This window comes from Lepus europaeus, chromosome 16 (genome assembly GCF_033115175.1).
Source record: "Lepus europaeus isolate LE1 chromosome 16, mLepTim1.pri, whole genome shotgun sequence".
Classification (NCBI taxonomy): domain Eukaryota; kingdom Metazoa; phylum Chordata; class Mammalia; order Lagomorpha; family Leporidae; genus Lepus; species Lepus europaeus.
The window spans coordinates 85,146,061-85,218,149 of record NC_084842.1 but is presented as its reverse complement, the minus strand read 5'-3'; the positions used below and the strand labels follow the sequence as shown (position 1 = coordinate 85,218,149).

The 72,089-nt window shown below is 45.1% G+C and overlaps 1 protein-coding gene across 2 annotated transcripts; it reads right to left on the bottom strand.

The window, feature by feature from the left end:
• Positions 1-35,683: 35,683 nt before the first annotated feature.
• HS3ST1 (heparan sulfate-glucosamine 3-sulfotransferase 1) lies at positions 35,684-70,909 on the bottom strand. Of its 2 annotated transcripts, XM_062213463.1 has the most exons (3): positions 70,854-70,904; positions 39,007-39,057; positions 35,684-36,852 (listed from the first exon to the last, which is right to left on the bottom strand). In XM_062213463.1, exon 3 carries the CDS (start codon positions 36,741-36,743, stop codon positions 35,808-35,810), a length of 936 nt encoding a protein of 311 aa, XP_062069447.1. In that variant the 5' UTR covers positions 36,744-36,852; positions 39,007-39,057; positions 70,854-70,904; the 3' UTR covers positions 35,684-35,807. The 2 variants fall into 2 exon arrangements, with proteins under 2 accessions (XP_062069447.1, XP_062069448.1); XM_062213464.1 differs by lacking the exon at positions 39,007-39,057 and having other exon boundaries at positions 70,854-70,909.
• Positions 70,910-72,089: the final 1,180 nt, after the last annotated feature.

The window sequence follows — 72,089 nt, the reverse complement described above, 5'->3', positions numbered from 1 at the left end:
CAGTGAAATTCCAACTATGTCTGTTTTGAAGCATCTACTCATCACCCACTCTAAAGAAGGTTGAAGATGAAAGACCACATACAAACACAGACACACACACACACACATATACACCTCTACACACAGAGGTACACATACACCAATGCACACATACAAATACACACACAGAAATATACATACACTAGTACACACAATACACACAAACATCAAAGCTACTATGAAATTTCAAAAACTGCGATTCTCAAATATTACTCTCTGGCCATCATGTAGCACCCTTTAAGTTTTATTTTATTCATAGTTCTAACCATTTTAAAAATATATTTTTCAATCAATTAGAAAAGAGATTGAATGGAAGGTAAGCTAACTTGTGCTAAATACTGTGTTTGTGACTTACAGTTATAATTAGAAGTTTGTTTACAACAAAACTCTGTTAATTGTTAATTGACCAATGTTTAATAGAACATGTATGATCTACTAACATAAGTTACCTCCAAAAAGAAACTCAAATTTCAAAAGAATAGTAGTCCAGAGAAGTCAAAGGTAAGGCCTTAGTTACCTAACTTACCCAAGAATAGTAGTCCAGAGAAGTCAAAGGTAAGGCCTTAGTTACCTAACTTACCCTTGGGAACCAATGGACTTCAAAGCAGCATGATGGTATATATGTTAACACCCAAGATATCACAAAAATGAAAATCATTTCCAAGATCCTGATTTAGAACACAGGAAAATATACTTCATCACTATTTTAAAAATTCTACTAAGTGTATATATATATATATATATATATATATAATTCTAAATATAAAAGCTTTAATGAGCCAAGTTTTATCAATGCAGAAGAAATTAGACATTTTATAAAATGTAATTTTCTGAGCCCTGGGAAGGGAGACATCGTCTCAATTTTTCCTGCCATATTCTTCTCTGTACTATTCCTTAGGCTTAGCCACCCAAAGAACAAGAGAAAAAATAACAGTGATTTAAATGATGCCTCCTGTAAGGTCTCATGGCACAAGGTCTTCAAGATACTAGAAAAGACACCTGCTCCAGGCCTTTTGACGGTTTGGGATTAGATCGTATATCCCTGAACTCATTTTTAACACATTTGTCCTCCTTGATGAGTTATCAAATCAACAATAAATGAAAATGAGACAGCAAAGACTATGACCATTGTTCTTTCTAATTGTTACTTACTACTGTTTTAGGATGCAGAGTGGTCTTGGTTTGTGCCCCATTTAACAAACTCATCATTTGACATATGGCCTAGGCATGACCAGTAGATCTTACAATGAGTTTCTTTAAGATGCCTTGCTGCAGTCTGTGCTACTCACAAATTAAATCCATTCCAACAGTGTTTGTGAGAAGCCTATTCCAGGACAAATACGGTGCTGGGAGTGGCTGACAATTGGAAGTGGAAGACCAGGTTGACAGTGAGGCAAACCTGGTGTTTTGGGAGTACAGGAGGAAACTGGATTAGTGTTGCTAAGAGCTACTGGGACGAGATCCATGAGTTTTTTAAAGTATTTATGTGTTTGTGTCAAAGACAAACCACCATGAACTGTGTGGCTCACACAACAGAAATGCACTTTTTTCACAGCACTGAACACAAGTCAGTAAAACAGGTTCCTCCTGTTATTATGATGGAAATATCTGTTCTAAACCTCTCCTTGGCTGTGGATGGCAGCCTTCGACCCCTGCTTCTCCATGTAGTCTTCTGTGTGTGTCCCCCTGTCTAAATGACCCCTTGATAATCACATCAGTCATAATGGGTAAGGTTCCCAACTCAATAATCCCATTTTTACTTCATTAGCTCTGTAGCAACCCTACTTCCAAATAAAGTCACATTTTGAGATTTAGCATGAAGACTGTAAAACCTAAATTTGGGGAGGGGAAGTATAATTCAAGCTGTAAAAATCAGCTATTTCAGCTCTAAACACTACTCTTTTCCCAAGCTGTCCAAGGTGACCATGCAAAGTCATCAGAAAGATGAGATAGGGACTGGCGCCGTGGCTCTCTTGGTTAATCCTCCACCTGCGGCGCCAGCATCCCATATGGGTGCCAGGTTCTAGTCCCAGTTGCTCCTCTTCCAGTCCAGCTCTCTGTGGTAGCCTGGGAGGGCAGTGGAGGATGGCCCAGGTCCTTGGGCCCCTGTACCTGCATGGGAGACCAGGAAGAAGCACCTGGCTCCTGGCTTTGGATCAGCACAGCACTGGCCATAGCGGCCATTTGGGGAGTGAACCAATGGAAGGAAGACCTCTTTCTCTGTCTCTCTCTGTCTATAATTCTATCTGTAAAATAAAAAAGAAAAGAAAGAAAGATGAGATTTCCATCTCCTCCCTCTGAAGGAATGAGGAGCGTGAACATGGAACACCTCAATTTGGATTCCTTTGACCCACTCTCCCCTTCACTTTCCATAAATGTGGACTTTGCTTCTCCCCAAGAAAAGGAATGTGATTGGCTCTTGCTAAAATTAAGGAAAGCAGCCTCTGAATTTCCCTAAACTTTAGCTTGGAGAGATTAGGTGCGACAAGGCCACAGTCATGCCCATTCCTTACTGAGTGCTCTGTGCAGCATCTTACTCATGAGATGAGGGCAAACTGCCTGAATGCCATCAGAGGGAGCGGAGTTGGGCGGCAAGACTGTGGACTTGGCAAACACCTGAAGAAGGATTTGTTTGGAAAGCTTGGCTCACAACCATCAGTCATGGCTGTCACTAAGGTTAATCCTGCTGCTGCTGGGTGTTGAAAACAGAAAACACAAACTTCTGGATGAGACATCCCTTGGATCAAGTCCCTGATCTGTACTGACTTATGAAACATGAACCTAGTTCAAATCATGAAAATCTCCAAGCTCCAGGATCCTCACCCGTAAAATGGATTCATGATCCCTACCCACAAGGATCCTTACAAAAATGAAATATGTTCATTGATTTTAAAAACAAAACAAGTAAAAACTCTATTGCACTATTTATAGAAGGATTTTTACTGCAGACTTGGCATATTATTAGGGCAGTTAAATATAAAAGGGAAAAAGTTAGCTATTGTTTTCCTTTTCTAAATGTTCAATGTTCCTATGTTGATGGTTGACAATGAGGAAAGATCAGCCTAATAAACCATTCAGTTACAAATTCATTTTCAATGTAGGAAAAGATGGTTAATTTAATGGATGAGTGTGTTCATTGGTTAATGAATTTGATAACTCGGTTAAATTCTGTTACCTGTTCAATGAGGTTTTATTTTACGCGTATTCACTTAGCACAGGGTTCCATTTAGTAAACAGCACTTGAGGAATATTTACTTAGCAGAGTTTCATGTTCCCACATTTCTATGTATTTAGTGCCCTTCTATGAATTCTGATGTTTTATGGAAAGTGACAAAAACAGAGTTGTGATTCCTGCCATGAGCCTTTGTTTAAAGAAAAACACCCTGAACACTCAATAAAGATGAGGGCTCTCCTTAGAGCAGTGACCAGCGAAATGCAGAAGTAGCAACAGAAATAATAACAAAAACAGTGTCAGCAAATAAATTGTGATGGGGACTGTTGCAGCAATTTAAAGAATTAACATTAGCTGATGGACTCAAGGATGGATTCTTTTAAATGAGCAGATCCATTATACTGTTGTTTTAGAACTTTTAAATACATGCCCTCAATGTTGCATCTATTTTGATAAATTACTAGGGATTTTATTAAACATTTAAAATGAATTAGCTTAGATAGTGCTTATAACATCCCTAATGATGTTGGAGTCCCCCTTTTGCAAGCAAGAAGCCTAGGTTGCAGATGAAATAGTTTTCTGAAGTCACTGAGAAGTTAGGAGGCTAAGCAGGACCTCCTGCAGTCTGATCCGGGTGTCAGTCGTAACGCTTTGTATGAGAATGGGATCAGCTTTGGCATGGAGCAGACAGACTTCCACTCAAAATAAGTGTTATAATGAAGTGCAAGAGGTAGCTAATTTACAAAGGGAGAAGAAGGGGAGTTTATTTAGCTCACAGTGTTTGAAGAGGTTCAAAGTTCAAAAAGGCTAGCGCTGGCAATAGCTTAAGCAAAAGCCCTGTGACAAATGATAGAGCATATGCTGAAAGGCATCACATCATGAGCCAAGACGAGGGAGTAGTGGGGTGGGCCCCCCTTTTAAAGAATTACCTGCCCAGGGCACACCCCTAAAGGTCTAAGGGCTTCCCACTAGGCCTACTCTTGCTACAGGCTCCACCGCCTCCCAATAGGTCACCCAGGTGACCAATCCTTTTATACAGGAATCTTTGGCAGGTAACATTCACCATCTAAACTAACATCCGCAACAGGCACCACCCAGAGGAACTGGAAAAATCATAATGATGGGTTGTATTTACAGAGGGCTTGTGTGTCAAGCATTTCACATGTTATAACCCAGTCCTCAAACAGCCATTACACAGATGAGAAAACTGAGTATCACAGAAGTTGCCTTAGTCTGTACAGGCTGTGTAACAGCATAGGCTGGGAGGCTGAAACAACCAGCGTTTGTCACAGTGCTGGAGGCCTGGAGGTCCAAGATCAAGGCACTGATGTGTTCGATTTCAGCTGTGCACTTGCTTTCCGATTCAGAGATAGGCATCTCTTCATGGTGTCTTCACACGGCACCAAGGGGGAAGGAGCTCTCCAAGGCCTCCTAACACCATCACTGAGTCTCAACGGATGAACTGGGGGGTAGGGACGGCCACAGTTTATAGAAGCTGAATAACGTGCTCAAGTTAAGCTACTATCAAGTGACAGAGCAGGAATCCCAATGGCAGGATCTTCTAGAGTCCAGCTGGAGCTGGGTACTGAGGTTGCTGACATATTTGCTGCTCTGGGAAGAAATAGCTCAGACCAGGAACTTGTCTGGGACTGAGAAGCATGTTCTAGAGTTTATTCTTGTCAGGGATGTCAGAAAGGCTTAAACAGAAGGTGGTGTTCATGGATTCTTCTCAGAACCCTAAAATTGATATTTTATTTACGGTTTAGCTCATTTTTCAATGGAAAAATCCATGAAAGAAGGGAGAATAAGATGGCATTGTATAGTATGCAGAAAAGCTATTAGCAGAAGCCACCAACTGCAATAGTACCACTGTGCACTGTCTCCCAGTCAGGGTACCATCCCACTGTGACATGGTCATCTAGTCCAGGACACACAACCCCCAGAAACTTGGTGTTATCAAGGAATCATGTGCATTGCATCCATGCACTGTTAATATCACAGCTTGTCTTTCCCAGAGCCACATTAACAACGACCTGGCCTGGCTCCTGGCTTTGGCCTGATTCAACCCTGGCCTTTGCTGCCATTTGGAGAATGAATCATCAGATGGAAAATCTCTCTCTCTCTCTCTCTCTCTCTCCTTGTGTGTATGTGTGTGTGTGAGTGTGTCTTTCCCTCTTTGTAACTCTGCCATTCAAATAAATAAATGAATCTTTTTAACAAATGAGCTGGAGAGCAAAAATAAAATAAGAATTGTTAGAAATGATGGAATTTTCCACAAAAGCCACTTTTAAGAAAACAATGCAGTAAGAACCATTACTTCACTGTTAAGAGAACAGAATAATTCTTACAGAACTTACAGCAACAGGAACTGGTACCTGCTGCGTATATTTCACAATGCAGGACATAACTGCGTAGCAATTCCATGGGACTTTCCAGGTGCTTTAATATATTTCAAAGAAACCACTTAGAGACTAGTTAGGCAGAAAAATAAATACAGCCCAATGAGTACTATGTGTGGCCAAAAATCTGACTTCTAAACAAAATCTAAATTTGATAGTGATAATTAATATCTTTTCAGGTAAAACAAAAATGAAACAAAAAACACAGCTATCACAGCATCTAATAATGATATTAATCATAATTAGGGCTGGGAGTTCTCATTGCCTATCTCAACACTTTCTGGAAATGAAGTGGTGGGAATTCTCTACTAACAGATTTTGGAAACTCTGAAAAGCATTCAAGACTTAAAACTTGGAACAAAGAATGACTGGTATGCACACTGACTTCATTAAGTATCTGACTCATATACACACAGTATCAACAGCCATTTATTTGAATACCTCTGCACATTAGCAAGGTGAATTTTTAATTCATGCATTCATTTAATTATCACAAAAATGGTAAAGTTATTTTCTTTTTTTCAGAGGCAGCAATAAAACTCAGAGAGGTTAAGGAAACCACCTAAAGTAAAATGGATATTAACAGGACAGCCAAAGTCTTACTTCAACTGTCAAGGTCATTCTATACCAAGCATGGCATCCTGTCTCTAAATTCAATTTACAGATGGTTGAACATATACACACAGTACACACAAAGCTGAATTCAAATAAAGAATTATTAGAAATATTTGGGAGCAAAGTATCTTTCCTTGACGATAAACTGCACTGAGAAAGAGTGACTTCCTTAACTTCTTTTCTTTCTCCTTGGAATAAGCCACTTTTGACACAGGTTATGACAGTAACTCAGGATCGTTAGGACCTGATCATCAAGTTCATGAGAAATTCTTGGAGTGAAATAATGAAGCCATGAGACCGAAATGTCTTCTCCTGAGCTTCAGAAACATAGGGGAGAAATGCCAAAGCCGGGCCAAGCTTCTGAGTGGAATTTCTCAAGTCTATTCATCAGAAATCTCTCAGCAGACAGTGGAGGGGTTGACAAGGCCATCACAGTAAGTAAAGATATTTTGTTCACTTCTGGGCAGCAGATTTATGAGCAACCAATTCAAATAAATCAAAAGATGCATGCAAGTGGGGTGAGCTATGATAGTCATATGTGTCGTTATGAACCAGCTGATGTTCTTGGTCCATAAATGTTAACTTAGTCCTCTAAGTGACTCATCAGTCAGTATGGGCAGTCTCCCTTTTTCACATAATTCAGCAAAGGCTCATGACGGGCAGTGTGCTTGAGGTGTCACAGCTGGTAAATGCTGGAACCCCTTTGCGTTGACATCTGTGAAATACGCCTTTCCAGGAGGGTGAGTGAGGAGGCAGCTGAGTCCTGTGACATCACAGGAATGATGAAAGGATGAGAGATGTTTCACTGGAGTGAAGACATCTTAGGATATGACGACTGTCTTATTTCAAGTCAAATTAAAAGATAAATGCGGAAATACTTGGGTAAAGGTGAATAGGAGGTATTTCAAAAGAATGTCCCTAAGAAATTTAAGCCACTCAGTAACTCAACAAGTAATGTAGCTTTGTGAGAAAACAGGTGGAAGTGCTTGGGTCCAGCAAACAGGATTTGTGCCTCAACTTTGCTGTTCCCTGGGTCTGTGAACTTTAAACACCTGGAACTCCCGCTGGTGCATGCATTAGTTTGAGTTAACTGAGAACTAATAACACAATGGAACTGGATATGTTAAGATATATAGTAGGGGAGAATATTAGTCAATTTGGGCTGCCATAAGAAGACATCATGGACAAAGTGGCTTAAATAACAGCAGTTTATTTTCTCACAGTTCTGGAGTCTGGCAAGTACAAGATCAAGGTCCCAGCCAATTCAGTTGCCAGTGAGTTTGCTTGATGGCTCTCAGATGGCTACCTTATCGCTGTGTCCTCATGTGGTAGGGACTGATCTTTTTCCATCTCTCTCTCTCCTTGTGTCTCTCTCTTTCCTTTATTTTTTTAAAAGATTTATTTATTTATTTGAAAGTCAGAGTTACACACAGAGAGAAGGAGAGACAGAGAGAGAGAGAGCTCTTCTATCCGCTGGTTCACTCCCCAATTGGCTGCAATGGCCAGAGCTGTGCTGATCTGAAGCCAGGAGCCAGGAGCTTCTTCTGGGTCTCCCACGTGGGTGCGGGGCCCAAGCACCTGGGCCATCCTCTACTGCTTTCCCAGGCCACAGCAGAGAGCTGGATTGGAAGTGGAGCAGCTGAGACCCGAACCAGTGCCCACATGGGATGCCGGCACTACAGATGGTGACTTCACTGGCTACACCACAGCGCCGGCCCCTCTTCCCTTTCTTATCATGTCACTGTCCTATAGGATTGGGACCTTACACTTGTGACCTAATTTCACCTTGATTGCCTCATTTCCCTAGTTTATTTCTGATGCTATAAACAACTGCCTAGGACTGAAAAGTTTATAAAGAACCTTATTTGGCTCATGGTTCTAGAGACTGAGAAGCCCATGGACTCGGCACCAGCATTTGCTCAGCATCATGTGAGGGCCTTCTTCCTCCATTGCAATGGGCAGAGGCCATCACATGGCAAGACTGAGCAGGTGTGCCACCTGGCATTCCTCTTCCTCTTCTTGTCTTAAAGTTATTAGGCCATCATAGGGACATCAGCCTCCTGGCCTTATCTAATCCAAATTAACTGGAAAGGCCTCACCTCCAAATTAGCACGTGAATCTAGGGATTACATTACAGCTACATGACCTCTGGGGGCACATTTATTTATTTATTTATTTTTTCATTTTCAATTCTCTTTATATACAGAAGATTAGTTTAGTATATATTAGGTAAAGATTTCAACAGTTTGCCCCCATATAGCAACACAAAGTGAAAAAAAATACTGTTGGAGTACTAGTTATAGCATTAAATCACAATGTACAGCACATTAAACACAGAGATCCTACATAATATTTTTTTTAAAAATTAATTAATTTTCTATGCCATTTCCAATTTAACACCAGTTTTTTTTTTCATTTCCAATTATCTTTATATACAGAAGATCGATTCAGTATATAATTAGTAAAGATCTCATCAGTTTGTACCCAAACAGAAACACAAAGTGTAAAAATACTTTTCAGTACTAGTTATAGCATCACTGCACATTAGACAACACATTAAGGACAGATCCCACATGAGATGTAAGTACACAGTGACTCCTGTTGCTGACTTAACAATTAGACACTCCTGTTCATGGCATCAGTAATCTTCCTAGGCTCTTGTCATGAGTTGACAGAGCTATGGAAGCCTTTAGAGTTCACTGACTTTGATCTTATTCCGATAGGGTCATAGTCAAAGTGGAAGTTCTCTCCTCTCTTCAGAAAAGGCACCTCCTTCTTTGATGGCCCCATTCTTTCCACTGGGATCTCACTCACAGAGATCTTTCATTTAGGTCTTCTTCTTTTTTTTCTTTTCCATGGTATATTGGCTTTCCATACCTAAAATACTCTCATGGGCTCTTCAGCCAAATCCGAATGCCTTAAGGGCTGATTCTGAGGCCAGAGTGCTATTTAAATAAAAGTTAAAAAAAATAAAATAAAAAAAAAAGAAATTATGGGACTTGTACTCCATAGAAGAATACTATACAGCAGTAAGAAATAATGAAATCCGGTCATTTGCAACATGATGGAGGAATCTGGAACACATCATGCTGAGTGAATTAAGCCAGTCCAAAAGAGACAAATATCATTTGTTTTCCCTGATCGGTGACAACTAACTGAGCACCAAAGGGGAAACCTGTTGAAATGAAATGGACACTATAAGAAACAATGACCTGATCAGCTCTTGTCCTGACTCTAGATGTACAATGTAATACTTTATCCTTTTTAGTATTTGTTGTTGTTGTTGTTGTTGTTGTTCTAGTACTAGTGGTTGAACTCTGTAATTAACACACAATTATTCTTAGGTGTTTAAATTTTAACTGAAAAGTGATCCCTGTTAAATATAAGAGTGGGAATAAGAGAGGGAGGAGATGTACAATTTGGAACATGCTCAATCGGACTTGCTCCAAATGGTGGAGTTATAAATTGCCAGGGGATTCCAATACAATCCCATCAAGGTGACATGTACCAATGCCATCTCACTAGTCCAAGTGATCAACTTCAGTTCACAATTGATGGCTCTGATAGGTCTAAGAGTCAAAGGGATCACACAAACAAGACTAGTGTCTGCTAATACTAACTGATAGAATCAAAAAGGGAGAGAAGGATCCAACATGGGAAGCGGGATACACAGCAGACTCATGGAATGGCAGATGTCCTAAATAGCTACATGACCTCTGGGGGCACATTTAAATCATCACATTCCTAAACACTCTATAACCAGATATGGGTGTAACGGAATAGTGAGTTAGGCCACCCCTTTGGATGCCTGCATCCCTTGTCACAATTCTCGTCCCTGCTACTCTGCACTTCCAATTCAGCTTCCTACCAATGCACCTGGGAAGTGGTGGATGATGGCCCAAGTACTTGAGTTCCTGCCATACACATGGGAGACCCAGGTGGAGCTCCTGGTTCCTGACTGGCTTGTGGTAATTCCAGCTGTTGCAAGTAATTGAGAATTAAACACGTGGTTAGCAGATCTCTCTCTTTCTCCCTTTCAAATAAATAAACATATATTCATAAAAAAACAAAGACTCTACCTCTAGATATAGTCATATAGAGGCTGAAGACTTCAACATATGAATTTGAGAAGGGGGTGGAATGTAATTCACTCTACAGTGGGGAAGGAGCAGGAGAAGGCAGAGGAAGCTATGAAAGAAGAGACAAGTTAAACAGAAAGAGCCTTTGATTGCAGCATAATTCTAAGAAATGTTTGGGAAGGCTGATGGGTGTTCTTGAGCCAAAGTCATCCCTTCGCAGAGTTCAGTGTCTCAGTGCACTGAGTCAAATGTCGTCCTGCTGCAGTGAGACCTGGGGCTGGAGGAAGCCCTGGGGAAGGATGATTTCAGCAAGCAAAGTGATGGACCCAGAGGGTCAGCAGCCAGGACCAGAAGCAAATTATGTTTCCTACAGTGGAGATCCGAGCTGCACATTCCCCTGGCTTCTCCCATGCATAGAAAAGAAGAAGGAGATGGCCACAATAGTGCATAGCTCTAAGTGCTTTTGGCAGGATGAAATGAGTTAAATCAAAGTTCATGGCTCAGAGCCTGGCACATGGTGAGTGCCAGGCACTTAATATATGTTAGCTCTTATTAAAATGTACTTCTCATTCATCCTGGTCTTTGGGTGACAAATGAAAAGAGCTCTCATTACATATTCATTCCAGGTTGCACTTGCTGATTGCCAACACCCATACTTCAATTAAATATACCATTGGTTTTATTGCTTTGTAAAAATCTTCCAAAGATAATCAGTGTGTGTGCTAGAAAAGGTTATTGCTCCATAAAAAGGATAAAAAGCTCAATTTTCCTGACTTGAAGTTTGTGACCATAATACACAACTGTAGTTGTGTTTGTTATTTATTTGTCTCTAGCTCACTTGGGGTACCTTAGAATTCACAAGTCTCAGAATTAAATGGAAAATTGTAAGCCATCTGGACCAAACACCATGCACTGCTTAGCTTTCCCAAAGAAGTGATCCTTCAGCGTCTGTCACCAACTGCAATGAAGAACATGACCCTGTTGTGTGCAGTTGACTCTGCCTTTTCAGACTGCGCTCAGGCTGTCTTCTGAGTGCTTCACCAGAACACTTCTCCAGGGCTCTCCGCCTTCTTCCAAGGGACTGGCCTGGTGCCAGTCTCCAGCCAAGGGGTCTACTCAACATCCGGCAGAATGTGGAGAAGTAGAGACATCCGGCCACTGATTTCCTTGGCTACCAGGTGGATCCTGATTAAAGGCACTGCCCCTTTGTGGTTGCTGGTTACTCTCCCTCTTACCTCACCCGGTTTCAGCTTATCTTTGGGTTTACCTTTACAGCCTATCCATGCCCTTCTAGTTAGGTCCATTGATAATTTCTCAAAATATGCCAATATATTCCTTATTGATAACCTTAGTGTCGCAGAGCATTTCAAAACAACAGCATAATTTCTCTACAGAAAAATGAAGAAGTCCCTTGGAGTCACACAGAAACAGTCTCAACCATCCTTCCAAATCATAGCTCTATAAGTCTATAAGGCAGAACTCTATAGAAACCTAAAGATCTTTCACTTTCAAGTCTAAGGGCTTTGTGACAAAGATTTTTAGAAGCGTTTTATGAGAAATCAATTTGAAAAGTACACTTGAAAGCATGTTTTCCTTAATTATCCTGTTGAACTCAGCAGTCATTTGTATACCTCTCATTTGAAAACCATCTAAGATTTTTTAATGATCTACTTACAAGTCCAGTCCTCACCATGTCTTAGGAAAACTCACTTGCTCTGTGATTTCTGTGTGATGATATATGACCTCCATGAGTGTGTGGAATTAAGTCTTAATAAAGTGTGGATAATTTTAATTTGTCCTCTATTGACTATGCTTAGTCTCCCTAAAGATGCACTATACATTTTTAATGTTATTATATTTTATTTTTAAATTATCAACAAAGAAGCTGGAGATGGAAGGAAAAGCAGAGGGTAGGAAGAAACTAGAAGAGGGAGAAAGGAACTCAATAGTCGTCACCAGAAACTCACCCAGTTAACTACTTTCTGGATAATTTATTGTCCTCTTAGTGCATAGAACTTTTAATCATATAATCACATGCAATTGAAAAATTGCTTGATGGGCAGAGAGACAGAGATAGAGACAGACAGCCAGACAGAGCTCTCATTCACTCTCCAAATGCCCAGGGGCCGGAGCCAGAATGCAATATACAAGCCTGGCAGAATGGTCACCTGAACCAGCATGGCTGCCCTCTAGGGTTTGCTTTAGCAGGACCCTGGAGTTAGAGGGTGGAGCCAGGTATTGAACTCTGACACTCTGGTATAGGGCAGAAGCATTCTAACAAGTGTCTTAAACAATAGCCTCATATGCTCATTTTTATCCGGCATTTTTCAACTAACATTGTAAATATTTTCCCATATTATCATGTAGTGTTCTGAAAAATCTGACATACAGACTATCTAATGTGCCATTGCATCTGTGTGGCACAAGTTACTAACCTTGCCTTACCATTTGATACGCATGTTCTTCCTATTTGATTTGTTTATAAGACTTGACTACTATAGATAGTATAATCAATATCTTTGGAAATAAGACTTTGCCTTGTTATTCATTATAGTGATTTTCCTCCCTTAGCTTTCTTTTTAGCATTAACCTCAAGTATCAAAACACTTGAATAATTACCTGTCTCTAGTACCATGAATGTATAAGAATTTTTGAATTATCGCATCTAGGTCAGCAAGATGTCATCATCAATGCATACTCTGTGAGTGTTTCAACTCCAAAATTTCTGATATTTGTAGTCCTGGCTGATGCTCAAAGATTAATGACACTCTGACACAGAGACCTAGGATATTAGCAGTTTCAGAGAATTTTTCTGGGCCAGAGTTTGTTCTACACATTAATTCAGATGGGCCTGATGTTTGTAAAATATTCAAGCAAGATGGCCCATTTTATATATATTTATACACACATAGTTATATAACATCTAATAGCACATACAAGTATGCAAGGACATTGTTATTTCAGTTGCTTTCAATATCACTTTAACAATATCACTATTACTATGACACTTAATGAAATCTTTGTTCATAAATCTTTGATTCAGGCATTGTTATTTTCTTACGAGAGATTTATTGAAGCAGAAATGCTCAACAAAAGACTGCGTTTATTGGTTAGGACCTTGAAAACATATTGCTCAACTGCTTTCTGGAACAATTTTAATATTTGAACACAAGATTCTTATATGAACTTGTTCTCATTGACAGATCTTTATGTTAAACACTTAACATTAATAAATTATATATATATATAAAACATAGATATAATTTTCTAGGTGAAAATCATTCACTGTTATTACAAATATGTAAAATATTCCTGGATTGTCTGAGCTGTTATCTCTATTTTGCTTAGTAATAACTTTACCTTTAGAGGATATACATTTTTCTAGCACAGCGGGCCTTGAGGAAGAGTCTCTCTGCTCTACTCATACATGTCTCTTTTTTGGTAAGAGCTATTTATTTATTTATTTTAAAGTCACAGTTACAGAGAGAGGGAGGGAGAGACATAGAAAACTTCCACCTGCCATTTCACTCCCCAGTTTGCTGTAATGGCCAGAGCTGGGCCAGGCTGGAGCCAGGGGCCACAGGCTTCATCTGGGTCTCTGACATGGGTGTCAGGGGCTCAATTGGGCCATCTTCTGCTGCCTTTCCAGGCCGTCAGCAGAGAGCTGGATCAGAAGTGGATCAGAAGTGCACACAAACTGGTGCCTAAATGGGGTGCTGCATCTCACGCAGTGGTTTTACCCATTACACCACAACACTGGCCCCTACTCATACATTTCTTAAAATTGAGTACACCACCCCTCTTTTCCACTTTTCAAACTGAAGAGAACAAACAGCCTAGCAGGCATGGAGGGGAGTTTTCGTTGTTATCACAACCCAGTTCACGCATGTCCTGCCTCCACTGTCTCTGCTGCTGTTTGTGGTCTTGGCTCTGCTGAATCCATTACCCAAAAGATTACTGACCCAAATCCTCTGGTTATGGAGTACAACCCACTCTGCCAGATATTATTCAGATGCAACGGATGTTTGCAGAATGTCCAAGCAGAATCTAACAAGTGTCTTTAAGTTCCCCAAAAGTACCCAGAAAAATAAGCCTATATTTTGAAAGGCATATGTGTCTGCAGATAGTGTGAGATATAGTAAAGAGAAATATTTTTCACTTGAAAGTTTTTGTTAAAAGACTCTTAATTAGAACCCAACACTTAATTTCCTTTCCTCTAACATATAGGATTGTGGAGAAAACACTTGGTCCATGTGAAGTAGCCTTCATAATGTTCAGCATTTGATCAGCATTTAGGTAAGGATAACATATACAATTGGTTCAACTACTGCCACTGAGTAGTTGTGTGGCTCCAAAGAAGTAACTCAACCTCTCTGAACTTCTGCTGTTTTAACCCACTAAATTAAGTGCTGAATAAAATGAACTAAAAATCCAGGAATGTGATGACGACCAGAGGGGATGGAGAGCTCTTGGACCTGCATCATTTGCCCATCAACATCCTATGGTGGCGAGCAGAGGCTGAAGACTGAGGGGGTCACTGAACCCCCGTCTGCATTCAAATGCTCAGTGCCTCCACCCACAAGAGTCAGCCATGGAGCAGTGGGCGTGGGTACCAAGCACATTGCACTTCTTTGTCAGGTTTGCCCTGTGTGCAGATCAAAAAGTCAGGAGAGTGTTTGGAGCGCAGCCAAGCCGACAGGATAGTCCTAAGTTGGTATTTAACAGAGGGTGGAAGCATAGTACACTTGCACTTACCTGGTGCTTCCCATGTGCTGTCCTCTAAACTCCCTCTCCCACCTGGCTGCTGCATACTTACTCGTCTCTTTGCTGCTCTTCACATCTCTGATCCCTTCTCAACTTTCAGGTCCACTTTGATGCATGTCTATCATTGAGAACCTCCTCCATGATGATCACTTTTTCCTGGGTTACTCTCATCAAAGAGTGATCACCCCTGACGCATCAAATGAATGCTCCCTAGAGGCAAGTCCTGCAGGAACAGGATGGAAGTGTTCTGCTTAGGGGATGGCTGAGGGTCAGGATGGTTGAATGGGAACTATTTTATCACCAACACTGTCTAGAATTACCCAGGCATGATAATCATCGAAGGCAGACCTACTTTTCACTGCTTTCATTGCTGTTTTTAAACTCTGTACAGACAATGTGCCCCTTGTTCCATGCCCTCAGGTCAGACTCTTCCCAGTTTCCTGTCCTTGGTACACCCCTGGATGCAGAAGCAAGTCCTCTGTTCTATGTGGGGAAAGAAAACATTAAAGGAAATAAGGGAACTTCAATATCTATTATCTGCTATTACCTATTCTTTCAACACACAATTTTGGAGTGTCTATTACAAGCCACGCTGGTTGAGTGCAGTGGAGATAGGCATTAGAGGCTTATTGTTCAACATTGTTTCTGGAGGGGGACTCAGATCTTAGAGGGACCACAACTCTGAATGGCAAGTTCTGTCCCATAGAAAAAATTCAGGTGCTCATGGATGCCATTGAGGTTCTGGGTTCTTCTACCAGTGAGGCTCAGGAGAGCTTGCACCAGAAAGGTCATGTGTCTACTGGCCTCTAAAAGACACAGAAGACACTACTGGGCAGCAAGGAGAGGAGGGTGTTCTGAGTAAGACATAGAGGCATAAAAAATATGGCCTGTTTGGGAATCCAGGCTAGTGTATTTGGCACTTTTGTATCTTGAAATGTAGCCAAACATATGGAGCAGCAGAGGAAGAAGACAGAAAGGTCAAAGCTGGTCCAGACATACAGTGGGACTTGAATTTCACTCTGGAAAAAAAAAATCCAAGAAACAAAGAAGCAAAATTACCTCCCATCAATGGCAGCCATCAACATGTGTAAGTGGGGGTTGATGCCATCAGCCTAGTGATTTTGGAAAATTTCCCCACTGACTGTGAGGATCACAGCCATCATGACTGATTTTCACTCTGCAGAAATGTCAGCCATGCACCTGGTTTCTATGTCAATGTAAGTATTTCTTTATTTACTGCCATTTTTCTGGGCCTGAAAAACTCATTCATGTTTATTAATGACTGTCTACATAGCACATCTCAAATGCGACATTTAAAAACTTGAAGTTGTTTGAATTAGGAGATTGTCAAGGAAACAAAAATCCTTCCACATTTGCAACCCTTGCAAGACTACTGGTTCTCACCACTGCAGAACAAGAGCTCAGAAATTTTCAAACTCTGAAGCATTTTTCCTAGGAAGAGGAGCCAACCGTGAAGTATTTCAAATGGTAGCTGCTGTGGTGGTTGTTTTTTAAGCTATTAATATGTCATGGCCTTCAGTGAAAAAGGTCCATTGTCTCTACTGTAGTGCTAATAAAAGACGTAACAAGAGGTGATTACATGCGCATTAACGTGATGCATGAGCAGGCACAGACGCCAATGCAGAGCAAATGGAAAACACAGCCGCTGTTGTGTGATGGGAGAAAGGCAGCTTTGGGAAGACAGCGTCAAGCTCAAACCTCAGCCTCAGTTTCTCTCTTCTGAGGAACCATTGTTAGGATTCAAGGAGACAGAATATGCCAGAGACATGAACTTTGTTTCCAATTAAGAGCATTTGTATTGGGCCCAGAATGCTAATATCATTAACCGCTCCTAGCTTGATTCCAGGGTCTCGGTTCTGCTCATCGCCTCTTCCCATTCTTTCTTCCCAAAAGTACTAAATCCTGCACTCACGAATTCTCCACTCATTGGCTTTGCCTAATGAGTTGTGTTAGTTGGGCAAAGTTTTGGTTGTGTTATAATAGCAGCACTCATAAATCCCAAAGGATTTATATAGAAGAGTGTGTTTTTAGCTCACACAATATTCACAGAGTGACCAGATGGCTTAAGCACAGTTGCCCCAATGCCACTGCTTCTACTGTCTGTGTGGCAAGGGAGGAAAGAGACTGGGATATGTAACTGGTCCTGCCCCCAACTAGAGCCACTTTTTTCACTGGACCCCAGAGAAGTCCAGCTCCACCCAGAATTCCATAGTATCTCACAACGTCAGCTCCTTCTGTCTTCCATTTTGCATTTACGCTTCACAAAACTCACTTCCAAAAATCATGTCCATGCAGACCATGACAAGGGACAATTCACATAACACTATAAAGCAATTTCCTATCACCAGGCTTTTGCCAGTCCCCTACTCTGGACAAGATAAGGCTGAGTTGCCATCGTAGCTGCTCCTACCACAGAAATGACTGGCCATGCACCATGTAGACTGGAAAATAGGTTTGTGTTTCAAAGCCCATCCTGACCTCCTCTATCTATCACATCAGGATGCAGGATGTGAATGCTGTCAAGAAACGAGATTTATAAATTGCTTCTATGAACAAAGGAAAAGATGGCTGCCAGAAAGTCCTCTTTCAAAGAGCATATAACATGCTTACTGCTTCTAAAGGATTATTTTCTGGCTTCCACCCAGGATAGCTTCAAAAATTTAAGGTACTAATTGCAGAAAGAGTATCCTGTTATTTACTTAAAATCATGGAGACGGCCGGCGCTGTGGCTTAACAGGCTAATCCTCCGCCTTGCGGCGCCGGCACACCGGGTTCTAGTCCCGGTTGCCCCTCTTCCAGGCCAGCTCTCTGCTATGGCCCTGGAAGGCAGAGGAGGATGGCCCAAGTCCTTGGGCCCTGCACCCGCATGGGAGACCAGGAGAAGCACCTGGCTCCTGGCTTCGGATCAGCTCAATGCGCCGGCTGCAGCAGCCATTGGAGGGTGAACCAGCGGCAAAAAGGAAGACCTTTCTCTCTGTCTCTGTCTCTCTCTCACTATCCACCCTGCCTGTCCAAAAAAAAAAAAAAAAAATTAAAAAAAAATCATGGAGAAAGAGAGAGAGCCTGAAAGAGAGGAAGGAGAGAGGCGAGAGGGAAGATAGGAGGGAGGGAAGACAAAGCTTCCCTTTTTATTTACCTAGGAGAAGTCATAGCATTCCTTTCCAGGAACTTAAAGAACATCTAGTTCTATGACTTTTTTCAGAAATTTCAGGAATTCTGGGACTCAGCAAGTGGAGGTCATTGTTTAAGATTCACAGAGTTAGTAAACAAATGCATTAGCACGTTGCGCAGCACTTTCCACAGCCCTGTGCTGTGTTGTCTAGATAAACGACAGTGTGAGGAGTGCCCGAGAATCCAGCCTACCCTGTGAATAGGCATTTCATCTGTGCTGGGAGAGCAGTGCTCATGTAAGCCCCCGGCCCCTGGCCAGAGAAGCCGGGCTCTAGATGCAGTTCCAGGGAGGGAGCTTTGTTCTGGAAGGAGACTCTGGACCCGCCACTGAGGAGCACAGAGGGGAATCCTTCAGAAAGAATTATTGAGAAATCCCTTGAGTGTAGCCAACAACTTCAAGTGTGCAATTGGTGGCCAAGGATGAAATACAATATGACGAAAAGGCCAATTAAATGTCTCATCCAATTACCTTTTTCCTCTCCACCTCATCTTCCTCCTCCTCTAATTGGTTTTTTATAAACAACTAAAGTGACTTATTTTTGAGGTATCTCAAACCTGGTGATTTAGAAATCCCAGACACCTACTTTAACAGGAATGCGTGGTGATGCCCAGAGCATAGAAGAGCTCTTATGTAACTGAAGCCTTTGCCAATCCCTCACTATTTCTTCTCATCACTAATGAGGAAATTCATGTTGATCTGCACAGGTACAGTGCAAGGAGCATGGAACTGGTGGTGAAATCAACTTGAATTAGAGTACTGATTCTGGGGCCGGCACTGTGGCATAGCAGGTAAAGCCACTGCCTGCAGTGTCGGCATTCTACATGGGTGCCAGTTTGAGTCCCGGCTGCTCCACTTCCGATCCAGCTCTCTGCTATGGCCTGGGAAAGCAGTAGAAGATGGAGTCCTTTGGCCCCTGCCCCCTCAAGGGAGACCCAGAAGAAGCTCCTGGCTCTTGACTGGTTCTGCGCAGCTTCGGCTGATGTGGCCATCTAGGGAGTGAACCATCAGATGGAAGACCTCTCTCTGTCTCTCTGCCTCTCTCTGTGTGTAACTCTGATTTTCAAATAAATAAATAAATCTTTACAAAAAAAAAAAAAAGAATACTGATTCTGTCCTTGGCCCCCTGGGCATCCTTGAGAGAATTATTTAACATCTCTGACTATCTTCACAATGAGAATAAAGCACAAAAAGCACAGAACAGGGAAGGTAAAATATGAGCTGTAGCCAGTCACCCAGCCCAGCTGTCTCTGCGTTAGCCATCTTTACCGGTTTTTTTTCTTTTTGTTTTTAAAGATTTATTTATTTATTTATTTATTTATTTATTTATTTATTTGAAAAGCAGAATTACAGAGCAAGAATGAGGGAGAGCCTCCATCTACTGATTTATTCCCCATTTGGCTGCAGTGGCTAGAGCTGGGCCAGGCTGAAACCAGGAGCCAGAAGCTTCTTCCAGGTCTCCTATGTGGGTATTAGGGGCCCAAGCACTTGGGCCATCTTCTGCTGCTTTTCCCAGGCCATGAGCAGAGAGTGGATTGGAAGTAGAGCAGCTGGGGCTAACACTGGCACTCAGATGGGATGCCAGTATTGCAGGCAGCAGCTTTAGCACAATGCCAGCCCCACCTGGTGAAGATTTCTATGTATCAGATTAAAATATTGTTCATTCATTCATTCTCTGCCTGTTAATTCTACCTTCCAGAATCTGAGGATTCAGGAGTAGACATAAAACACAAAGTCCATACTCAAAAGGAGACAGGCTGTTGTTGGGGAAGTCAATAAGAAATTCACACCAAGATTAAAGCTTCAAAATGGAAAATAATGCTTCCGTTTATATATTGTTACAGTCCCAGTCCCGGGAATAACGCCTGGCACATAGAAGATGCTTTGTTAATAACCATAGAATGATTACATTAATTGTATTGATCGTATGAGAATTGAAGTAAGGGAGAAAATGTTAAGATAATATTAAATCTCTGAATAAATATCTAATATGCAACAATGGGAAGTTATATGAGGAAAAATAAAGCTTAATAAACTATAGGAATGGGCTGTAAATAGGGAAACCCCAGCCAGTGTGGTGGCAGTTGAATAGAGACATATGTGAGGTGGTGATCACCAGGACTGTGTATTAATCATGTAATCTCACAGCATCATTCTTAGACTTTCCCATGTGTTGGATAATTTGGTTCTCAGATAACTCAGTGAGGAGGTGCCAATATCATAGCCATTTCAACTTTGGTGATAAGGGGCACTGAGAGCTAAGCTACTTGTCCTTGGCCACAGAGACAGACAGGAGAGTGGTTTGACAGCAACCCATACATGGCACCGCTTCCATGCCATCAAATAAAGACCCTTTCTCAACCTTGGAACCCTCAGATGCAAATTACAGAACAATGGTTCAATCATTCATTTATTTCTCTTCATGGAACTGATTATTAACGCATATATATTTTTTTAAGAAAAATCATAGCTTGAAATGTTGTTGGCAGACAGGAATGCTGTTTGAAGCATCTGGCAGGTCCCCATGGTGAACTGCAGTGCAAACCTTTAGGGTTTTCAAGCAAGGACATGCCATCATTCCCAGATAAAAACTTTCCATCTGAGAGACAGATCATGGCCTTGGCGCAAAGCTAACCCTGATCATGGGCCACCAGTTTACGATGCAACCAGACCTGACCCTTATGAGCTGATTATCTGATTCTGCAAGCCATAAAGTTAGGGGTACATAGCAATACTCCATCACCAAATGAAGAGGATCCAGGTGACTGGGCAGTGGGCAAAAGTATTTTACATGAGAAGTGGTCCACATGTCTACAGTCTCCACTGCTACTTCACTGCCATCTCTCTGCACCTGTGGCCTCATGGGAAGGGCTCTGACTAGTTGACAGATGGTTCTGCACAATACGGAGGCCCTCAGAGAAAATGGACAGTTGTGGTGCGAGAGCCCCATTCTGGATTACCCCTGCAGGACAATGGTGAAGGGAAAGGACAGAGCGGTGTATGGTGTTCCCAGTTATGCGCTTGTACTAGGAAGGAAAATATTCAGATTTATGTTGCATATGGATTAGTGGGATGTAGCCAAGGCTTTGACCGTCTGGTCAGAGAATTGGGAGGAAATGCAGTCTCCATTTGTATTTCTAACTCCTTCACTGGGCTATGGTATCCTACAGGACAATGACCACATCAGAGGTCACTTGTCATTCAGTAGGATTTGGAGGTGCAGAGAGCCCTGGGGAGGAAAGAACCAAGGGAAAGCTTGGCTTTATTTGGCCATCTCAAACTGTACCAGGGCTGAGAATCAGACAGTAGCCCTGGGCTAGAACTGAACTTGTTCAAACCATAAATTCCATCTTCAGCATCTCTATTTTAGCAACAGCTGCACTCCTTTCCAGAGGTTCTTGAATGTGCTTAAAGAGCTTCCTGGAAGGGAGCCCATTGATCTTTCTTTTATCTTGTATCCTAAACCTTAGGCACTTCAAAGATCTGGGGTCTGTATGTTGAGGTAGATCAGGGCTGCGCCTTAAAGCTTGGTGGGGGTCTCAGTAATGCTCCCAAATGTGTTCACACCTTAATCCCTGAAACCTGTAAGCCTGTTCCTTATGTCATAGGACTTTGGATATGTGATTAAGGTAAGAATCTTGATATTAATTTACCCTAGGTGAGTCCAAAGTGATTACAAGAGCCCTTGTGGGAAGTAAGTAGAGGTCAGAGTCAGAAAGAAGGTGCAGTAATGTGGGAACATTGTCCAGGGAGTAGGGATCAGAAAGGCCATGTGTCCCTAGAGCTGCAGAAGGGACTTTGATTTCAGCTCACTAAGACTGATTCTGGAGTTTCAAATTCAAGAGCACTAAAGAATAAGTTTTTATCACCTAAGGCACTAAGTTTGCAACATTGGCAACAGGAAACTAGTACAGGGCTCTTGACGGATCTTCCAAGTTCATGAAAATTCATCTATAGGTGAACAACTCACTCCTACACAAGACACTCAGGTTTTCTATTATCACATAGATGAGCCAAAGATGGGTTGTTCATTTCTTCACAACAGGTTGACACCTCTTACCTCAAAAGCCTACCAGCTCTAAACTCCTTGTTTTTACATATCCAATTATTTTACACATGGCCCAGACAAGCCACTTAGAGCCTGTTTGCTTTGCCTGGGAAACCTCACAAGACAACTGTTTTAAAAAGACCTTGTACTACAAGTCCTGAAGAAACAATTGTTACCCTTGGGAGCTCTCAAACCCTGAGACTCCTCGCCATGCTGCAGAGCTAAGTAAGTCACAGAGACACAAAGCCCTTTTCAAGCACCTCGCTGATCCTCTTCTTCCTGGAATGTCCATTTGCTGCAGTTGATTTCTCAACAATGCTGCAGTGGATTCATTTCTGAGAGGAGGAGCATGGTTGGGGCAAGAGGCACGGAGTCACCACACAGACCCCAGGAGTTGGGTGAAAGCGGGCTTGAGGCAAGCAGCCCGCAGACTTGTTTATTTCAGTTGGTATAACATCTTATATAGCCAAGACCAGCCAATCCGGTCAAGGGGCAGTCTATGCCCTAACCAATCACAGCCTGTTGCCAGGCAGTTTCCAAAGCCATCCAGTCACAGCCTGTTGCCAGGCAGGCTCCATTGCCAGGTGGGATTCAAAGCCATCCAATCACAGCCTGTTGCCAGGCAGGCTCCATTTGCCACGTGGGTTTCAAATCCATCCAATCACAGCCTGTTACCAGGCAGGCTCCGTTGCCAGGTGGGTTTCAAAGCCATTCCTGAGTAACTGATGCTCACTTGCCAGCAGCCACCTTGGCATGGCCTTCTCATTCCACCACATCCATTGACGTAAAATCCTACGCCTCTGGATGACCTCTTGCTGTGAAGATGTCTCTTGTATGGTACTTGGCCCTGCAGCTCAATTGGACTTATTGTGTATTTCCTTCTAGTGTCATTTTTCGATGATCAACTTCTAAATCCCATCAACTTCCTATACTTATAAGTTACTATTAGGGATAATGGAGGATGAGATTTGTGGCATAGTGGATAAACCTGTCCCCTGTGATGCTGGCATCCCAATGTGCACCAGTTCAAGTTCAGCTACTCCACTTCCAAGCTAGCTACCTGCTTATGGCCTGGGAAGAGCAGTGGAAGATGGCCCAAGTGTTTAGAACCCTACCACCCATGTGGGATACTGTATGTTACTTCTGGCTCCTGGTATGGGCCTGGCCCCATATTGGCCATTAAAACCATTTGGGGCAATGACAGAGTGCCCTGACCATATCCAGCACATGTCTCTGCATATTCACAGAAAGAGCAGACACTCCACTAAGCCACAGAAGCATAGCCCAAAGATAAATGCCATCACAGGGGAAAAAATCAAATATCTCCACAACGCCTAATGATAAATGTAGCAATTCAAGAAAAAAATACTAAGGAAGAGGATTTGTATTAAGATGGCTGAGCAGGGAGGGAGCATATTGCTCTAGTATAGGGGAAGATACTTTTACAAAAGTGGGAAGAGTGTAGTCTCAGGGAAGAGTTTGAGAGAGACACAGAAGAGGAAACTGCAAATTAGAGGGACACAGCAGACCTATGTAGAGGGCATGGAGATGCACAACAGGACCACAGCAGCTGAGAGGCTCTGCACCACCACTGGAGAATGAGATGAGACCAGACTGCAGCAGCCCAAGCCACTGGTGATAAAGCTGCAGGAAGAGGCCAGAGGGAATACAGCTTGGGGCCTTGTGGGGGATAGTGTACCTGCCAAACTAGAGGAGAAAAAAAAAAGGTGGGGTGTGTGTGTCATATTTCTCTCTCCCTGATCTCCCTGCAATGACATCCTGTAACAAGCTGATAGAGAATAGGCACCATTTTGGACATACGAAACAGCTGCGCCAGCTCGTGTCCGTGCCCAGCAGTCAGCTGAGTGGAGACTCCTCAGTCTGGAGGGGAGAACAGACAGAGGAGCTGGGTGCCCATGACCGTGGGAGGCTTGTGTGCCAGGACTGTGAAAACACTGAGGCTTCATGAGAGAACTCACAGTATGGCTGGGACTTTGAGCAGTCACTGTGGGAGGCTCCACACAATCAAAGCTCCCTGGTTACCTGGTAAGGTACATTGATGGGGGATCTGAGCTTACACTGAATCTACACAGATCCTTTGTGTGGTCCTTGTGGCAGAGTGGATGAATAATATACCCACTGGGGCTAGCATCCAGGTACTGATCTCCTTTGAGGAGAGGAGCTCAGCTGAGTCTACGCAAAAGATGAGAACAAACCTCACTTCCAATAAAAAAAAAAATCACACTAAATCTGGGTGTGTCACCTCAGACATGCTCTCCATCCTGGAGAACTGAACAGAGCTCCCTGGCCACACCTACCATGTGCCTTTAGGTATTCACTAAAAGCGGACACTCCACTAATCTGCAGAGGAATAGTACAAAGATAAAAGCCAACGCCACGAACAAAGAAGAAACCAATCAGTAGCTCCACAAATGCTGGATAACAAACACACCAATTCAAATAAGAATAAGAAAGACAACATGACGCTCCCAAAAGAACATTACACTTCAATACTACATTATGAAGATGATTAGATTGCAGAAATGCCAGAAATGGAATTCAAAAAATTGATCATAGGATTACTTAGAAGTAATCAAAAGCAAATGCACAAAATAATGAAATGGGTACATGACATGAAAGAAATTTGTCCCACAAAATTGAGATCTTAAAGAGAAATCAAAATGAAATATTGGAAATAAAGATTTCAATAGAACAAATAAAAAATGCAGTGGAAAGCCTTAACAACAGAATCGATGATGCAAAAGAAAGAATATCTGACTTAAAAGACAAAGCACAGGAAATTATACAGTCAGACCAAACACAAGAAGGAGAAATTAGCAAACTAAAAAACACTGTTGGTAATCTACAGGATACTATCAAACAACCCAACATATGGGTTCTAGGAGTTTCTGAAGGCAAGGAAGACAGAAAGGATGAGAAGGCCTTCTTAGTGAAATAATAACAAAAAAATTTCCCCAATTTGGAGAAATAAAGGGACATCCAAGTACAGGAAGCACATAAAACTTCTAATAGACATGACCAGAAAAGATCTTCACAACAACACATTGTAAGCAAACTCTCCACAGTAAAACATAAAGAAAACATTGAAATGCCAGATTACTTTCAGAGGATCTCCAATTAGACTCTCAGTGGACTTCTCATCAGAAAATCTACAGACTAGGAGAGGATGGTGAGATATATTCCAAGTCTTAAGAGAAAACTGTCAACTCAGAATACTATACCCTGCACTGCTCTCAGTTTGACTGGAGATGAAATAAAGACCTTCCATAACAAACAGAAATTGAAAGAATTTGTCACCATCCATCCAGGCCTACAGAAGATGATTAAGGATGTGCTGCAAACAGGAACATGGCCATCACTATGAAAGAAGGTAAAGGAATAAAATCTCCCAGTAAAAGTACAAAGGAAACTCAAAGCAAAAAATAGGAATATTTATGGAAAAATGGCAGAGCAAAGTTGTTACTTATCAATAGTCGCATCTTGGTCCTGCAAAGCCACACTGTCGAGGAAGAGCAGGGCGGTGGTGCCCTTTCCTACAAAGAAACACCAGGGACAGGCTTCATTGAACATGTCTGGGTTTATTCACAGGCGCATACATTTTAAAGGGCAAGGTAGAAGGGGCATAACTAACTCTAGGGAACACTAACCGTAGGACAGAACTGACACTGGTGCCAATATGCCTCTCCAATCAGCTTGAAGGTCATGTGGCTTTCCATGTGGACCTAATTGGCCTGGACCACACCCGGGAGCAGTTTACCTGATTGGCAGAGGGCAGGGATGAGGAGAGATGTACCTGTAATCTATGTCTGAACAGAAGGGGCAGCCATGTGGAATGGGGATTTAGCCTATAGGGATTGGTGCTTTCTCAGGAAACTGTCAGAATGGAGTTAAATCATAGGACAACCTGTTGGTCTTTGCAAAGAGTTGAAGGATTGTTTGGTGTGGTCACCTGCCGGTGACCAGAAGTGAAGGGGGTGGGCAGTGGGAGGAGTTGAATGAGATTACAAAAAGACAGGGTTTTTTTTGTATACAACACATAAAACAATTTTTAGACAATTTTCAGGATAATAATGGTTTTTTTTTTTTTCTTATTGGGTGGGGGTGGATTGAATGTGTTGCCTCTCCAATGACCAGATGGATTCCCTTGTCAACCAGCCCCTTCCTGTGATCATCTAGAGGCATTCTGAAAGTTACTTCATTGAGGTAATCTCAGATGTATTTGAAAAAGTCTCTTATCATCTTTATCATACTTATTATTTGGGAAAATCCAAGAATATTAGGAGCTCTGATCAAGAAATAGGGATAAAGAAAAAAGATACAGTACATGTTTCTTATTATACCTGATAACATATCTGTCCATGATTTGGACTTAAGTGAATGCTTATGTTTAGAGGAGCAACAAAATTCCACTGACTTTAGATATATTGGCCTTGTGGTATTCATGGTGGTACAAGGGTAGCTGAAATATGTCTATCGCCAGCACCGACTTTCTGTTTTCAGATCTGTAGAAAGAGTCCACAAAGTGTTATGCAGGGCAGCAAACCTGTTGATCGCCTACTTGTGTGCCTGGCTGTTGTCACAGCATTCAGAATTCTTTAAATAAACTACCATCTCCATATACCACACCAACAAACTGACCTTCTGAAATGGTTAATCAAATTTGCCTACTACTACACAGATTTTAATTAATGGTATCCCTATTCAAAACCTAGTTTTCTTATTAAGAAGGAGGTAAGTCAGAAAAATGTAAATCACAGCTGAATTGGATATTTGAAGTGCAAATCAGAACCAGGTACAGCTTCTAATTGTGTGGAAAATGTAAATTGCTACTAAAGATAGAACTTCCAAATTAAACAAAGTGGAAATAGAATTTATCATGCATTCTCTTTTCAATGCTGTGTACAGATTTTAATATGCAGTGCTAAATGTCTCAGCAATGTTGTTTAGTGTTTGACAAATTGTCTAAGAGGTCTTGTAGGTATGTCAGGGCTTGTGCTTTCATATAACCCAAAGGTTTCCAAGCTGAGTCCAACTCACCATGTGTTCTAAGTTTGTCTTTCCCTCAAATGGTTTGGTTGAGCAATAGCAAAATTCAGAAGAAGCAACACAGAATATATGTCTGGGATCTATGTATGGAACTGCAAGGACTAACAATAATGATAACATATTAATATAATGTACTCAAATATCATGAAATCTTATACCTTTATTAATATCCCTTTTTATGTATCACCAAATATCCATTGGACATGTGTTCTACTGGAGGCTACTCTCCAGAGAGGGCTCCCCAGTGAACCACTCCTATTATTTCACCCGTATGTGTTCCTTTCACACTTTCTCTGAGCTGAGCCTGTTGAAACAATAGAATGTGGCAGTAGCTTCACTATTGTACACATGCTTAGCCTACATCTCTTGAACTTCTCTGGGAAAATCCAGCTACCCTACAAAAAGTCTCATCAATAACCCTATGTCTCCATGGCAAATTGGACACATGACCACAGGATACCCAACCAATCACCAGTTGTTGCAGTCCTCCTGACCTAGATTCCAAACATGTGCTTTAAAATGCTGTCTTGGATACCCAGCACAGTGTAGCCTACAGATGACTTCCACCCTAGCCATATTCTGAGCATAACTGGGTGAGCCTCAAGGTAAGACCTTCCCAGCTGTGCCCATCTTGTAAAATTATAAGAGACAACACATTGCTTCTTTAAATCACTAGGTTTGGAGTAGTTTCTTATATAGACAAAAGTAACTGGAACAACAGATCTGCTCAAATTTTATTATTGTGTCCACTGAACCAAAAACACAATGATATGAAGAGTATAAACTTGAGTCAAGAACTCTCAATTAAAAAGATCTGCTATATGCAGAGAACTTTGAGGGGAACTGGTTTCCAGAGAAAGAAACAAGACTTCACTTGGGAAGCAAGCGATTAGACAACAGATACACAGATTTAAGGTTTCCAGGTTGGAAAAACCTGGACGGATACAAACCAAAATGTTGGAAAATGTTATGTCTGATTAATCTTACTTGATAACTCTGGTTATTATACAGTGGAACCCCATTCCTTGGGTATCAGAAGCCATGCATTTTGTTGTTTTCAAGAGAAGACATAAAAAAAAAAAATGTGAGCGTAGGCCAAGTTGGATGGACTAGAAAGCAGACTTAAGCTTGTTATTAGCTACCTATTACCTAACAACTTACTGTCAACTTAGCAGTTTAAAGCAACATATATCTATTATTTCTTGCAGGAGTTGGAGCATGCCCTAGGTCTGCTCTCATTTCCCCGGGCAATGTCAAAGTTTCTCATCTACAGCTTGGGGCTCTTTTCCATGCTCACAAGTTGTTGGGAAAAAATAGATTTTTGCAACTATAGGACTGAAGCCTTTGTTTTCTTGCTGTATCTTGGCAGGGGACATTCTTAGCTACTGTTGATCACCATGGTCCCTTGCTGTTCTATGGTACCCAACACAGGACTCTCTCACATGGCAGGTGACACCTTCAAAACCAGGAGGAGATATTCTCTTCTCTCTCTCTCTCCCTCCCTCTCTCTCTCTCTCTCTCTCTCTGGTTCCTTCTCCAGGCTACAAAACGAGAGTATTTTATCACATAAAGTAATTATATATCATCATGATATAAAGTAGTTATATATCATCATCATATAAAATTCAGCAAAAAAATCCATCTTATTTACAAATTCTGATCACATTCAAGAGGAAAGGACTGTGCAAGGTATATGTACCAAGGGTGGGAATCCTGGAGGCTATTCTAGAATTCTGCCTGTCATAGTCTTTTTGCATCTATATATTATATGTATATACATATATATATATATATATATTTACATGAAAGGCAGAGTCATACACACACACACACACACACAGGAGAGACAGAGAGACAGAGGAGATTGGTTTTCACATCTGCTAGTTCAAGAGCTGAGAATATCCAGGCAAAGTCAGGATCCTGGAATTCTACCTGGTTCTTCCATGTGGGTGACAAGGGTTCAAGAAATTTGAGGCATTATGCACTGCCTCCTATGATACATTGACAGGAATTTGGACCTAAAGTGGAGGAGCAAGGACTGGAACCAGCATTCTGACAGAGGATGCGGGCATCCCAGGTTGTGGCTTACTGCGTTTTTGCTGTATTTGTATAAGTTTCCTTATTCGTGTTTCTGCCTTCATTGTGTGTGAGCTCCCTCCCTGAGCAGACGTGTTGGAGAAGGTGTTCCCTTTGAAAGGCAGTGTAGCCTGTAGGTTAGGTATACTAGCTATCAAGAGACTGCTCAGGGAAGAAATATGGCCCTACCATTTACTTACCATGTGACCTTGGGAAAATTACTTGAATCTCCCTGCTTTGGCTGCCCATTCATAAAATGAGGTTAGTAATAATACTCGTCGTCTAGATTGATGTGGAGATGGAGTGGTAAAATATATTCAAATTTCCTTTCAGCAAGTATTCAGATATCACTCCTTTACCCTCCATTGAAGATGACACCAGCCACAAGGGCTTACTCGAAGTCAGAGGAAGATATTTTTTGTTATTAGAAATGTGTTTATGTCATCGTAGTCTCTTACATTTGTACATTATCAAATATCTGTGTTCTACTAGTGGAATAACTGTGAAGAAGAAAACTTCTCTTACAAGTTTTACAGAAGCGAACCAGAAATTCAGAGAAGTTCAGGAAATTGTCCAATGCCACATATCTATGAAAAAGACTGAATTAAACCTCTAAGTTCAGGTCTTCAGAATCCAGAGCCAGGGTTTTTCATAGGAGGCCAATAGGAAAAAGTGACTTTAGACTTCTTCTTCTTCATTATACAATATATTAGAACTCAGATCCATGAGACAAAATTAGTGAAATATAGGTTTGGGTGCAGAGAATATGAGTTTCAGTAGCCAATTTGTAATGCATTGACTTGAAAAACACTAAATTGTCATTGGTGTAATACTCAAGAAAACAGATACGATGGAAGAGTCAAAAAAGTTTGTCAGATGATTTGCTGGGTTAATAAATATTTGCAACTCCCATGTCATGTATTATATTATTTGCTGGCATATGATGATGAAAAAACATATGGAGGTTGGAGAATCTGTGAGGATTAAAAAAGCATATTGCAACCTGCTTGAAAGTGCCTGTGGGCACTCCCAGGAGGAAGGCCAGATCACAAGGCTGGGATGTGCAGAGAGGATTTTTATATCAGACTGACAACTAGACTAGAATTATCATTGCATCCACGTGCAAGTGCTTCCACCCACAACAAGCTATGCATCGTGTGAGGTGTCGTGCTGGTCCCTGCAATTAAGAGGAGGAGGCATCCATGTACTGGTTCTAAGTGGAACACTTACCAAAAAACAGAGATATAATATCCTGTAATGTAATTAACATGGAGCAATGCATGCATATTTGTAGGATGCAGAAAGCTTTCATGCAGGTGAAGTTTAAGTTTGATATTATTATAACATTATTAATATGCTGATAATCCGATAAGCCAAAAAAGAGCCTATTACTTGGTAACACTTTTTATATACTGTCATATTTAAGACTTGTATGTGCCAGCCAATAAAATAACGCATTCCCCACAGCCTCTCATTTAATTGCAAGAATTACCATACCCTCTGAGTTGGTCATATTATCCATTAAAAAATAGACAGAATAAGACATGCACGTGGGCTACTATCTTAGATTAGATGGCGTAGAAGTAATGGCTGAGATGGAGGGCCTGTATTCTTGGGCAGGCCAGTTACTAGGAGAGCAATTACAGAAGAAATGGGTAAGACACAAGGCACAAGGACAAAGCAGAGGAAGAATCAAGCAAGAGTTTGGTTTAGGAGAAGTCTAGCCTCCGTCTGCTCTCATGAGGGGCTCTGAGCATAGGATGTACTACAGGTTGTTCTGCAAGAGACAAGTACGTTGTCCACTATCTGTACACCATTCCCACATCAGTTAACCCCTAGTTACCTACTGCCCCCAGGAAAGCCAGGAAGCATGCTGGGCCTACTTCCCTGGCACCTCCAGGAAAGCCAGCTCTTGCTAATGGAAGGGATTCCTCCAGAAAACACTAAAGGGTGAGCCATTGCAGCCACACTACAACTGTGCCTGCTGACTGATCCAAACCAGTCTTGCATATCATAAATGCTCTGAATCACTATGCCACATACTCACTGAGTTTATAATTTTCTCCTATTTATGCCATTGACCTGTCCCCCTAAACAGAGTGAAGTAAATATCAACTCATTTTTCTACCAAGAAATAAATTGAGGTCCTGGAAATTTGAAGCTAAGGCCACATGGATCATGATTGGTAGGTCCAGGCTTCACACTTCAGTCTCCTGGCTCTAATTTCCTTTTCTCTCCTTTTGCCCAAATGGGAATTTGAGAAACAGGGAGTAAAGGTCTGGACATCAGAGTGAACTAAAGCACCAAGGCTGTTACCTACATCAAAATATTTTAGCCAAGCAAGTGAATCAGATGGCGATTACTCTTGGTCTTTGTTCCTCTCCTGGTTTGACATTTGGAGAGTTTTGTTCTGGCCTGTAACTGAAGTTCCCAAATGGGCTTGTGCCAGCAAGTAGCATATTTTATCTTGTCCCTGTGACATCAATTCCCAGCATGGTCTTGCTTGAAGGTGATCTTAACAGCCCCTCCGCAGCCAACCTCATATCCTAGTGCTTATACTTTCCCTTACAGACTTTGCCTAAAAGACACTCCTGCTTTGCTTCTTCCCCTTCCCCATATGATGGGATGAAAAGTAGCCAAACAAGGGTACTGGAGACAAAATTCCAGTTGTAATAAGCAATAGCTCTGTCACCTGGGCAGACTCTTTCATCTTGCGTTAGCACACATTTTCCTTCTCAGAATTACGTGGGTTAGAAGCAACATACTTAAAATACCAAGCACACAGCAGGTGTACAATACATGGTAGTTGTTTTTATGCAACAGGCACATCTGCACAGGAGCCAGAGACACATGAGTGCTTGCTAAGTGAGCTTTCAGGACCTCAGCCTTGGACAGCAGTCACCAAGGCCACAAGGGTCTAAGAGTCTTGCCTACTCATTGTGTTCAACCCATTTTGTTGCCCACTAGACAAGTCACTTGCCTGTCTCTCCCCTCCTTCTTCCCCACCCATAGCAATGGCTTGAATCCTCAAGCTTTCTTTTTGCAGAATGTCTAGTGACATCACTGCCTTCCATGCTCCCATGGCAATTACTCCATGGCACCTTCCTATAAGACTTCAGGGCCCTTGTGGTCTGATGTCAAGTGGCCTGGGTCACAGCTCTGTCATGCCTGTGATCTCTGGGAAGATTTTTCATCTTTCACTACTCTCCCATCACGTTTTCAATACCCAGTGTCAACACGTCCCATTGTTGGATGACTATTCCCTTAGAGTGAACATACTCCTTTATTTCTCCTGAAAACATGACTTGCAGGTAGATAATTTCTTCTACTTCAGTTTTCTCTATAATGGGGCTAGTTGAGTTTCCCGAGGGCTGTTACTGAATTAACTGTCAAGCCATGAAATACATTGCCCTTCCAGGCTGTAAATAGCTCAATACCATTTCTCTTGCTCTCTTGGCCCCTCTTTGTTTATTAAAACCCAAAATAGTTAATGGCTATTAGTCACTGCATTTTATTTCTTTTTTATTCTGAGGAATTAATACCATGCTGAGCACAGAGCAGTGGCTTGAAGGAAAAATAAAATTTTAGTGCCTAATGCTAACCTCTGACCCTACCACTGCAAGCAGCAGGCACACTGGGCTGTGGTCTTTTCTGCCCTGTATGTTCCCACAGCTGAGTAACAGTCTCCCTGGATGGAAGGAGTAAGGTACCCTCTGCTCAGAGGTGCATCATCATTTTTCCTAGATTAGTCAGTTTTGGAGCTTTGAGCTGATAAGCAAACCATGTTAGCAGGATTTCAGCACTAGCTCATTCCCGGAGAAAGGGGCAGAAGCACCAGGTCAGGAACAATCTCCAAATTCCATAGTTGAGGCTTTCCTTTCAGAATTCTCAGTTGCCTTTCTGGAAGGACCCCCTGTGGAGGCCCAGGATGCCCCTGCCCTCCCCTAGGTAGGCTGGGCAGGAGCCTCATTTGTCCGAGCTGGCCACTGTCTCTTTGTTAATATAATTGGCATAAGGCATGTTTATGAGGGACCAGGATCCCTGACTACTTGGAGGGCCTCCTCCTAATATCAGTGCTCAGATATCTGAACACCTGGGCTGGAACCGATGCAATGGTTTTTCATCCTGTACCTTCCAGTGATGAGCTACAGTCATACCAGAAATTGATTAGACATCTGACTCCTTTATACCCAGCAACCCAACTCTGCCACTCTGAGTAGCTCAATCACGTGCTGGTTCTGTCTTCCCCTATTCCTACTCAACATCCCTTGCCCCGACAGACCAGGGTTCAGCCATACCACCTCCCATAGGACACAGATATGCACAGGAAGTTTGCAAAGAGCCCACCTTGAGACTCAGACACTGTCATCAGAATTTCTGCACAGTCAACAGGTTCCTGAGCAGCCTTCAAACCTGATTTTGCTTTTCTGGGTCCCCTCATTTCTTCAGCTCTTCAAAGACTGAGATAAAAATCAAGATCCAGGGATGTGGGGTAGAGGAAGGCACTCTGCACACTGCAAAAACACCATGTCGGTGGGAACCCTGCTATAAATGTTTCTGCTATGCCCTCTGGGGAGATGGTGGTTTAATGAAAACCTCACTGGGTTCTGAAGAGGACTCAGTACTCTCTGTTGTCCATCCATGGCCAGGGGTGGGGCATGGGCCATGTTAAGGTCAGATCAGACTGAGTAGCTGAAGCAGAACCAGGATGACTCACTTCCCTGATAATACTACTAACAAAATAACAGCTCCTTCTTGCCCTTCCTCTGGCTCAATCACACCTCCTAGGATGACGACTTTTGGTACCAGGGGAGGAAAGTCAGCTCAAGTCAATGTTTCTGAGCTTTTCAAAACAAATATCTGTGTTTTGGTTATAAGTGGATTCCAGGGCCTGGCTTATAGTCCTTCTGATCTTGGGCAAAGTCCCATGTTCTCCAAGCCTATTCCTCCCTCTTGGAACTTGCCCTAATAATTCCTCCAACCTGGGACTGCTTGGAGAAATTTTAGCAAAGCAGACAATCAATAATGTCCATCCTCCCCTCATTCAGAAGTGTATAGCATGTCAGGAACCAAGTTTATTTTGCTTATTGTATTTTCTCTTTAACTTCCATAAGGAAAAAAAAATCTAACCTATTAATTCTGTCCAAGGCTGACCAAATGAAGAATGCATGAGAAAACTGACAATCCAATGAGCTTATGTGACTGTCTCCAGTTCAAACAGGGCCTCTTGCCTCTGGGGGCAGGTGTAAGGTTTCCTTCTATGCTATGCTCAACTAGGCCCTTTTCACATTTTTAATTCAATTCTTGAGAGTTTACATTTTCTTCCATAGCCAGGATTCCAAGCTTGGAGTTGATTTTGAAACATTCACACATTTATGTTCCCATGCATGGGGTGTATCTGTCTATAAATGTACGTTGATCTTTCAGGAAATAAACACAGGCTTCCAAACTAAGCAAGGACTACCACTTCATTCAGTTTTTCACAGCACAGAGATTTTGCAATTTCTGTCGTCCATTCTAAGTGGCTTGCCAGAAGCTGTCAACAGGGAGCAGAGCACACAGCCCCAGACACTGTGAAGGCCAAGGGTATAATCCCCTTTACTAGTGGTTTGCTGATTGCTGAGATCAGAAGTATCTGCAAATATTCCTGACTGCAAAGATGGGTTGCAGGGGAGCTCTTGCAGGTTATTAACGGCGTCTCCATTCTTAACTTGACTTTTCCCATACTGGGCTTACTTGGGATGAAAAGCCACATGCAGGGGGTACCTGCTGCAGTCAGGCATGGGTGACAATGCAACCTCCATGAATAATAGGAAAACTCGGTGAAGATACATCTTACAATGCAAGCAAAAAGTAAATCTGATGACCACAGTGAGACATTAATAATTAAAAAGAGCAAAGCAGAAAGGAAAGGGGAGGAGAGACAATCTTAGTAGCCATGAAACCTTACTTTTTAAAGTAACAAATGAATATAGATTCTGCAATGAGTGCAACACAGACAGCTATTTTGAGTTGGGGGCAAGTCAGTTATATTTAAAAAAAGACAGCGTCTCCAGAAAAATCTATTTTTTCTCTTTTTTTTGCAGTGAAATAGTTTAGTTCCTTCATATAGAGACATATTACACAATGTTAACAACCATGAAAAACAATACAAAATGCCCTCCATTTAACAAGTAGAAAAATATAACTAGTATATATATATATAGATATGGCAATTGTGAATCTAATACTGTACAGAAGTAATTTATGGATTTTACAAATAAATTATAGCTTAAATGCCCTTTTAAAATTCTCCCCTCCCCCCGATGTACACCCGAACTGACGATAGCAAAGGTCCAGGGCCTAAGCTTACTGCAGATCAGTGCCAGTCAAATGTTCTGCCCACGAGCTCGAAGAATTTCTTATTTGGCTCGTGAAAATATTCGTACAGTTTGCTGAGCAGCTTGGGATCCACCTGGGGGTGAGCCCGCCCCTTGGACTCGTGCAAGCAGCGGTCTCGGCCGCCATCCCGCAGGCAGTAGAAGCCCTTGGTTTTGTTGAAGTAGAAGTTCGAGGCGTTGATCTGCGGCGACAGCTGCAGGAACCTCTCCACCTTCTGGATCTCGGGGAAGGGGTCCCTGATGAGGCGGTCGCCGTCCACAATGTGGATGTGGCGCAGCGGGAAGAAGCGCAGCCAGTTCTGCATGTGCACGTGGTACAGGCTGCGGTTGAGCGCCTTGTAGTCCACGTTGAGCCGGCCGTCCCGCACCAAGAACTCCTCGATGGTCGGGTAGGGCTTGCGCTTCTGCAAGTGGTTGTAGAACACTTGGGTGTAGTCAGACAGCACGCGCTCCGACGGGTCCCGCAGGATGAGCAGCAGCCGGATGGACGGGTCCATGCTGTGGACCCTCTCAGGCACTTTGGGCGACGTGAAGTAGGCGGGCGTCTTCTCCACGGTGAGCTGGTGTGGCGAGGAGTAGGGCATCTGGCTGAGATACCAGCCCAGGCCGTGGCTGTAATGCTCCTCCCAGTCGAAGAAGTGCACCTCGTTCTCGGCGGCCGCCACGTCGGGGTGCAGGCTGAGCATCTCCAGCAGCGCGCGCGTGCCGCCTTTGCGCACGCCGATGATGATGGTCCGCGGCAGCTGCTGCACGGAGCCGTTGGGGGCCGCACGGTCCCCCATGTCGCCCTGGACTGTGCCCGCATTCCGCACCAGCTCCTGCTGGCCCCGCTCGGCTCCGGGGGCTGCGGGGCGGGAAGGCACTAGCTGGGGCTGGGCCACCAGCAGCACCGCGCCCAGGAGCAGCGCGGCCATGCTGGACACCACGGTGGCTTCACTGGGCCGAGTGCCACTGGGTCATGAAGCGTGCAGAGAGGGTGTGGCCTCCGATCAGTGGGACATGGGCGATGCGGACCGCCAATTACTAGGGAACAAAGGAGGAAATATTAGCCCAATATAAACACAGAGGTAACCCAACCGACAGGTGCAGGCTTGGGCATTGCGTTCACCACTCTGTTGCCACCCTTGGTTTCTTTATCCTAAAGGCAGGGGGTGGCAAACACTCCGTAGAGGGCTAGAGAGTAAATATTTTAGGCTTCAGGAGACATGCGGTCTCTATGGCAACTCCAGTGCCAACTAAGCTGCTGTAGATCTAAAGCAGCCATACACAATACCCAAAGGAAGGGTGTGGTCGCATTCCAGGAAAACTTGATGTAGGGCCACTGAGATGCAACTTTCATGTAATTTTCATTTGTCATTAAAATGCTCCTTTCTTGCTGGCTGCACAAAAAGTAAATAACTGAAATTTGGCCCACCAGTCCTAGCTTGACAACCAATGCTAAAGGAAACCACACACCATCGTCAGGTCCTTTGGATCTCAGGAGACTCTGTGGGATAGCCACCCTGTCAGACCCTGGTGATAGACAACCAGGCGTTTCTGCCCTTCCTGCTCGCCCCCCAGAGGCACCTAATCTAGTGGGGCAGAAGAACCTGTACAGAAGAGTAAATGGTTAGTTCCAATTCTTCACTCTGCATCCATGGCCTCATTGCCAGTAAGGAAGCACTTTAGTATCGATTTGGGCTTGGCCAATGGCATGTGGATGGATGACACTGCCCCTGTCCCCAGCCTGATGTCAAGAGGACTTGTCACCTCTTCCACGTCACCTCTCGCTAATGCACCGTTGTGCTTTTAGGCCACTAAGTTGTGTGCTGGTTTGCATTGTGACACGAATTTGTCAACCTGACCACAAGCATCAGGGCGCACATGTAATGAGCACTTTTAGGAGGAGTAAATGCTCATTCCTTTCATTGGAGCAAATGAGGATTTCTTCGTAGTAAAGGGAGTGTTTGAAGCAGGCCTAAAGGGATAAGTACATGAGCTTACTAGAAAGAGCAAAAAGCCTTCCTTTTCACAAAGCTCTGCTATTTATCAAGTTGTGATTGTCACCACAACACTGCAGGACAGGGCCACAAGGCAGGATACCTATCACCACCATTTTATAGATGCAAGTCTTGTCTAAGGACATAGAAATTTAATCCACTTCCAAATTGGAGCCCAAATTAAAAACTCTAAGTATAACGATCCCTTTCCACAAACTGCCTCCCTTCTCCCACAATTCTCATTACCCATGAGATGTATCACGTCTAAGCAATAAAGCTCTTCATGGACACGAGAACTGCTGGCCTGAATGCTATGCAGTTCCCACAGATGGACAAGTCATGGTTCATGTTCTCATGCATGATACACAACTACTTGTGTCCCAGGAAGAGGAGATTGGAGGCTCCCACTTCCATTCCTGCGTAAATATATTAAGTAATGGGTTAGAGATAGACTCAACTTGGGCACTGCAGGTTTTACAAGCCACCTCCAAAAAAAAAGAAAAGAAAAGAAACTCTCCATTGGTAGGACCTGTCATCTTTATAGCAGGTTTAAAAATCAGTTCATGGCCGGCGCCATGGCTTAACAGGCTAATCCTCCTCCGCCTTGCGGCGCCAGCACACCGGGTTCTAGTCCCGGTTGGGGCGCCGGATTCTATCCCGGTTGCCCTTCTTCCAGTCCAGCTCTCTGCTATGGCCCGGGAAGGCAGTGGAGGATGGCCCAAGTCCTTGGGCCCTGCACCTGCATGGGAGACCAGGATAAGTACCTGGCTCCTGGCTTCGGATCAGTGCGATGCGCTGGCCACAGCAGCCATTGGAGGGTGAACCAACAGCAAAAAGGAAGACCTTTCTCTCTGTCTCTCTCTCTTACTATCCACTCTGCCTGTTAAAAAAAAAATCAGTTCATTAGTTTAAAATTGATAAAGAAGACATAAGCAACAAAATCTAAGGTTCCCTTTTTTTATTCTTAGTCTTTCTTCATTGCCTTGAAAAAGGAGACTCACTTAGTCCATATTAAATGTTTAAGTACATTTAAGAGGGATAGCAGGGGCAGGTATTTGGCTTATCAGTGGAGGTGCCACTTGGATGCCCACATCCCATATCAACGTGCCTGAATTTGAATGCCAGCTCCACTCCACATGTCAGCTTCCTCCAGGACATCAGGGGCAAATTAGCAAATGATTGGGTTCCTGCCACCCACCTGGTATTGTGGGGTGGCTCCTGGCTAGGCTTGGTCCAGGTTCTTTTCTCCCTGGCAAGAAGGAATTCAAAGAGGAGATGTAGATAAAGGTCAGCAAAGAAGTAAGATTTATTTACACAAAAGCAAAAGTACATGCTCAGGAAGGGACACAGGCAAGCTCAGAAGAGGGTTGCTCAGGGCTTCCATCTTTATGATGAAACCAGTGGCTCTAACCCTGTAGACACTGTGCAATCTGCTTTGAAAAGTGTATACTGAAGAACAAGCACAGAGAAGTTGTTAGAGAACTACAAAAACCGAAGAAGGGACCTCAGAGACCAATGATGTAACTCCTTAGGGGAAAAATGCTTAGGGGGAGATTGCCAAGTACAAGGAAGTTTAAGATTGGTTCTACTGATCATATGAGCTCAATTTAATGGCCCATTTGCTTTAGTCAACTGAAAGTTTCAGTATGTTTCAGTCAAACTTCATTTGCTTTTCAATTACCCACATGGTTAACCCAATGGACCTGTCATGATTGCCTGGTACAATTTTAGGGTGTGTGTATGTGCCCACTGTGTGTGTGCGCCCTCTGTGTGTGCCTGCTGTGTGTGTGCCCTCTGTGTGTGTGCCCTCTGTGTGTGTGCCTGCTGTGCGTGTGCCACTGTGTATGTGCCCTCTGTGTGTGTATGTGCCCTCTGTGTGTGCCCTCTGTGTGTGCCTGCTGTGTGTGTGCCTGCTGTGTGTGTATGTGCCCTCTGTGTGTGTATGCCACTGTGTGTATATGTGCCTTCTGTGTGTGTGCCCTCTGTGTGTGCCCTCTGTGTGTGTGCCCTCTGTGTGTGTGCCTGCTGTGCGTGTGCCACTGTGTATGTGCCCTCTGTGTGTGTGTATGTGCCCTCTGTGTGTGTGCCCTCTGTGTGTGTGTGCCCTCTGTGCGTGCCTGCTGTGTGTGCCTGCTGTGTGTGTATGTGCCCTCTGTGTGTGTATGCCACTGTGTGTATATGTGCCTTCTGTGTGTGTGCCCTCTGTGTGTGTGCCCTCTGTGTGTGTGCCTGCTGTGCGTGTGCCACTGTGTATGTGCCCTCTGTGTGTGTGCCCTCTGTGTGTGTGTGCCCTCTGTGTGCCTGCTGTCTGTGTGCCTGCTGTGTGTGTATGTGCCCTCTGTGTGTGTGCCCTCTGTGTGTGCCCTCTGCGTGTGCCCTCTGTGTGTGAGCCCTCTGTGTGTGCCCTCTGTGTGTGTGCCCTCTGTGTGTATGTGCCATCTGTGTGTGTGTGCCCTCTGTGTGTGCCTGCTGTGTGTGTGCCCTCTGTGTGTGTGCCCACTATGTGTGTGCGCCCTCTGTGTGTGTGTGCCCTCTGTGTGTGTGCCCTCTGTGTGTGCCCTCTGTGTGTGTGCGACTGTGTGTGTGCCCTCTGTGTGTGTGTGCCCTCTGTGTGTGTGCCCTCTGTGTGTGCCCTCTGTGTGTGCCCTCTGTGTGTATGTGCCCTCTGTGTGTGTGTGTTAATGTGTGGCAGGGAGTGAGGGGTTTGAAGTAAGGGGTGGTCTGACTACCGTGCTCATGGGGTGGGCACAGCTCCTTCCATCTTACAGGTCTGTATTCACACCCAGGAAATGAGGTGGGAGTGTTCCACAGCTAAGCACTAGAAACAGAGGCCAGGTCTGAAATTCACCTTCCTGTCTGCTCTTTCCACCTTGATATGTAGCATCCCGGTTAGCACAGCGCACATCTGAGATTGCTTCCTCAAGGGGAGTTACCAGCACACACAGAGAGAACACTAAATATACCATGTGCTTTACAAAAGAGAAACTGGGCAGTTAGTAGTTTTAAACTCTCGCCGGCGCCGCGGCTCACTAGGCTAATCCTCCGCCTTGCGGCGCCGGCACACCGGGTTCTAGTCCCAGTCGGGGCACCGATCCTGTCCCGGTTGCCCCTCTTCCAGGCCAGCTCTCTGCTGTGGCCAGGGAGTGCAGTGGAGGATGGCCCAAGTGCTTGGGCCCTGCACCCCATGGGAGACCAGGAGAAGCACCTGGCTCCTGCCATCGGAACAGCGCGGTGCGCTGGCCGCAGCGCGCTACCGCGGCGGCCATTGGAGGGTGAACCAACGGCAAAAGGCAGACCTTTCTCTCTGTCTCTCTCTCTCTCTCACTGTCCACTCTGCCTGTCAAAAATTAAAAAAAAAAAAAAAATCTCCTGTTCCCACTTTAATACTTTCGAAAAATGTATTTGCTTACGTTCAGGCCTTTTGTTCCAAAAATATTTGAATCTCATGAAATAAAATCACCTATGTATACGTGAATGCCACATTTACAAGTCTGTAAAAAGTTCATGGAAAATGAGTGTTATAAAAAAAAAAAACTATGCAAGGTCTAGTAAATTAAACTCTGAATCCACTTTACACCAACTTTTTGAAGTGCTCTTGTGTACATAGATGATTATGTTTATGTATATGCATATAAACAAGAATGCAGTTACACATGTGTTTATATATGGGTGTGAATTTATATGTAAATTATAGTGTATTATAGTCACATAGTGCCTATTTGGAGCCAACTTCCTCCTATGATATTTTGGTAATATTTTTAGTAACATCTTCAGAAAAGGGAAGATATCCAAGCTCAGGTACCCTATAAGCCAGTCATCTGGGTCATGTTGATCTTTTTTTTTTTTTTTTTCAATTTATTCGAGAAACCGACAAACAGAGCTCACATCTGCTGGTTCACTTCCCCAATGGCAGCAGTAGCCAAGGTGGAGCCAGGTTGAAGCCAGTGGCTGGGAACTGAAGCCAGGTTTCCCATGTGGATGGCAGGGAGCCATCACTGCTGCCTCCCAAGGTCCACATTAGCAGGAAGCCGGAGTCAGAAGCTGATTCAGGGACGCACTCAGACACTCTGATATGAGACATGAACATCTCAACTGGCATCCTAACCACTCAGGCCAAACACCTGCCCCCTCCTCCAGCTTAATCTTGATGATGGAGTTATGAGCATCAGCACAGAACGGAATCATTTAGTCTTTGGCTTCTATTTTATAGGTGAGGAAATCCCAAAATAACTCATCCAAGGTCACAGAGAAAATCTTGGTACCTCAGCCTGGGGCTTTGATTCCAGAATGCCGGTTATGCAGTATGATTGCTATTTTTGCTCTTTCCCAAGTCAGGAGTCTTAACGTAAAATAACAATGTTGTCGGGGTCCTGAGGAAGGAAGTCCCTGCAATGCCTACCCAGCAGTGACAGCTCGCAGGCCACCAACTCTTAAAGCCACTGGCTCAGAGTACCCACAGCACAAGGTCGAACTCATTTGTTCCTTCTGTTCAGTCAAGACATGAAAAGGAATCACGCAGGCCCTGGAGTCGGGAGTTCTGCCCTAGCTTTCATCTCAAAGTGACTTGCCCTGTTCGTCTCAGTTTGCTCATCAGTAGGATGGTAATAGCATCACTTACAGACAGTGATTACAATGAGACCGAGGAGGATAATATGTATCAGGGTTGTCCAACAGAATCATAATATGAGCCACACATGCATATTTACTTTTTCTGGGAGCCACATTAAAAAAGAAATAATATAGTTTATGTAAGCCAAAATGTTATCACACCAACATAAAATCACCATACTGAGTCCTCCAAATTCCACGTGTACATATTTACCCTTGCACTGTATTGCAAGGCCACATGTGGCCAATGACAGAGAGCACTGAGCACAGTGGGGATTCTTAGTCCAAAAGCTGTTGAAGTGTGTGCAGCCCACTCTGTAAAGCAAGACTCCTACTCACAGATTAGGGAACTTCCTGAGCAGGAAAAGGACGAAGGAGGCAAGTTTAAGCTTGCAGGTAGCACAAATAAATTATTCTCTCTGAAGATAAATTCATTATTTTCAACATCAAGAAACAAACCAGATAATACTGAGCTCATGGAACCTTCAGAAAGATTGGAGCCCTGAGATGGCAAGTGGGTGGACACGGGAAGCTCACTGAACCTGCAGCCAAGGCCACATCCCTTGGCACAAGCAGCAATCACAGCTCCTTCTGACGCACTTGCTACTAAACACGAATGAGACTGGCAACTTTGTCCACAGGGCTCCTTGCAACCCTCACTGCAAGTCCTCCAGAGAGCTAATTTGGCTACAAGAAAGTGAGGCTCTGAGAAGTGAAGTGATTTGTCTAGAAAGTGAGAGGCAGAGATAAGATTCAAATTCAGGCTGAATAGGCAAAGCCAGATTCCTCTCCATCTCTCTCACACTTGGTAATGCCTGGAGTTAGTGGGCAACTAATTACTGGACTCGATGGTTCGATTCCTAACCACGAGGCGAGTGTCTGGTTCTTGGTAACTTAGCTGCTTGGTTTGATTCTTTGGCTCAGGTAAAGCATTCACACCTGGCACCAGTTCTTTGCTAAGAGACAGAGAGCTTCTTTGAAGGCCCAGACTGGCCTGATGGACAAAATGAATCCTCTCTTTTGGCCATGGGCCAATAGGTCCCAAGGGGCAACCCCATCACCTATCTATTTCCCTTTATCAGGGAGACTGTTATCTGGGAACTGAAGTGATGAAACAAATCCTGAGTTTCAAGAATTTAAAAGACAAGAGTGCTTCCCCCATCAGTGACACTAGGCTTCCTTAGGCCCCGACTTGAAGACGTTAGCCACGTGCCAGGCATGGGGAACCCAAGGAAAAGTCCACGGGATTGTCCAGATGAAGTTTCTTCTGCGCTAGAATTAAGTCAAAACTCCTAGAACTGGACCATCCTGACCCTCTGCCTCAGCTTGCTCCTTCCAGCCAAGGTACTGACTCCCTTGCCTTTCTGTCCCTTTGAGCTCACGAAGCTCATCCCAGCTCTGGGGTTTGGCATTTGCAGCTCCCTGTCCCCAGGATGCTGTGCCCCAGGCTTTCTGGGGCTGCCTCTCTCCTGCCATTCAGATTTTATTTCAATGCCAACTCTCCCTGCTGCACAATGCACCCCACCCCCCTTTAGTCATTTTTTTCTACATCATCCCATTTTGTATTTCTCATGTGCTAGCCAAAATCTTACGTTGTTTACTTTCTGTCTCTCCACCAAGAAAATGTGCGTCCCTGAGCCCCGTGTGTAGTCTCATTTCCCTCTGCCCCTGCTCCTGGCACAATAGCTAGCACATAGTAGGTTCTATCACTCTTTCTGATGAAAGAGCCTGTCAGTAGTAGTGGACAGTCAGGGAAACAGCTGGAATTTACTGGAAAAGGATTCCAATGTAGTAGAAAGAGAAAGCTAACAGCTATTTGTCTAAAAAAAAAAAAAAAAAAAAAAAAAAAAAAAAAAAAAAAAAAAGACTGCCTCAAAAGGCCGTGACTCTTCCACCCCTGGAGAATCAAGCAGAAACCAGATGTCAAAAGGCGAGCTCAGCATTTCTAGTGGTGATCGGACATTATCACCTGAGCATCTAAAAATATTTTAATTAAAAATGAAGGAAAGCTATGAAATAACCCTTCAAAAATATTTTAATTTTCTCCTTAAGTCTTCCCATTACATAATTTACATCATGACCTAGATTTCAAGTGTAATTAACTATAATATATGCTCTCAGTCTCACCACTGGAACATATTCATGGATAAAATGAGATAACTAGAATATTTCACAAAAGGTACATTTCACATACAAGCAACAGTGTTGTCTGCCATGCCTCTAATGGCAGCACACCTCACAGCCCCTCCACAGGAGATGGGGACATTGCTCGCACACATAAGAATCTCTCCCAGAGTAGCAGTGATGATAAACCACTCAGTCAGAGCTGGCACCGTGGCGTAGTGGGTAAAGCTGCCACCTGCAGTGCCAGCATCACATATGGGCATTGGTTCAAGTCCCAGCTGCTCCACTTCAGACCCAGCTCTCTTTGTGGCCTGGGAAAGCAGTGGAAGATGGTCCAAGTCCTTGGGCCTCTGTACATGCATGAGAGACCCGGGAGAAGCTCCAAGCTCCTGGCTTATGGGCCCAGCTCTTGCCGTTGGAGCCATTTGGGGGAGTGAACCAGCGGATGGAAGACTTCTCTCTCTCTCTCTCTCTCTCTCTCTCTGCCTCTGCCTCTCTGTAACTCTGCCTTTCAAATAAACAAATGAATCTTAAAAAAAAAAAAAAAACCACTCAGCCACAAGTATTTCATAGGATATAACAAAAGGGATGGAGAGGAAGAGATTACTTGCTGTACGTCCACTACGTGCCAGGCAGTAAGCACTTGTATATAAATTATTTCTTCTAGGACTTGCAACAATGCCAGGATATGGCTGCTCTCTTTTATTTTGCAATTGTTAAGCAAGGAAAAGGTGGTAAATATAATGGAAACGCAAAGAAGCTTTTGCAATAAGACAGATCCAAGCTCGAATTCTTATATATAATTAACCTATATATATATATATATATGTATATATATATATAAAAAATGGCTCACTGTGCCATTCTATAAAATGGGTTTATACCTGTGTCATATGGATGTCACCATCATGAAATATGATCACCGATGGCCAATATGTGCTTAATGCCTGGCACACAGTAGGCATTCAGCAAATGTTAACGGTCTCACTTTCTCCTCAGGATATAGAGATGAAAACATACTACTAAGGTTAAATGACCTTTTCAAGGTCACAGAATCAGGAAGTATCCAAACTCAATTCCATGGGATCTCTCCAAAGCTTTCACTATGCCCCCCACCCCCAACTTGAGTGGTGATGCTTCCCTGTGCATGGTGGGGAATGCATTCCAGGCAAGAGGGGGCAGCTTTCTGCAGTGCAGGATGAGATAACAGAAAGTATGGGAGCTATGATACTGATATGCAAGGGCTGCTTCTTTCCAAGCAGCCCATGGTGTTGGGTGATTTAATTTTCTGGAATGAACTGAAACTTGACTTAAGACAGCTTGCAAAGCAGAACTGCCCTTTTTTTTAGCCAACCAAACTTCTGGGCAATTAAAAGCATAAGGTTATTTGTTCATCTTTTGGAGTCAAAATGTTTTCCCTTTCATCTTTGCACAGCTATTTAAGAGCGTGTTGCACTGGTATCCAATTTCCATCCTTGGCCAGTCATCTCAGAAAGCAAGAAATAGAAAACAGATTTAGCTTGTGCCTGTCAGTCTACAAAAAGACAGTGATGTTTCAAGACCTCCATAAATATTTATTTCCCTGAAGTCGCCTATACATGACAGTCTTCAACAAATGTTGACATTGATTTTTGTTTGGATTTGTTTATGGTAATTACCATGAGGTGGGATGGGGTGGAAAGAATTCAGGATGGAAAAGACCATGGTTCTGTCCACATAACATTAATAAGTTTCCTTGGATCACATTTACTGTCTGGGAAAAGAAAGCTGTGTGATTGGCCCCTATAGGCCCCTTGTAAAAACAGCAGGACTCTTTGAATGCCTCTCATCCAGACATTCTATGCTCTGTTGAGTCCTCAGCAAAGCTGGGTGTGTCGTGTTTACAGAAGTTTAACTGGGTAGTGGACATGACACTCTTAGACTGAAGGAAGAAGCCTTGACAAGCCAAGAAGGGCAGCACAGAATAACAGAAGCAGTTCTGGAAGGCAGAGATTTAGGTCTCCAAGCTGTCTCTGAGCCTCTGAGAGCTCCACCATAAATGCAACCAGCCCTATTGGGCAGCCTGACATCGAAGCCACACAGCATTATTCTCACCTGAGATGGACGGAGGGATCAAGGATCTGGACAATAATTCCAATGGGAGGTGACCACAGCTTCCCTCCCACGACAGAGCTGCAGGACACAGGGCTTTCAGAACCCGGCTATGCACAACTACCTGGAGATGCAGCTCAAAATGCAGATGATGGCCTAGAAGATCTACAGGCAGGCCTGGGATCCCTCATTCTGACCAAGCTCACAGGGCATCTGGTCTACCCACCCACAGTCTTTGGAAAGGGCCTAGAACACCAAGCTGAAGCATACAGGTGCTTAAGTGACTGAGAACCAACATCCTCTGACTCTCCTCACGCTGACCCCAAACACCAGGGAATCTGTACGGCTTCTGCATCAAGGCACAGAGATTCTGATCACTTTGACTTCCACAGGGTGTTCTTTGCATGTTTTATAGTTCTTTCTTTCTTTCTTTCTTTCTTTCTTTCTTTCTTTCTTTCTTTCTTTCTTTCTCTGTTTCTTTCTTTCTCTGTTTCTTTCTTCCTATCTATCTATTGGGTAATTTGTCTTTAATCTCAGAATTAAAAATAGCTGTAGCAGATAAAGAAAAAAAAAAAAGACAGATTATTCCAGTCACACAGATGGCATTTTGGAGGAGAGGTACTGGAATTAACAGGATTTAGAGCCAGAAACTTGGGCTCAAATCTCAGCTCTGCAAATTTAAATCCGTAAGACAGCCCTGAAGCTGGGATCTTCAAAGCAAATGCCCTGACCCTGTTATATTTATTGTGAAGATTCAATGAAATAGCAGATAGAGAGTGCTCAGGATATTGCCTGGCCTGTGGCAAGCCTACAATTCATGGTAGCTATTTTTATCCATTCCCCCAAATGCACCTCCCCCCCAAATGCTATGTGGTATAAATGGGATGCAAGGATGATAATTAGTCAAACACTTTCGTTCACGATCCAAGGGATGGCAGTGACTCAACCAGACAGAGGCACAGGAAGAAGGGACAGTGACACAAGATTCAGCTGCTTGCAGGAGGGCACAGGCGGCGTCTTTTGTAAACGTCTCAGAAGGAGGGATGAGCAGCGAGGGCGGTGCAATGGCCGGGCCCCTGAAGGGAGAGGAGGAGGGGCTCCTTCTCCTCCGCCTGTTTCCTCTGCCTTGCTGGGCACAGATACACGCAGTGGTGACCTAAATAAATCCTTCATTAGAAGCAGAACGGCACTGGCACCGGCGGTGCACGGCAGAGCTCTGTGATGGAGGGCGGACAGGGCCTCTTATTACTCAGTGCAGCTGAGTGGAAACAGGGCTGCAGGCAGCAGGGCCGCTGCAGCCCACAGTGGTGCACGTGGCGTCAGTCCCTGCCTGGGGCGTGCCTCCCTCTCGGAAAAGGGGCTCTCAGCTGCAGCTGCAGGATCCTCCTGGCTGGGGCATGAAGTTGTGCATCACCTCACAGCCAGCTAGCACCCAGGAATCCCAAGCATTTCCCCACAGAGGGCCAGGAAAGATACACAGGGCGTCAGAGGCAAAAGGGCCCCACGCTGTCTTCTTGTCCTGCCTTGTTTTGCAGAGGGAAATTGAGTTAAGCAGAGTGTGGAAACCCATGGAGGTGCTGAACTGCTTTTTTGTGTGTCCAAAAGAGATTTGGACTGTTTGCAGCTGCAAATACTCCTAATTGTTGGAAAAATCAAGTTAAATTCTTTCCCGGATGGGCATGAGCATAGGAGGAGGGGGGGATGTGTCTCATGTCTTGAGCCAGTCTGCTATGGACTGAATGTTTGTGTCCTCCCTACATTTACAGGATGAACCCCAGCCCTTGATGTAATGGTGTCTGGAGGTTGGGGAGGGGGGACTTGCCCCTTCTTTCCCTCTCTCTTCTCCATGTGAAAACACAGAAGGCAACTGTCCATAAGTCAGGGAGAGGGACCTCACCAAGAACCCAAGGCAAAAACCCCAACTTACAGCCTCCAGAGCTGTGTTTACCAGTCTATGGTGTTTGGTGATAGCAGTGTGAGCTGAACAATACACTGCCATTGGAGAAAATAATAAAGGAAGAGTTTGCTGGGATTCTTCTACTGGGCAGCATGCAACGGCCCCTGGTTTCAGGCATGTGACCACAACATAAGAAGCCTGCCTGCTGGTAGGGGGGCGGCAGCAAACAGCTGAGCACATGGTCTGTTTAAAGAGGCAGCTGCTGGCAACTGTGGCAGCTGTCACTGGAGACCAGAGACCAGAGTGGTCTGATCCAATGTTTGAAGATGCAGTTATAGATTCTTATGTGGGGGGCTGGCACTGTGACGTGGTGGGTGGAGCCGCCACCTGCAGTGCCAGCATCCTATATGGGTGCCGGTTCAAGTCCTGGCTGTTCCTCTTCTGCTCCAGCTCTCTGCTATGGCCTGAGAAAGCAGTTGAAGATGGCCCAAGTCCTTGGGCCCCTGCACCTGTATGGGGGACCTGGAAGAAGCTCTTGGCTCCCGGCTTCAGATTGGCATAGCTCCAGCCGTTGTGGCCAATTAGGGAGTGAACCAGCAGATGGAAGACCTCTCTCTCTCTCTCTCTCTCTCTCTCTCTCTCTCTGCCTCTCCTCTCTCTGTGTAACTCTGACTTTCAAGTAAATAAATACATCTTTTTAAAAAAAAGATTCTTATGTGGAAGGTTCTGGTTTTTGCAGATGTAATAACAGAATATTAATGGTGAAGTAAGGTGAAGGTAAAGAAAGAGAACAGAATAGAGAGTAAGGCTGTGGAGAGCCCTACGCTGCCCACAGCTGCTCATTCCAGTATTTTTTTAAAAGATTTATTTATTTTATTTGAAAGTCAGAGATACACAGAGAAAGAAGGAGAGGCAGAGAGAAAGAGGTCTTCCATCTGCTGGTTCACTCCCTAGATGGCTGCAATGGTCGGAGCTGCGCCGACCTGAAGCCAGGAGCCAGGAGCTTCTTCCGGGTCTCCCACGTGGGTGAAGGGGCCCAAGCACCTGGGCCATCTTCTACTGCTTTCCCAGGCCACAGCAGAGAGCTGGACAGGAAGTGGAGCAGCCGGGACTCGAACCAGCGCCCATTTGGGATGCCGGCACTGCAGGTGGCGGCTTCACCTGCTACGCCAGTCCCTCACTCCAGTTTTATGAGGTACCTAAGATATAAGATTGCAATGCATTCCTGGGGATACCAAAATGGCCTAGCTGTTCTCCTTCAGGAGGGAGCACCCTGGGATGTGGCAGACACACGTGGAAGGAGCTGATGACAGGCTCCAGAGTGAACGTTGATCCAGCCACGGCCACAGTAGGGACAGAGCTCAGAGAGCAAGGAGCTGGCAGAGGAATGAGAAGGCCTGGAAGGATATGGCCGTGGGACAGGCAGTGTTCTGCATAATCTTGGAGGAGACTTGGAGTTTGCTCAGCAGAGAGTCCCACAGGCGCCTTCATTCTGGGTGGAGTTTGCAGCAGAGGTCAAGGCTGGGTGAGGGGAAGGCAGGCCTCTGTCCACACTGCGGTCTGCTATGAGAGCATAAGCTGGCCAGGATGAGGCTGCAGCGGCCCCTTCTTGAGAGATTTCGTCCTGCTGAGGGATTCAGCAACAACAGCAGAAGGCCCAAACCCTGGACATCCATCAGTGCAGATCCAGCGCTTGAATCTCAGCTGTGCGTCTTCACTGTGTATGGGTGCTGACTTGGGGAAAGCTAGTAGAAAGCCAAGGGAACAGATACATTCTTGGTTTATCACGATGCTTAAGTGAGCACTTAGTGCAGACATTTTACAATGTAGGGCGGGTTACATCCCAACAAGCCATCATCAAATGAAAACGCTGAGTCAGGGCAGGCGGGGGGCACAGCAGTTAAGGTTCCAGTTGGGATGTCGGCATCCCATATCAGAGAGTATGGGTTCAAGTTGTTGTCCCACTTCCAATTCCAGCTTCCTGCTCATGTGTACCCTGGGAGACAGGAGGTGATTATTCAAGTGCCTGGGTCATTGCCTACTGCATGGGAGACTCAGAATGAGTTCTCAGTTCCTGGCATCTACTGGGCCCACCCTTGGTTGTTAGGAGCATTTAGGGAAGTTAACTAGCACATGGGAGCTCTGTCTGTCTGTCTCTGCCTTTTTATTTCTCTGCCTTTCCAACATATTAAAAATAAATACATAAATTTGCTTTTAATTATGGAAACCAACATACCTGAAAGAAAGAAAGGAAGGAAAATATGCTAAGTTGAAAAGGCACTGAGTCCACTTAACCTACTGAATATCCAAGCACTACAACACAGCACACCATAGCATGAGCTGTTTTTCCTCGGGACTGGGGGGCTTTCTGGGAGATGTGGTTGCAGCCACTGCCTAACATTGCAAGAGAGGAGTGGACTGCATAGCACTAGCCCAGGATGAGATGCAGATTCAGCCTCTGAAGGATGGTATCTCTTGCCCCATTTTCAAACTGAGAAGTTCTAAGTCACACCATCCTAGGTCAGGGGCCATCTGCACTGCCAGTACCACAAAACACACCAGAAGGAGAACAGTGACTAAGACGCCCAAGCCTGCAAGGAGCTCAGGTGCAAACCAGCCTGGGAACAAGGAAGGGGCCGGACCATGGCAGCACAGGGCTTTACGTTGCCTGCATGCTTGCCTTTTCCGAATAAATCTGTTGCTCAACATGTGATGGCCTGAATAAAGCTCTGAAGCATGGTTCTCTTCTCTGGAATATCCCCCCACCCCCCGACACACACACATAGCCCACTGACATTTCCATGTGTCCCTTATCTGCAAAACATTCAGAAACACTGTTCAAGTTGAATATTCCTTTTTTCTGACATTTCATATCTACCAAACAAATTAGCACCTGGTTTACCTCTTACTCAATGTTTAACTTCTCTATAATGAATGCATTTTAAACAGGGGATGCCTGTTTCATTATCTTCCTAATCTTGAAATATTCAAATGCCATATTTAAATATTTAAATCTCTTGTTACCTCTCATAAGAACTCAGCATCTTCCAAACACAATGGTCTGTGTCATTTAATCATTTTGGACATAGTCATTCATACCTTCTGAATATTGATACAAAATGATCTGTATTTTATGCTTTTTAATGTTATTTATTACTACTTACATAAAGCTTTTGATGCAGGCTGGCATCTAAAGAAAATATTCAGGAATCATCAAGATGAGTGATAGGCACTCACAGTGGGGAGGCTACTGGTTAAGATTCTGACTGTGAGTCCAGCCTCTGCCTCATCTTGCCTGTGTGTGACAAGGAGTGAGAGGTTTGATGTCTGTGTGCTCAGTTTCTCATCTGAAATGTGGATATGGAAACAGAACCAGCTTTGTAGGACTGCCATGAGAACAAAAGCAGATACTGTTACATGAAGCGCTAAGAGAGGGCACAGTGTATAGATAGGCCTCAAGAAACATCACTTATTGTGAGTGCCAGACTGTCATTTCCATTGCTGCCACTAATGCAGGTCTAGTCAGACCACAGACGTTGCTAGCACAGGTATTTCATGTCTATTTCATGCAGCTTCCCCATGCCTGCCTTGCCTGCAAGGACCAATGCACTGGACCAAATAGAGTGCTGAGCTGGGAGCCAGACCCACACTTCCACCATGACTTCTGACTGACCTGCAGCAGGACATGGAAATACTCCAAGCCTTATTTCCAAAGGGAAACAACTGTGTCATAAATTCTGGAACCTTTCAATATCACTCAAAAGGGAAGGCTTTAGGGAGTTAAAAGATAAACTTGCTTGTCTTTCATGGCAAGATACTACAGTATACCTTTTCCAAAATTCTGGGGATAGAAGTATTTCAAATTCTGGACTTTGTCAGATTTTAGAGTCTTTGCATACCTGTATACATAATGAGATACTTGGGGATGGGGCACAAACTAACACAAAATTCATATGTTTCATATATTCCATATGCACATTGCCTAATTATAACTTTATAAATATTTTTAATAATTTTGTGCATTAAAATAAAGCTTCACAGTGTTGAATTTTCCACTGTGGTGTCATGTCAGAACTCAGAAAGTTTTGCATTTTGGAGCGCTTCAGATTTCAGATTACAGATGCCCAACCTGTATCATCCAAATTCCAAACAATGACTCCTGTTAACAGTTAACCACAAAGTTTTGTCACTCCTGGCAGCATCAGTCTAACATTTCATAGGTTAAAAGTAGCAATGTCTATCAAATTTCTAAGCTGCTGAGATCCTCTTGATAAGAGGAGTTAGAGGAATAATGCCATCTTACTGGGGGTGGGGGAGACTCTTTCCTTGGAGAGGTTCTCTCACAAGGTGCTCACTGATCTAATTCTGTTCAGATTATATTTAGCACACATCCACTGAAGAGTAATTAAATGTAGGACCTGATAAATAGATGGATCACTTAGACTAGGGAACAATCTATAAAACAGGTTTAGTCACACTGAAACAAAATATGATGAAGGAATAAAGATTATATAGTTATGGAATGTTCAAGTTTAAATGTGCAGCCAAAAATCATGTGTTGGAATTTAATCCAATGCAATAGTGCTAGAAGATGGGGCCTGATATAAGGTGCTTAGAGCAAGAGGACACTACCATCACAAATGAATTATGTTGGTAATAAAAGGGCATGAAGCTATGATAACTTGCTCACTTTCCCTCTTCTCTCACTCTTCCACCTTCTGCCATGGTTATGTTGTAGCAAGAAGGCCCTCACCCGATGCTGGTGCCAGGCTCTTAGACTTCCCAGCCTCCAGAAACATGAATCAAATAAATTTCTGCTCATATAAGTTATCCAGTCTTGGGTATTTTCAAATAGCAGAAGAAAATGGATTAAGAACTGGGTTTTTTGTGTGCTCCCCAAATTCATAGTTTGAAATCTACTCTTCCTTGTAAGGACAGTGGAAACAGGGCCCTTGGGAGGTAACTGGAACATACACATGAAACTCTCATAAGTGGTAGTACTGCCCTTCTAAGAGGCCAGAGAGCCAGCTCCCTCTCTTCTGCCATGTGACAATACAGTGAGAGACCCTTAGTCTACAACCAGTAAGACAGCCCTCACCAGAACTCAACCCTGCTGGCAATCTGACCTCTGACTCCCAGCTTCCACAATCATCAGAAAAAATGTCTGTGATTTATGAGACACTCATTCTATGGTGTTTTGTTAAAGCAGTCCCAGTAGATTAAGAAAACCATTATACAAAAAGTTCCTCATTGGCCATAAAACATACCAGTAGAAGTCCTTCTGCCTGGGGCTATGGGCCAACAGGATGTGCATGTGATAGGAAATGACTTAATTTCTCCCAATCTTAACAATTTTCTAGGCAGGATGGAGGTGGTTTACCTCAGGGCTGTTGCTTGCTGTACTGGGGTATAGAAGTTTGAGAGTGAGCACAATGGCTTCAGACAACAGAGGAGGACCAAGAGCTGCCAAAGGGGTCCAGCTTTCTCATTCTTACCATGTATAACATTCTGCCTCTCCCTCAGGAAGTGCAGAACCAATGCTGAAGAGTATCAAGACACGAGAGAACCAGAGTACCAACAAGCCCAGAGCATCCACATCTTTAAGACCTAACTAGAAATGTTATATGTCAGGCACCAGGAAATCAGGACAAAGTGACATACATCCCACCTCTTCCTTCACACAAACCAGGCCCAAGTGTACAGGAACCAAGGAGGAAGAAGGCCAAAAAACAAACAAACAAACAAATAAACAAACAAAAACAGTCATGATTACACTAGGATTAGGACTGTGAGAGGGATAAGAATATGAGGTTTGTTAGCAGGGCATAGAGATGCCTTAGATAATAGAAAATTGGATAAATGAGGGTTCTTTAAAAGTTCCTGGGAAATAGAATTAAAATATAACCTTATTTTGGTGCAAAAATCTTTTTTTAAAAGATGTTATTTATTTGAAAGGCACAGTTACAGACACAGAGAGAAAGGTCTTCCATCTGCTGGTTCATTCCCCAAATGGTTGCAAGAGTCAAAGCTGGGCTGATCCGAAGCCAGGAGTCAGGAGTTTCTTCCCAGTCTCCCACAAGGGTGCAGGGGCCCAAGCATTTGGGCCACCCTCCACTGCTTTCCCATGTCACAAGCAGAGAGCTGGATCAGAAGGGTAGCCAGAACATGAACCAGTGCCATATGGGATGCCAGCACCACAAGTGGAGATTTAGCCTACTGCTTCACAGTGCCGGCCCCCAGTACAAAAATCTTTTAAAATCCATGCATAATGTTTTCATAATATGTATTTTTCAATAATTTTTTGAATTCTCCTTATACATATATCCCACATAAGAATGTTTTTGGTTCATGTGTTATGAATTAAGAAGAACTAACACAGAGCTGTATTTAAAAATGGCTTGGTTTGCATTTAAAAATTAAAGGAAAAATAAATGATGTGGAAAGGAGTTATCATCTCTTAATAACTGTATTACTTCCCCCAGGTCTTACTGAACAAGAAGGAAAAACAAAGGTGTTGGAGGAAGGAAGGAAGGAAGGAAGGAAGGAAGGAAGGAAGGAAGGAAGGAAGGAAGGAAGGAATGGAGAGAGGGAGGAAGGGAGGGAGGGAGGGAGGGAGGGAGGAATGGAAGGAAAGAAGGAGGGAGGGAAGGGAAGGGAGGAAGGAAGGACAAGTAGAGAGCCTGGATGACACAGGCTTTTCTGGGTTGCTCCTTGTGTTGTCCACTGGATTCAACCAGACCTTAGCAGAGTTCACTCAGGAAGTGCCCAGTTGCAGCTCTTCTGAACAGGTGCCTGCTGCATAAAATGTGTGTGTGTGTGTGGTGTCTGCATGCATTTGTGTGGCTGTGACTGCTCAGGGGCTGAGCAAGATTTCAGGACTCCTGGCTACTCACACACCCTCTCAGGCCATCAGAGCATTAATGAGGCCAGCGCACAACTCAAGGTCCTGCAATCTTTCAACCCACATGATGTTCCCAAGAGGATGAGTTTTTCAGAGGTAGCTAATGGATAAAACTGGCCGAGTCTGCTTTGATCAATCCGTTGCACGGCTTTTCTCCTTTAACAACCACATTTACTTCCCTAAGAAGTTGGTTTGCAGGCTCAGGCCTGGCTTTGCCTTCCACTTTGGTACCAAAACTAAACCTGAAGATTCATTAGGCTCAGCCAAAGAACGATGGCTCAAGATAAACGAGGCTTTGAGGATTGTGTTGGTATTTCTAGATTGGTGCTTCATAGCTTTTCTTCAAATACTTGGATTAGTAGGGAGAGACTTAATACTGTAAGTCACTTATTTGGATTCTAAGATGTCTTCTCACGATTATTTTCTCCTTCCTCCCTTCCCTCACTGTAAAATTAGCAAATCAGACACTGCCCAAGGATACACAGCATTCGCTCAGGACACAGCCAGGCCTCCTACGTGCAGGCTCTGCCGGACATGTCCTGGAACATGGGCAGGAGATATAGTTTCCCTGAGGAGTTCCCTACGGAGAGGAAGAGCCTGTTATGGAAACAAACACTTCTGATCCAGTGAGATGAAAGAGGCTACAGTTCAGACACGATTTCACCTCTTAAAGGGAGCAGGAAGAAGTAGTTTGGAATACGTATCACAGAAAAGGGCTCTGAGAAACTCCCAGGGATCTAATGAGGACAACACGAATGCTGAACACTTCTAACTCAAGACCAGGTCAAATCAGACATATGAGGAAATAGGAGAATAAATGGAGTAGTGTGGGAAGCTCAAAGAGACCGAGATGAAATTACCTTGCAGTTAAACCCTGGCTTGGTTATGTGCTCTTGGAATGGTCACATCCCTCTCTGGGCCTCAGTTCCCACATCTCAAGAAAGGGAACTCTGTCTATCCTCTTGGGGAGCTATAAGAATTGAATGAGGGACCAGCATTGTGGTTCTGTGGTATAATGAGTAAAGCTGCCATCTGCAGTGCTGGCATCTTGTATGGGCACCGGTTCGAGTCCCGGCTGCTCCACTTCCAATCCATCTACCTGCTAATGTGCCTGGGAAAGCAGCAGAGGGTGGCCCAAGTGCTTGGACCCCTGCACCCAGGTGGGAGACCCAGAAGACGCTCTTGGTTCCTGGTTTGGGTTGGCCCAGCTTCTGCCATTGCAGACATTTGGGGAGTGAGCCAGTGGATGGAACACCGACCTCTCTATCTCTCCCCCTCTGTCTCTAACTCTGCTTTCAAATAAATAAATCTTTAAAAAAATATGATTATTTTTCTAAAAGAAGTTAGCCCCCCAACACAGACACTCAATAAACAGGAACTCAGTGACATGTGCCCAATCAATGATAGTGATACGAGGTTGAAGAGAAAGATGAAATGACAATGATAGTAATCATTTAGGTTTTATAGCAACTAGTCTTGTTTGCTTAAATACTTGTCACAAGTGAGGCAAACACGGCATCAGTGGTGCTGTCTGAGGATGCTGGCTACTGTACTTGTACACTGGACAATACAAGGGATGAGTTTGACCCTGTCGTGGGAGAAGGACAAGGACTTCCTGTGACAGTTCTGCCGAGTTCCATTTTGGCTACAGATCTTGCTGTCAGATATAGATCCAAAACACAGGTGGCAGTTCCCAAAACCTCAGCACGAAGTCATCAGGGAAGCGCTTTGGCACTGAGAAAATGAAGTTCAATATGTGCATGGAGACAGTGTCCTGGGGAGCAGCCCCAGTTGCACGGGCACCCAGGTGGGCTGAGGAAGAAGTGCCTGTGTACCTCGAAGGAGCAGACCACCACACCAAGGAGGTCTACACGCCCATCACCAGCAATCCAGAAGCTGCTCACGTGTGCTGTACTCTAGAAGACTTGTCCATGTGGTTCCTGCCAAATTGGTAGCTGTGCTTTGATGGTCATGGCTGAGGTCACTGGACAGAGCTCGAAGATCAGGTGATGGGATAGAGTATTGCCATAAGTTGAGAGTTGGGCTGAGGGTGTTGGCATTGTAGCACAGTGGGCCACTGCCTGTGATGCCAGCACCCCATCTGGGTGCTGGTTCATGTCCCAGCTGCTGTACTTTCAATCCAGCTCCCTGCTAATGTGCATGGAAAAGCAGAGGCTGGCCCACGTACTTGGGCCCCCTGGCTTTGGCCTGGCCCAGTCCAGGCAGTTGCAGCCGGTTGAGGAATAAAGGATTTCCCTTGTGTTCTCTCCCTCTCTCTCTCTCTCCCTCTCCATATCTCTGCAACTCTGCCTTTGAAATAAACATTTACCAAAGAGTTGGGGTGATATCAACACCTCCCAAGAAAGGTCCATTGGCTGGCGACTGCAGGAGACTGCAAAGGGACACTGAGAACGCTTCAGGAGACCTGACCTGGCCCCAAATCGAGTTAAGCAGAGTTTAAAACAAAATAGTCAGGCGTAACGAGAACGGCAACATTCCAAGCACTGACAGTGGAGAGGAAAGCATTCTTCAGTGAAAGCAAAGAAATTCTGCTGAACTGATAGCTCTGCCCAGAGAGATGGCGAAGAGCAACAGAATCAAGAGCGTAATGTGGCTCTAATCTAGTGTTTTTAAAGGACAATGATTATGAGATAATTAGCCTTTAGCAGAGAGCCTTACAGCACTATTCAAGTAAGAAAAGGCAGCAGGTGATGACAGTCTTAAATACAGGCACTGCTTAAATCAGCAGGGCCCAGCGGCCTCTGTAACCAAAATCCAACTGCATGCCCAAATCAGGAGTAGGCGCCACCGGCCAGGACATCCTGGGATGGGCGCCTTGAGGCCGGGGAAAGGCTGCTCTAGATGAGGCTCCCGATGAGAGCTCTGGGAAGGAGAGAACGCAGGCAGTGACCTCCCTCAGGAGACATTTCCTCAGATCACTTTAGTTCCTTCCAGAGGTGACAAATGGCAGCTGCCTATCTAAACTAAAGCACCAGTTTCCTCTCAAAGACTGCTGCTTTCATTTACAACAATGGCACTTTTACTTAGGAGTTACCACAAGGGACCAGAGGCCCTCCCCCTCACCGTTACCCCCATCACTGCCTGTTTCCTTCAGCCATCTTGAACCAATGCCTACACCAGGCATGGGACATGGCAAGCGCCACCCACAGTGGATGGTCCTGCTCTCCGGGAGCTCTCTCCTGAGGGACTGAGGCGAGGCAACAAGCAATTAGAACCACGTCCCCTGCACCACCAGCAGTGCGCTGGCCACACTGGAGAGGCAGGCAGCGTCTTGCTCAGGACCCTCTTGTTTAACCTGAGATAAACACCTGCGTCTTGGTGCCTACTAACCTTGGGCTGCCTCTCCCAGGCAGGCTGCTAGCCGAACCCTGCTTGCTCGAGTCTCTGGGACCCAGAAAGACAGAGAGGCCCCTGTGTTGAGCAGTACAGGTCACCAGGCTGGCAGGGAAGAGAATCCTTACTGCTGCAGGCCAAGTGGTACACAACTGTCCTCTTGGTCATGCTGAGTGTCAACTAGGAGTGAAAGTGCCGTCCTAGCTGCCACACCAGGAAAAAGGAGACTGTTCTGATGAGCACAGATGCAGGGATTTGCCACGAAACAAGAAGGACGTGAGTGGAACAAGAGAGCTACAGGCAGGCTTTGAAGAATGGCACAGTCTGAATCCGATGGGAAAGGGGAGAGTGGGGCGGTTCTAGGCAGAGGAACAGCATAGGCAAAGCGTGGGTATGTCTACACTCCTGATTTATCTCTAAGGGTTCAATGGGTGATCCTGTGGTCAGACTTTTAGGTGTGTACATAATGGAGAATGGTATCCTCACCACTGAGGCTTGAATGGACAGAATGAGTGCCATGCTGTAGAACTTGAAGTTCATCACCACTTTTATAACAAAAAACAAAACTGTGAAAGAAGAGCCAGTTTTCAAGCAACCACAATGTGCATTAATTCAACGCATTATCATTAAAATGGCTCTACAAATGCAGAGTATTAGGCTTTTATGCCTTTTGCTCTCAACCATTATTTCTTGGGTGCCAACTGTCTGCCAGGCATTGGTTCAGGATTGATCCATGTTTGGGGACTAGAAACACAAACTTCCATTCTTCTTACAACTTAATCCACAGAGACAGATTCATCATGAAATAAATGAGTGTATGAAAAGCACATAATTAAAAACCATGAAAGAATATCTCAGGTTTAGAGCGCTTATTAACTTGCCCCACGGTGATCCTGCAATGAAACCACTGGCTCGGCTGTGGCTGAGACCTGATCAGGTCTTGCATCTGAGAGTCCTGCACCTGAAAACCAAAACCATAAACATGGCATCTGTAGAGCATGCACATCAGGGATAGGGCAAGGACCTGATTAGCCTGGTGTTCTGCAAAGACAGCTCAGGTCGGCAGAAATATTGGCCATTGCAAAAAGCTGCAAAAGTTATGGAGCCGGAGAGGGGGTAAAGGGGGAAACCAAGATACAAGATTTATTATTTCAGCTGAAGACAGCAATAAAAGAGAGGTTATGAAGCTGAACAGGATCAATCATTGATTGCAATGTACAAACATAAAGGTAATACTTGCTCGGAGGCAGGAGGGATCAATCCAAAGTCACCACATTCGATTAATTTTCTCTTTCATTGCTTTAAATGTCTCTGTGCCTTAGTTTCCCACTCTCGCTTTTTTAAACCTGTGGTCTTGTGACTGAATTGTTGCTAATGAAACCCAAAGGGACCATCTTCTAGAAGCTTTTGAGAAAGACCTCAGGCTCCCCGCCCCCTGATTAAAAACACAATAGCCCCTAGCCTCTTCTCCTACTTTTTAGATGAGTGATGAGATTGGTTGTTTAGGGACATAGTGGCCATCTTATCGCCTGTAGGGGTGGATCAGCTAAAAAGAGGAGTGGACTGAAAGGTGATAGATAAGATGCTAGATCCTTGATGACATTCTTTTAAAATATTTATTTATTTGATGGATAGAGACAGAGAGATAAGCAGGGAGGAAGAGCTTCCATCCACTGATCCGTTCCACAAATGCCTAAAATAGCAGAGCCTGGACCAGGCAAAAGGCAGGAGCCAGGATACTACTAACTGCCACGGTAGAGATGCTACATCCCAGTCTCTCTAATGAGTGTGCTACATATATTATAAAGAGTGATCTCACAAAAGAAGTTCATGAAGAAGTGCAATTTCAAGTACAGATAAGGCAGCCAAAGTTCAGAGAAGCACGGCCACATCCCCAGTGTCAGATACTTCAATCACATACTCCTGTCTCAGTCAGGGGACCTTCTTGTGAGCCCAGAGTCACCACTGGCTCCTCGTATCTACTTGAGGGAAGGAGCTCCAGTGGCCCCACGGCTGACCCTGCTTTGCAGATGACCAGTGAGCGCCAATCTACCTCTCTGGAAACATCAGTCATGTGGCATGGAGATGTGGCTGAGAGGGCAGCACGCTGCAGATCATCTCACAAGGAGGCACCAGGCAGCAGGGTTACCACCCTGGAGCTCCCCTGCATAAGAGCTGAAGGTTATCAGGAAACTAAAATCAGACCAAGCGAATCCCCCACAGTGACAGGACCACCGCGGCCAGGTCCTTTGGGGCTCCACCGGACGGCTCTGAGTCCCCTCGTCTCTGGGTTTCCCTGCGATTTTATAGTCGTAGGACACGGAGAGAGGCAGTGCTTCACTGCCCAAACCATGTTGCACCTTCTTTCAGCTGGCCACCTGCAGCTCTCGTGTCTTTCCTTTAACCACACAGTCACACAGTTGTTATGTTGGGGACCTGAGGACTTCTGGGACAAGGAGAAGGGGGTGACATTTAACCAAATGATAGCATCGGGCTTTAACCAGGGACCACCTAAGACGGCCCTGTCACAAAACAGCACTGGACTTCCAGCCTCCAAATCCTTTGGTCTGCTGCTCATGGTTGTCCCGTGCTCTCCTGTCTTCTCTCCTGTGCTCTTCTCTCCTTCTCTCCCCTCCACCCTTCCGTTCTTTCTCCCTGCTGCCCTTTCTCTCCCTGGACTTTCTATCGTCCCCTAAGGGGCCTTTCCAAATCCCTTTTGCACTGCTATTTCTAATCTGTTGACCCAGAAAATGAGTAATGATGTTTGCTTGAGTTATATAAATTAAGACTAAAGAAATAAAGAGGGACCAAGCACTCAACCATGAAGACAACATATGAGGTTTAATTCATGGTCTCTGTGGCATGACAAAGACTTGCCTATCTAGGGCCCCACCTTGCTTTATTTTGTTAGCTTATTAATAGCATCTTTTTTTCTGAAAGGACTATGTGCCAGGAACTGTGGAAAGCACAGTTTATGAGCACTGTACCTCCTGTACTCTAGTTTTCATTGTGTCCATTTCTCAGGTGTGGAGACTGCGGCTTAGGCATGTGAAGCAACTGAAAAGTAGCCAAGTGGACTCTACATGGGTCTCTCCAGCTGGGCAAGCCTTCATGCTAACCATGATGCTGCTCTCCTCCCTTTCTGATCCATGTTCTATAGAAGCAAACTGTTGGTAAGTGGCTCAGGTTAAATGAAGAGTTATTAATATCTTATGCAATAGAAACCAGTATTTCAGCATGAGCAACACTTCACTATTGAAGAAATCATAAAATTCTGCTTTGGAAACTACATCTGCAACAAAGTTCTTGTTAATTTAGTTTCCCACCAGGCTATTACCTGGAATGGAAATACAACATTTTCACAGCCATCCTCAAAACAACATGCTCCGGCAGTCTTAGGGGAGATTTCAGGCTCGATTTACATCCGGAGGTCATCTACTGGGGGGTGGGAGGGAGTGAGACTGCAAGGCCCGCTAACAGTTTTATTAGCTTTGGATTCATCTGATGCAGCAGCAATTTCAGGGGTGAGTTTTCCAAGCACAAAGTCTCCCTTCAGTGTTCTCAGTAGAGCCCTTGTATGAGTCTGGGCTTTTGAATACCAGCCCTGCAGAAAAGAGCTTGCAGTAATATGTGTATTTAATAAGGTGCTGTCTTAATGGACCCAGTACTACCCTGGTGGCCACACAAGTTGAAATTCCTTCTCTCTGAAGGGTTGAGAACAACCTGGCTCATGTCTTCATGACACGGGAGAGAATTTCACTTATTAAATGCACAGAATGTTGTGTTTGGGTCCACACATTCTTGCTCCTTTAAGCAAACAAACAAGTTCACCTTCCTTTGATTGTTTTCTTGCTTAGCTCACCAGGGAAGACAACCCTTCTCTTTCATCTTGAATCCTTCTCCCCAAGGCTAAATCATTTCACCTTAGAGATTCCAGTCTTCTCATTTCTCTCACTTTGCATGCTTCTAGAACTTTCAGAAAGACACAAATTGTCTTCAAAGAGTCCACGGACAACACATATGATGGAAAAATTATGCTCGCTTTGCAAAATACCCCTGCACCAAAATAAACTTATCTTTCAATTCCACTTCTCCACAAACTTTCTAAAGCTCTCTCCCAATCTCTCAGAACTGTTGCCAGGAGAACAGGATGCTTAATGAAACATAGGATGCCCAGGGAAATTTCAATTTCAGACAATCAATGTGGGAAAGTCTTAGTGTTCAAGATCTAGGACGGGCCTAAAACATTACTTGTTTATTTGAAATTCACGTCGAATTTTCTTTGCAGTTTTCTTTGCTAAACCCAGCAACTGTGCACAAGAGCAGGATGCCTTCCATCGAGCACGGACCCAGGCACTTGGTCTTGGCAAGGTTCTTTTGTCGTTCCTAGAACACTGAGAAACGGAGGCCTAGAAAAATGCTGTCTCCCAAGGTGACATGAGAAGAACCATGACAGAAACTCAAACAGATGTGGCTCTGAAACCCATGCATCTTCCGTCACAAGGACAACTTACAACCGTTATCCCAGAAATCTGAAACTGAGCCCTTCCTTCGCCTTCCTACCCGGGGTGCTGGGGACAATGTGCTCTGAGAAGTGGCATAAGGAAGAGGCCAGCAGCTCTCCAGAGGCGGCTCCCAGCCCCTCAGCCTGTGCCACCAGAGCATTTATTTTCCGAGCACAGCAAGGCGAGCTTGCCTTTTCATTTCAGCTACATCTGCAATCACCTTTCTCCTACTGAATTCTAACTGCTGATACAGGACTTTGATTTACTCTCCCCAACTAAAGAGGGAAGACATTTACATAAAACAACCCACTGCAGGGTGTACGTGGGCCTAATCTGCAGGAATTCTAGGGGAAATTCGACAAGACATAAAATGCTGAAATGGAAGTTCTTGACGGATAAAAGGAGATGTGAACGTTTTAAATCCAAATGTATTTCCTCACTTACAGAAAATGTAGTCTAGTCAGTCCTCTGAGGATTTAACAAATCTCCACCTTGAGCCATCTGCTCGCTGCAGGTGGAGAAGGCTGGCTGTGGGTCCAGCATTTGACACCTTGGGGCAGGGGAGCTAAGAGAAGCTGTTTCACTTAGGAACCTCAGTTTCCTGAGCTCTAAAGGGAGGATGCTAAGAGCTCCCTTGCTGCCCTTGCAGGACGGCTTAGGGACCTCAAGGAGACAATGGGTAGTCTCACACTGTATCAAAGCAAGCAACTGTCCAGACCACATTCTTTTCATGCCAAGGTACTTTCGCACAGCTGAAATCCACCAGCAAAGTGGTTCTGTGAAAGTGTCAGGTGTTCAGCTGAACTGACCACATCGGAATTCCCCGAAATAGACAACCGAGTCCTCAACAAAGGTGAGGACTATCCAAATTTTGACTGTTTCATCATGCTATTTTTTCCCCTTATACCTATACCATTCTTTTTTCAAATGTTTCTTCCCCCCATGAAGCCTTTCCGAATTTCCCCAGACAGAAATGCCGCCCGATGCTTTTCTGAGCAGCTACTTGGAAGCAGACATACTGTTCTAAAAACTGGAGCAAACATACTCCCCCAGGTCCCTGCTCTACTCAAGGACAGAAATCTGGTGGGGGGAGCAGGTGTAGTAAGCAAGTGAGTCAATCAAGTAACAAGAGGACTCCAGATAAACGCCCGTGTTTGCACAATTATGTGAGTCGAAATTGCTGCGTTGAAAGAGGCAGGATGATGAATGGGAATATCCTTGGGATGGTCTCCTGAGTGGGAGGGGCAGGGACCAGGATGTGGCTAACTCATCTGACTCTCCCACTAACCGTAAGTCCTCCAAGAACAAGAACTCCTTCTGAATCCCTGGCCCCAGTGTCCTGCCAGCAACGGTGGAGGCAGATTTGGGAAAGGGTGTGGCACAGTCTCAAAGCACACAAGTATACTTCGCACTTGGAACACATTTTGAAAACACTTTGTTTTCATAACGCAAAATGAAATTTTGTAATAATACAAAGGACAGTGCCAGATCAAGAAATTAAACCTTCAAAAAAAAAAAAAAAAAAAAAAAAAAAAAAAAAAAAACCTCTACAGATGATGGGATCCAGGTGTAAAAAAACAGCTGAAAAGCACAGATTGAAACTGTTCCTGGCACATATCTAACTGATGTTAAATTAAAAAGTTGCTGACCAGGGGTGGTGGTGTGGTACAGCGAGTTAAGCCACCTCTGAATGCTGGTTTGAGTCCAAGTTCCTCAGCTTTCAATTCAGTTTCTCGCCAATGCATCTCGGGAGACAGTGGATGATACCCCAGGTGTTTGGGCTCTGCCACCGACCCTGGGGACCAGGATGGATTCCAGGCTCCTGGTTTCAGTCTGGCCCTGCCCTGACTATTGCATGTTGCGGGCATCTGGGAAGTGAATTAGCAAAATGTCTCTCTACCCTCTCTTCCTCTCTGTCCCTTTCAAGCAGATGAAAACAAATGTGTTAACATTAAAAACAAAACAGGGCTGAGCATTCTCCTCAGTTGCTTTAGTTGTCTCTGCATCTGTGATCCTGTGTTTGTGTCTTCCATGCTGGCCTACGATTTCTGTGCGAACTGGCCCTGGATGTATTTTAACACTTAAAGCAATGCCTAGCACAAGGTAGGCACCCAATAAATGTGTTTAATGTTCAATTAAAATTGGGAATATAGGCCAACATCAGGGATTAACCCACAATTGCAACTCTTAGAACAAAATCAAGAATCTAAATTCCCACAGGGAACAATCTCTCATTTCAGGCAACGAAACTCAACTTTGGTTATGTGGAGCCAGAAGCTGAACTGCAAGTCCCTGGCTGCCTGCCTAGGCTTCCTCGCCCAGGTCTGAGACATCTCATAGGGCCTTTCCCAGGTCTGTTTATTTTTTATCCTTAGCACATCCCTACCTAACAAAAGGAGATTCTACTTATCTAGCTCACTTTTTTATGTCTCCTCCACTATAAGATAAGGGCAAGGGTGAGGATTTCCATCTGCTTTGTTCCTGTTGTGCCCACAGTAAGCAAAACAATATGTGGTATGTGGCTGGAACTCAACGAAGGCCTGTTAAAGACGCAAATGGGATGGCTTAGTGAGACAGGGACAGGAGTATCCCAAATACGTAAAAACAGAGTTGTTACGGTGACCAGAATCTGGAACGCTGTCTACGAGGCATCCCCAACACACACACACAGACACACACACCTGGGCATCCTAGGAAACTGATTCCTGTGGATCTCATATTGCAACCAAATCTCCCCACAGAGGCCATAAATGGAGGCCTGTGCAGCAGATACGAGACTGATCTACCAACGTGTTTTGTGAGATTCACATGAATTTATTTAGAAATACTGAGTTAACTGCTGGCACTTGAAAGTCAGAAGATTCTCCACAAAACTATGAACTCACAGTCCATTTTGATAACAAGAAAATCCCATCTGGCAGGACCAGGCCTGAGATCCCTCCAGCAGCCCCAGGCTGGGTATGAGCTAGGCAGCCCCTTAGGCCCATTCCACACAGCCTGGTGCTCCTCCAGCTGCCAGAAGCATTTGAGCTGGCGACCCCTGCTGGGAAACTACCAAAAAGCATGCAATACAGAAGCAAAAAAATTAAAGAAAAGATGCCCACTGGGATCTATTTCTGTTATGTTCAGGCTATTCCTTGGAAGAATAATGTATTCATTTTTCTAGGCCTCTCATGGTAGCACATAACTATTGACAAACTATGGCCCAGTAAATATTATTCTAACAGCCTGAAAAAGCAATGGACTTAATTCCCTGCGGGCAGAGGAAGCTGAGAATGCTCTCTGCTGGAGGCCGGCCTGAAGATGAATAGCAAGGGCTGTGTGCACCAGCTGACTGCAATTCTGCTAACTTGAGAGAAAAGGAATTCATTGGGAGACTACTGGTTGCCTCTGGGACTCGGAGAGAAGCCGAGAAGCCAAGAAGCCAGGATTGGGATGAGAGGGAATGAAGGGAACCTCATGTCAGAGAGCGCATGAAGACACTGCCACCCTAATGGCCCCTCTGGGACCACACCTTGGGACATCAGTGCTGCAGCTGACATTGCTGGTCCCATGATCCAAGGTGCAAAATAAACACTCACATGCCCCTGTGTCTTTCATCTGTCCTTCAAGACTCTCACCCCAAGGTGGGATCACTCAGCGGAGCTCCGTGTTCATAGTCTGGAGTTGGACAAGGAGAAAGATCCCTAGCCTCCACCAAAAACATTCCTTGAAGAGAGGGTGATGCTCCCTAAATATGGATGCTGGACATCTTCTAACCACTTAGGATTTTAAGTGGTGACGGAGGATCGAGGCACCACAGGCAGGGAACAGAGTGGGATGGGGATAGACCTGAATTCCAATCAGGAATCTTTTGTACCCCTAAAAAATTAATTACATTTTCCAATCTGCAGATTGCAAATCTTTATGACAGAAATGATGCCATCTGCTCTCCTGTGTTCATTCAATCCTTTTTCCAAGCATATTTATCAAACATCTACTGTGGGAGGTTTCGGGTCCACAGTCCTACCCACTACTAAGTGCCAGGCGCTGAGCTAGGTTCTGAGGACAAATTCACAGCAACACCTACAGGATGGCAACTAAGAGCCAGAACAGACTGGGGGTGGGGTGGGGACAGCGCTCAGGTATCAGGAAACCCTTCACTCACTCACACATCTGTGACTTCCTCCTGCATTGAGGAAAGCAGTGTCAAGGCCTTCCTTCCACAGATTTTCTTAAGAAATACGACATACATTACATTAAAAAAGAGGAAAAAAACCTCTAAAGATTAACTCTGATTCTGAAAACAAGAAGTTAGTAACTCTGAGGAGCAGTGGGGCCTGATGCTGGCACAGTTCACCCGGAGTGACAACAAGAGACTGGCCGGCTACGTGAGATCTTGCTCATTCAACATTTAGCACTGTACTTCACTCAGACATACACAAACAACAATTAAAATGAATGCTAAAGTAGACATAAAAGTTTAAAAATGCGAGGAAGGTAAATAACTGCTCAATTCCATGAATGTGTCATAATTGCCAAAAGCCATTTCCTATGCAGTATTTCACTTTCCCATAATAATGCTGCAACAGCTATTTTGCAGAGGAAGAATCTGAGGCTTGGGGACGGTGAGGGGGAGAATGCTTTGCCTAAGGTCAAGGGACCAGAAGCTGGCCTGGAATCCAGTTAGCACTCTCTGGCCCTTCCCTAAAGAAAAGGTGACCTTAACAGAAAGCGCCTGCGACACGCAGCCAGGCTGAGGGAAGTGGAGAGCATCAGGCTGATGAACCGGATAGGGGCAGGCAGCACAACCCTGGTCTTCTCCAGCACCAGCTGGAAAGTTCCTGCCTTCCTCAGTGATAACTGGAAAGTTACTCCGTTTCCCTGGGAGCAGCTAGGAAGTCGCTACTTTGCAGCCACAACTGCTTCTTACCCAGCCACTGACCTTGGCTTAGACGCAAGCCCAGGAACCTGCTGCCCAAGCATGCATGGGTCCAGGCTCTGTTCCCTCAGAAAACCCATAATTAGCCTGTCCCTCCCTGCAGACTCCAGCCTCCCCAGAGAAAACACGACTCAACAGTCACCGTGGTTGTGTGTGCCACGTCCGTAGAAGCCACTGTCTCAGAAAGGCAGTGCATGTGATCAGGCCACTGTCTCCAGGCAGTCCGTCCTGCTAGCCTCCCCCTAGTCACTGTCCCATTTTATTTCCAGATGAGAAAAAGCTTCCATGTGGCCTTCCTTCAAAGAGTTCCCAGGAATTTTCCAATGAGAATTCCTTTTTATTTATTTATTTATTTTTTGCCAACAAAAGTACAAGTCCCAGATACGTTATGGAGTCCACCTAACGCCAGACTCCCTCCTCAACAAGAGTTACTTAGGAACTCACCAGTGCCAGGCACTGTTTTAAGCTGGTGGCCTTGAGGGGTGGGGGATGGGCACACCAGCAGGAGGCCAGGGCCCTGGGTTTTTCCATATACCCATTTGCAAAGCCAAGGCAACACTACCCCATTAGCTTCCTCCAGCCCAAACCCATCTTCTTAAAACTGCCTTGCCTGGAGGCCCTGCAGCTGCTCCGAGGACCTGATGCCCAGAAGCACAGTTTAACAGCCTCAGTGTGGGATCTTCATGGAATGTTGCTGGTGTAATTAACCACTTCAACTTAAGAGTGCTTAGTCATGAAATTGTCCATCCCTGTCAAACTCCACTGAAAGAGAGGAGCTAACTAAAGCCCAGAACAGCTCCTTCAGCTTTCCATGCTGAGCGCTGGGGAAAACCTTACATAACACAATGGTCCACCTCAATATGTTATTTCTGCAATCCTGTGTAGTGGGGGGCTTCAAGCGCTGGAGGTACAAAGGGCAGGGTAATGAGAGGATGTGCAGAGGAAGCGTTCATCTCTTGAAAATTCACTAGGTCAGGCTTTTTCGGATTGCACCCAATGTTATGGGAAGGCAAAAAAGCCGGATTTCCAGTGTCAAAGGATGCGTTTTGAAGATGCTGGGAAGTACAAGACAGCTCTATCTCCCTCCTTTTTAATTTTTTGGAAAGATGAAATTGCTGGAATTAACCCTTGGTTGGAATCTGGTAATTCCAACATCAGGTGAGATTTCTCCCCAAGGAGAGGGCAGCGGCTGAAGGATCCTGTGTGCCAAAGCAGCGGGCCAAGCGCCCAGCGCCAAAGCGAATGAGACCGCGTCTGGAGAGGCCAGCGGCGCAGCGGGGCCGGGGCGGCAGAGGTTTCCCTCCGAAAGCCCGGGCTGCTAGAGGAAAGCGAGCGCACTCCACTCTGAGCCCCTCAGCCACCTCCTGTGGCTGCTGCCTAATAGCAGGGGGTTTCTGGGATTGGAGCCCAGAGGCAGCGGATTTAGAGTTGCCTCCCCAAAATCCCCCCAAGAAGCATCTTGGCACAAGTTGCAGCTAAAAATAGCCCAGGATAACACGGTGGGGGGGGAGAGGAGCGAGACGTGCGAAAGGCTAGGCAGGGACACGCTGGTTCTGCAAAGTGGGGGCGGAGAGGGAGGGACAGAGCCCCTTGTCGGAGAGAGGGTCCGGGGTGTGCGGGGAAGTGCAGGTGTCTTCCCGGCGGAGGGGCGCGATGCTACCCTAAAGCGCCTGCAAGTGACTGCGGAGCCAGGACGCCCCGCACCTGGCGCTGAAGCCGCCTCTCCATCCAGCCGCGCGCCGCGCTCCAGGTCCGGCTCTCTCGCGGCCGTCCAGCGAGTTCCCGGGACAGGCTGGAGGCAGAAGGGGGAGCAGCGCGCGGTTTAGCGCCCGGCCGGGAGAGCGCACCTGCAGCCGACCCGCTCCGCGAGAAAGCGCGTCCTGAGCTGGGGTACGCTCTCTCCCCTGCGTTCTGAGCCTCGTCACCCCTCACCCCACCGCCATCAGACGTCTCTACCCCAGGTGCCTCAAATAGAAGCCGAGACGAGAAAAAAAAAATAGTAAAAAGTAACAAGAAACCTATCAAGCCGCGCGCACCTGGGGTTCACAAAGAGGCTACTTCCTGTCCGGACCGTCGCCTCCGTCTCCCGCCTTAGGCGCACCTCTGGCCCTCGGGAGATGCCCCATTTCCCATCGACTCCTGCCTAAGGAAAACGCAAACCACACCGGGGCTTTCCCTCCGCCTGCTCCTCGGCCCAGGGACTTGAGCCCAGGGCATCGGAACCCAGCCCCGGGCTGCAGGTGCAGCCGGCCGGCTCGGCGGAGCGCGGCACTCCGCTGCCTCACACAGTCCCAGGAAGAAGCTGCGGGCGCCGAGCGGCGGGCAGGAGCGAAGCTGACTGCTGCTATAAGGAAAAAAAAAAAAAAATCCTAACCCATTAAGATTCTGAAACCCCGATTCCTGCCCTTATAGACCCGTCCCTCAGGACTTGAAGAACTGAGGTGCAAGGGCAAGAGGTGAGGAGCATGGGGAAACCCCGGGTCTCTCCTGCCTTCCTCATCCCCCACCCCATCCCCTCCACCTGTCCAGCTTGCACCCACCTTGGTCCCGGCACTTGTCCGGCCACCGGGTGCAGGCACGTCGACATCCCCGGCTCCGCCGCTCCCCAGCCCGGCGGCCCCCGCCCCGCGTGCGCTGCACTCACCTGAGCCACGCCGCCGTCCAGCCCGTCGGGCGCCCTCAATCGGCTCTCGGGCTGGGCCATGGGCAGCGCCGCCGAGCACCCGCGGCAGGTGGAGCGGACGTCCAGGCGGGCGAGCGCGCGGTGGAAGGGACGCAGGCACCCACGGAGACCCGGCGGTGGCGGCGGCTCGCGGCTGCCAGCGCGCCGGAGACCTTGCAGGCGGGCGTTTTGGTGCTCAGCCCTGAGGAGGGGAGGAGCAGGAGGAGGAGCAGGAGCAGGAGGAGGGGACGGAGGAAGCCGGGCCCGGAGGGAGAGCGGGCAGGGCAGAAGAGGATCGCGAGCGCCCACTGCTGCCTGGCCGCGGCGCTCGCGGACTCCGGGCTCGGGCGGAGGGTGCTGGAGGAGTCGGTCCCGCCCACCTGGCGCGGGTGGCGGCGCTGAGGGAGGGGTCAGAGTGGCCAGCGGGCGGGGCTGGGCTGGGTGACTCGACAAAGCTAGGACGCACGGCACCTACTCTTCGCTCGGGCCGCGTCCGAGCCGCGAGCGCACCTGTTTCCCACCTCCGAGCTGGTGGTGCGCTCTGACCTGCGCTCCTCCCCTGCGCGTCCGCGCCGCGAGTTTCCTTCCTAGCAGGTGACCTACCTTAGGCGGCGGTGCTCCGTGCGCCGCCCGGGAAGCAGGGGGAGCCATAGGTCCTCTGAAACTGGCGCTGCGCCCGGATGGCCGCCTGGGCCAGGATCCCCGCTCTGACCCGGCTTGCGAGCGCGCGGTGTAGGCATTGTACACGCCTTCACTTTAGCTCTGGAGTTAGCGAGAGGATGCGGATTAACCCGGGAGCGGGGAGGATTCAGACATGCTCCTGCTCCTGCACCAGAATTGCCAAACATCAGCCCTGAAACTAAGCGGGGTTTCCCTGCCCCGCCCCTGCTCCGGAACCTGGGCGGTTTTCTGCGCGAACCCACACCAGCATCCGGTAGTTCTCGTTAGATATAAGATTTCGCGGGCCACCGGCTTGCAGCCTCCTTGGAGAAACTCAGCACAGCTTACAGGAGCGAAGGCAGGTCCTCCCGCAGGGCAAGAGTACCCATCACTACCCACTTCCCCCCCTGGCGCAAAAGCGCTTCAGAGTCACTTCTTTAGATCAGATCGCAGAGGATCGGCCGTTTCTTAAATATTGGGAGATGTGAGTCATATTTGGAAGGATTCTAATTTATCATTTACCTTTGAAATATAATATTCTCCCTCTTAGGGGAAGAT

Bases quoted from the DNA above. Each gene is read 5' to 3' on its own strand.
- HS3ST1 (XM_062213464.1), bottom strand. From the start codon at position 36,743: ATGGCCGCGCTGCTCCTGGGCGCGGTGCTGCTGGTGGCCCAGCCCCAG.